Source organism: Meleagris gallopavo, chromosome 1 (genome assembly GCF_905368555.1).
Source record: "Meleagris gallopavo chromosome 1, MGAL_WU_HG_1.1, whole genome shotgun sequence".
Taxonomy (NCBI): Eukaryota; Metazoa; Chordata; class Aves; order Galliformes; family Phasianidae; genus Meleagris; species Meleagris gallopavo.
Window position 1 is genome coordinate 119,769,347 of NC_139404.1, and position 60,948 is coordinate 119,830,294.

General features: G+C 40.0%; 1 protein-coding gene across 8 annotated transcripts; it reads left to right on the top strand.

The window, feature by feature from the left end:
- The first annotated feature begins 26,028 nt into the window (after positions 1-26,028).
- On the top strand, positions 26,029-59,163 carry AP1S2 (adaptor related protein complex 1 subunit sigma 2). Of its 8 annotated transcripts, none has more exons than XM_085211648.1 (7): positions 26,029-26,218; positions 26,722-26,888; positions 27,365-27,543; positions 35,809-35,917; positions 36,857-36,994; positions 37,316-37,413; positions 57,179-59,163. In XM_085211648.1, the coding sequence occupies exons 3-6, from the start codon at positions 27,365-27,367 to the stop codon at positions 37,400-37,402; spliced, it is 513 nt and encodes a 170-aa protein (XP_085067774.1). In that variant the 5' UTR covers positions 26,029-26,218; positions 26,722-26,888; the 3' UTR covers positions 37,403-37,413; positions 57,179-59,163. The 8 variants fall into 8 exon arrangements, with proteins under 8 accessions (XP_085067774.1, XP_085067781.1, XP_085067757.1 ...); XM_085211655.1 differs by having other exon boundaries at positions 26,722-26,857; XM_085211631.1 differs by lacking the exon at positions 26,722-26,888 and having other exon boundaries at positions 26,030-26,218.
- Positions 59,164-60,948: the final 1,785 nt, after the last annotated feature.

Genomic DNA, 60,948 nt, shown 5'->3' on the forward strand with positions numbered 1-60,948 from the left:
TCCCACTCCTCTGCCTCTGGAACACACCAAGCTCACAGACCTCACCAGCCTGCCAACACTCAACACTGAAGTTATACATAAAGACCAGCAGGGTCAAAGCATAACACCCACGGCAGTTGTAAAGCTGCAATAGGTCCTGGATCTTACAGAATCCATTATCCTTTTCCTAGAATTATTCTTCCAGTAGATTCCTATGAGTCTTCTATTTTGGTACTGAAGATCCCAGTATTAATATAATGATGTTAAGGTGTCTAAAGTATATTTGCCAACAATATGCTGAACTTAGCTAAAAAAATATTACATTTCATCAAATACAAGCCCCAGTTTACCTGATATATTTGCACATGTGTTCTGCATTCCAGTATAAAAGCTATAAAGTCCATTTTGAACAAGCATTAGATAACATGGTTACCTACTCATGATTATGCAGTCCCTTTTGACCCTTGCTTTTCACAGACTTTAATATCTATAGAATCACATGGAGAAAGGAAACACTGAAACACCTTTGCTACTTTTCTGTATATTTTTAAAAAAATCTTGCAAAAGGAGTCATGAATATTTATTACAATCATATATTTAAATGGCCCTTATAAAAGCTTTATCCACAAACGAATGGTGCATAGCACAGAATGAATAAGAAATTGCTGAATACATTGGAAATTCTGTATGACTTCCTTTGCGGTTCTAAAGATCCCCTTTTGCTTTTCCATGGAAGAGAGTTATTGAGACCTGCTGCATGAAGCTGGCACACTTCACACCACAGAGGAATACATCAGTCCTGACTAGCAAAGCAGAAGACGGACCGTATTGCATAAGGAAGGATGAAATTGAGTTGGGCCATGTTAAATTAATGGGTAAAGCTTTCTGAAATACAATTTTATACATGAAGCTCTGCTACTTTCACAAGTTGCCCAAAGCAAAACTCTTCAGTTGAATTATTCACTGAGGGCAGAGTGAATTCTTTTCTCCTCTGAGAAGTGGACTTCTAACCCCTCACCGAAGACGCATATTCTTCCATCCCAGAGCTCTCCTCATGCTGAATAAAGCTGGATTGCTGCTCTGCAGCTGCCGTGTTCCCTGGCAGCTCTTGCCAGGACATCTTGACAATGTGAGACCAGGTGACTTTACAGCTGCTCTCCTCTTGGCTAATTTGTTCGGGGACACCAGATTTGCACAACTTGTCCTCAGCTTTTCATAGACGTCTGCTGGATACAGCATCCTTCCTGCTTATTAACCTCTGTGGATCAAACAATTTCAAAAAGGAGGTAGGTGCCAACCTCTCTGCAGAGCACCAGTTGGTGCTGAAGGCAATTATGGTGAACACTCAGAGACAGAGGTTGAGAAAGATTTGAGGTAGATAGCATATCCTGAATGTAAGCTGCAACGTGAATGAACAATATCTACTGTCGCATTTTCAGAAAGCCTCCAGGAACTTGCTGTTCCAGCAGAAATCTTGTGAGTGCTATGTCAAAACTACTCAAGAAGCCTTTCTGTTTCTCATGGCAGCTGATTATCACGTTCAGAGAGTCTCTGGTTCCTGGAGCACACCTTGCATGGAACTCTGTAGCGCACAAAACTTCCCCATGTGGGGCCAAGACTGACAGCAGGACTTACAGGAATATAGAAGTGTTTTGGATGGAAGGGACCTTTAAGATCATCTAGTTCCAAGCCCATGGAATAGGCAGGGACACCTCCCACTAGACCAAGTTGCTCAAAGCCCCATCCAGCCTGGCCTTGAATGCTTCCAGGGAGGGCACTTTCACAACCTCTCTGGGCAATCCCAGTGTCTCATCACTTTCATAGTAAAGAATTTCTTCCTGATATCTAGTCTAAATCTACCCTCTTCTATTTAAAACCGTTTCCCCTTGTCCTGTTGCTACATGTCCTTATAAAAAGTTCCTCTCCAGCTTTCCCGTCAGTCCCCTTCAGGTACTGGAAGGCCACTACAAAGTCCCCCCAGAGCTTTCTCTTCTCAAGGCTGAAGACCCCAACTCTCTCAGCCTGTCCTCATAGTGGAGGTGCTCCAGCCCTCTGATCATCTTCGTGGCCCTCCTCTGGACCTGCTCCAACAGTTCCATGTCCTTGTGTTGAGAGCCCCAGAACTGGACACAGTACTCCAAATGGGATCTCACAAAAGCGGAGTAGAGGGGCAGAATCACGTCCCTCGACCAGTTGGTCACACTTCTCTTGATGTAAAGAACTCCCCTTTCTGACAGCGTAGGGCTTTGCACCTCTGAGAACCTGCTTCCCAGCAGTGATTTTGGCAGCAGGCAGCAATTTCAATGCATAAACACATCTCCAGTGCTACAGAGCGCTAGTCCTTCTCTGCCCAGCTAGTGCAGCTGAGTTTGTGTTGTCCATTTGTAAAACGTAAGTAGGAGCCTAAAAAACAATAAAATATGAAGGGGGAAAAGAGATATGCCGGAAAAGCAGGATTTCAGTTCCAAGTATGTCACCCTGGTCATTAATTTGTCACCTGTGGTCTTGGCATTACCGCTGAGCCAGAAGCGGTGGGTATAATCAGGTATCAGCACTGTGAACCTTAAAGCAGAAGGTTTATAAAGCTCTGTAGCAATTCTAAAAAGAATATGAATAGCAGGAAGACTCTTTAAGCTAGAAATATGCTGCTCAGTAAAGGCTGCAACATCAATTCATGTTCACAGGAGCTCCTGCGATTGGGAAACTTCCCATTTAAGGCCTTTGTAGCTTGAGTATCAGAACTGTTCCGGGGTAGGGGAGAGAAGCACAGGGCTCTCTGCTGAGGAGGGAAGATGGAAGAATCACAAATGGTCACTGTTAGGTGAGATGAAAGGGCCCAGACACACTGAAGCTACGCTTTCAAATCAAAGAAGAGATGGTTAAGGCACCCTGCTGACTGACAAGGCTGATAGCGAAGACTTTATTTTGGTCGAAAAACAAGAGAATATAAACTCAGAGAGCATACGCCTTGGTGTGGGGGGATGACACTGTCAAGTCCTCAGATTTTTGGAGATCTGGGACCAGCTGTAATTGCTAAGCACTGTGTAGAATTGCACTTCAGAGATTTATTTTTTTGCTCTTTTGTTTCCAGTTCCAATTTCTGAAATGAAATAACCCAGTCATCCCTATTTCTAAAATAAACTTGCTGTTTTGTTTTTAAGTTTATGTTATCAAGACAAGACTAAGTTCATCCTGGACAACATTAAACAGTAAAGGACCAATAAGTCACAGCCTAAGGAACCCTTCACGATGCGACCAGAGCTAAAGGAACTCTCTTGGGAGAAAGAGATAGGCTACGAATGACTGTGCCCCAAGGAAACCTTGGTTTCCTCTAATTATTGCTGCTATCACTTCTAGTGAGATATCTAGACAAATATCACTTGGTGAATAGCCCTTTATTTCTAGAAAAAGTTTCTAGAAAAGTATTTACTTCTGTCATTATTCACATCCTCCATATTTTGTCTCCAGCTATAGTAGCAAGAAGTAAGTTTGCCTGACTTCAGTGCAGAAATATTGCAATCCCCAATCTGATATCAAACAGGCTTAATAACCAAAGACAAATTTAGAAGAAAATAAATAGCTTCAGTCAAGTTGGGAAATTCACCACTGTAGCTAACAGCATTTTTGAGGTTAAACTCAACTCATAACTGTAGTGTACAATTTCTTCTGAGTTATTTCAAATCAGCTGGACCTTACATTTCAATAGTTTCATTGAGCAGAGGAGCACAGGTAAGCCAGGAAGATGCCATGCAGAAGGTGTCTACTGAGAAATATAAAGTATTTTGTGAGGTCTCTCTGTTAACCTCTCAGGCTTCATCCAGGGCTTTAGAAGCATATGGAAAAGCCCTGAGCAAAAATCGTTCAGACTTGGCAAACTTTCCTCCACAGCAGCTTGTTAAAGAACCTATTAGGGAATTTAATGATGGACTACAAGAGTTCATTGGCCACAAATCATATCAGTCCAAAACCTGGCAAAGGTTCTAGTTAGTGTATTAAATAACTTTTGCCCTCGTGAATGGATCAAGGAGCCAGGGCATGGAAGAATAATGAGCAATATAATATCTGCTCTTACTGAGCAACCTTTTCACAGCTATTGAGATTCAAGTGTCGGCTGTCAGCAGTGTTTGTATTTTTCCTAAATTGACTGATTTTGCTTCAAAAAACACTACTAATTCAGCTAAGTAGGGAAAGAGAGGGTGACTTGGGAAAGATGCTTTAAAAGAAGGCTTCTCATCAGGCCGAAAAGAAAATCCAGTTCCCTCAAACTTGCACCTAATTGATAAGTATCTTATCCCAGCATTAGGCTGTTGATTCTCACACCCCACTGCAGCACGCTGTGCTGCTGGTTGTGCCAACCACAACATTCAGCTCCAGGCATAATATAAGCTGTCTTTTCATCCTTGACATATATTGTTTCAGTGATCTAGTCACCAATGCACTGCTAACACTGCTACATCCTTGCTAGTGGTCTCCTGGACTCGAATCCAGACACAGGTGGCCCCAAAAACCTCTCTGCAACACCAGGTACATTCTGAGCAATTTAAGCTTTCCACTGCTATTTTCCCCTTTTTGATTTTACCATGCATCTTCCTGAGGGCACTTTACATCTTACTTACCTTTCTTGGATGAAGGTAGTCCTTGATAGTGACAGCTATTGGACAGGATCCCCAATTGACGTGGGTTTCCCACAGATGGAAAACTGCCATCTGTGGCAGTTTCTGCCCTTCTGTCAGGAAGGCCTCACAACCAAAGTAATCTAGCACATTTTTTTTCTGTTGCCCAATTATCCTGCAAAAGGAATCTTATCTCTCCCACCTTGTGCAAGGTCCATAAACACCATGGGTGGAAGACAGGAGGGTAGAAGAAGAGAGATAACATGCAAGTATCATGAGTGTCCTCCATCTTAGGGACTACACTGCTAACTCACCATCCCTGTCTGGACTAAGTTGGGGAATGGGTTCTTGCACTGAAGTCTTTCTTCTATTACTCTTAAGGTAATTTAGGTGTATCTATATTATCTCTCCAATTCATTCACTTCTGAAATTGGCAAAGGGCTGTGGTACAGAGTAGGGAAACAGATTTCACAGGCGTCGGCTCCATAAAAAACCCATAGACAGATGTTTCGCACAGTTAATTAGCCTTTCTTTTTTAACATAGGACACAAATGACAAAGAGATAAACTAAAATGTCTTTTGTTTTTGAAAAACTTGCACTGAAGAGCAGAGCAATTGGCTTTTTCATTTTGAATACTAAGCAATTCCTATGCTGTAGCGTATGCGGGGGATTCTACAGTATTATCAAGTGAATTTACCGAGATTACCATTCTTACAATGGATAACTGAGAATTAATAAAGATGACACGTGCTTGATAGGGATACATTGTTTAAGACTACCTAAAATTAGGAAGTGAGCCTGAGACTTTCTTTACCTAAGCTTTAGTTCAGGGCTTATAGTAAGAAACAAATTCTACTGTTCAATTATTTACAATCCTAATGGTGCTGCTTTCCCTTAATTGTTGAATATAGATAATATTTTATTTATAGATAATTTATATTGTATTTAATATAGCAGTTATGGGAATGCAATAATTAAATACACACAAAATAACTGAAAAACTGCAAATTAAAGAAGTTAATACTAACTGAAGAGACAAAATTACGTTGATATTAGTAGAAAAATTATTTCATATTTCTGACTAAATTCTACCAAAAATATATTACTGCTGTCCTCATACTTTGCACTATGAAATTAACTTGTCACTTCTGCAGTAATGCTTTATTGGAGATGTATTAAGGTCATGTCAGAATTTCTAAGCAATCAAAAATATTTCACAAAGGCAAAGATCAAATGTTAGAAAGTAAATAGGAATCCTACTACAGAATTACTTCATAAGTGAGGGTTTTGGCCACTGAATCTGAGCACGTTGGAGTCTGTTAAATATTAACAGACAAGTGCTACAGAAGGATTAGCCTGGACTGTGAGCAGATGTATTGCAAGAGGCAATCCCTTCTTGTTGGGTCTGAGTGGAACTGACAGAGTAATATTTTCCGACACCTTTGAGCTGAAGGCAGGAAAGTGGATGTCTATTTGATTTTCTAACTTGTCAGAATTTTTTAGTCAGAACATAAAGTAAATGGAAATAAAGCCTTCCCCCCCCCCCCCCCAATTCTTAGCACTGATCTTACATTTGGTAGTTATGAAATACTGCAGATAAAGATTATTGAATATCCCTTTTTTTTTTTTTTTTTTTCTTTTTCAAATAAACATCTTCAATTTCACTTGGCCATAAAGCCTGAAAACTAGTTTCTGATGGCTATTTACCAGGAAATACAGCTAGTGGGAACAAGAAGAAAGCTCTGGCCTGTGAGGCCGATGAGGACCTTGTGAATTTTCAATTAATCTTTTAATCTTTCTGCAGGTGTCTTTTCACACTGAGTTACTGAGATGCTGTGACTGTCTCTTATTCACATCATCCACATTGTTAGAGAATAATTGTAACCAGCTATACAAACTCAACTGTGACCAGAGCTGGCTCTGGTAAAAGCTCAGCCACTGTATTCAGGTGATTATTTTGCTGCAGGAATCCACCTCAGCATAGTGGTTGGTGGCTGGGTGCCAGAGCCTGGCAGTTCTCCAGGCTGCTATGCCCTGGTGGCACCCCGATTTAAGTACTTCTCTTTGATTTGGGGCTGCTAAATGCTTCCTAGGAAACTAAATATGGGTCATGTAATTTTTCATAATATCACATAATAACAGAACAGTAGAGGTTGGAAAGGACCTCTGGAGATCATTGAGTCCAACCCCCTGCTAAAGCAGGTTCCCTAAATAGGTTCACAGGAAAATGTCCAGGGGGGTTGAATACCTCCAGAGGAAGAGACTCCAGGTAAGTTTGTATTGGTAATCAGGGAAGGATTATTAGGATTCAGAGAGAAGCAGAAACTTGAACTTCAGGAGGAACATCTGACTTGACTGATTAGACCATCTGCAACCATGGCCTGCAGGCACAGCCAGTTCTTTTGAGGACTTCTTAGCCATCCTGTTGGAAACACACCTATAGACCTGTGTCAGCTGTGGATGTGGACTGCTAGTCACAGAGAGCAATGAGCTGGGAAGAGCTTGATGATCATGATAACATGGAAAAATCAACACAATAAAGAGGGCTAGGGCAGGAAAACGGTCTCATCTCTGTACGCATCAGTTGTCACACTGTTGCTAGAATAACCTGTGTACAGGGAGGACGCAGAAAGGAGGGAATTCACAGGGGGAACACAAAATATGATGCAGAATGGGGAGGGGATTCCTGTGGTGCAGAGGGATCAAGTTATTCAGCATGTAGAGGCACTAAGTCCTTCACTGTGTTCCTGAAATTATCTTACAATCATTTTAGATAGGTGAAATGCTGCACTGGGGCTGCTTTTGCAGTCATGAATACATGGGGAATGGGGAGGATGTGGACATTAGTATGGTTGCAGCTCATTGCCAGCACTATTAGGGGCTGATAGAGGAACAACAAGCACAGGTCTTCCCTCTTCTCCCACTGAGAGCTGCCTCCAGCCCTGGTTCTCTGTCCCACAGGCAATCAATGCTTGCTAGTTGGAAGCAGAACTCTGTGTATGTAAACTCAGCCTCCACACAGGACATAGTTTCCTTGAAGTAAGGAAAGCAGCATCTGGAATGCTTTACCAGGGGAATTGCACAGGCTCTTAAAATGAAATTGTGTCTTTCTGAGCTGGCTGTCATCCAGCTGCAGAGAACATCTCCATATCCTGTTTATACAGAAGAGCAGAGTGCCTGAGCACAGGGGCTCCTTTCACCTCTGCCGTCTGTGCAAGGCACACCTGACATTTACAGATATTTTGGTTCCTGGTCATGCTGACTCTGCAGCAGAGTGCAGTGCTGACCTGACCCTGGGCAGGATGCGGTGCTGCTCTATTTGCTTCTTGTCATTGCTGGCAGATGGAGGGAGAAGGGAAATGAATCACTTTTATTGAATTTTTCCCTGCTTTTTTTGTTGTTGTTGTTGTTTCTTAGTGTCAATCAGCATCACAGATGATTAAAAAAAAACGGGACAGAAATAAAAAATGACAGCATTTGGTGCAGAATTTCATGATTGCTTGCTTAAATTTTCAAAATAATGTGTGGATGGAGAGAAATCCTGCCTATGCTGGCAGAAGCAGCTGTAAGGAAGTGGGTCACTTACTCTGGCAGCTGTCCTTCTGCTCGTCTCCATCCATTTGGGCAGGTCTGAGCCCAGAGCACTAACTGCTGTGCCTCTGCTGCTGCAGGTAGGATATGCTGGGTGGGACAGGAACATAATCCCCCCTCTCTGGCTTTCTTCTGCCATCCCAGTGCCTCCTGGCTGTGAAACAGTGATGTGCCACTTCTGTTTTACAGACACTGGCTGATATTTAATGTGTGTTCAGAGCAAGCTGGCTTTCTTGGGCATGCCAGCTGCTGTGCAGAGTGAAAGAAAGGCAAAGAGGCACTTAAATGAACTATTAAGCCCTCATTGCAATGCAGTAAGAATAAAAGCCTCTCTGTTGCCAAAAAATAAAATCAATTGGCAGTGGTACAGAAGCTGTCTTTTCCCTGCATCCCATGCTTGGACTCACACCTTTTGCTATATTACACTCTTCCACAAACTGACACCAGCTTGGACATGGCAACGCCTGCTGAATGGAGCTGCTATGGGGCTGGCCTGGACATTGTTCTTGGGGAACATCAAAACGTGGCTCAGGGAGAAACTTAGGGGTAGACACTTTGTGTGCCTGGGCCCACAAACCTGATAGCTGATCAGAAAGCATGGAGCAGCACAGGGGCTATGCATGCAGTCAGGGATGAGGGACTCACATAATTTGTGAGTATAGATGTACAGCCACAGCCAGCATGCTGTGAGCCAATACAGCAAAGATGTCCAGTTCCTGCAGGCAGGCAGCACACAGCCATCCACAGAGAGCAGGTCCTACAGATGCAGGCACTGATTTTTGAAACCAGACCCAAAGGGTTGGGGGGGAGAACAGCTCCGTATCCACTTAATTGCTTTCACTTCCGAGCTGGTCCAGGAGCTAAAGTTGTTTCCAAAATATTCAGAGCTTTGCTGCCCCACCTATAATGTTGAACACCTCTACCAGAGCATGTGGGGCAGCTCCAACAAGGGAACCTTGATGGCAGTTATCCTCTATTGCTAAAATATTTCTGCAACCACACTCTTGATTTCCCCATTATTTCCTGAAGAGCCTGGACCAAGAGAAGTGGAGGTTCAGGAGAAGGTCAGCTTGGATAGCAAGATAAAGTTCTTCACCAGAGAGTTGTCAAGCCCTAGAATGTGTTCCCCAGGGAAGCATTTATGGCACCGAGCTTGACAGAGTTCAAGAAACATCTTGATAACACTCTCAGGCATAGGGTTTGGTTTTTGGGTGGTCCAGTGTGGGGCCAGAAGTTGGACTCAATGATCACTGTGCATCCCTCCAATTTGGGATATTCGTGATTCCTAGTGGATCTTTATGTTGCACAAAACATAGCCAATCATTGGAAATGGCCTATCAAAAGCTATAGTTTAACTCTTAATTTCACAGGTAATCCTTGAATAACCAAGGGGGAAAAAATCCACATCTAAGTGCACCCAAATTCTATAAGTTTTGCACTCCAATCAGATTTTGCATGTTAGTATTCTTATCACTCAGCTTTGTACCCGAGGTTGAGAAATAAGGAAATGTGGAAAACAGATGAGGCAATCCTAAAAGCTATTTGTATCAACCTAAATTATGGGAATCACAGACTTTCCCCTGAATAATGCTTGCGCTACCTTTTTCCAAGCAGTTGCACAAAATCATTACACTTTGCAAAATTAATATGTTTGCTTGACTTCGGAGAAATAAATTGCATATATCAGCATTTTCCTTTCATAAATTCATAAATGATTATGATCTCCAAAAGCCGGTTTCTGGGCTCTGATTAAAAGCAGACCATTTTACTTTAAAAGCTTTTGGGTATTAGTGGAGGACCTGGGTTTATAATGAAAACTGAAAATGCTGTGTTAGTTGTTTAGCATCCCCAAGCTTCTCAGAAAAGCAAGCTCAAGCCCGTGAGATGAAAATCCGACCGCTAGATGGCATCTTGTTCTCACAGAAACGGGCAGAACTCTTCCTGAAAAAAACGAAGCAGCGGTGGGCATCTCGGTAACACAAACCCACCCTGGGCAGAACAGGAGCTCACAGCACTGCCCAACGCGGGTTGGAATGGCAGAAGCAAAGCAAGGAGCAGTGAGCTCATCTTCTTCTCAGCCTGCGGGTTCCCTATTCATGGCTCCTGATGGAAATGTTGTTCTCATGCTTTAATTGCTGTAATTAAACAACAGCAAAAATCAGAAGCCATCACGAGTGTAATGCGGGCACTTGGAGGCTTTTAAAGAGGAAGCTGATCATTGCAGCGGATTTGAGAATGACAATATAAGATAGTCTGGCTGATTTTCTTGACAGGAAAATACTTTGTCATTTTCAAGGGTGAGGCTGCTGTTTTCTGTAATTCTTCATTTCCAGTACACACCTAGTACTTATCATATGTTTCCAGTTATCTAAGAGTGATGTGAATTCAGCTAAGAATTGCTTTGGTAAATATCACCACGGGGAAAATATGACCGTCTGGAATTGATGTGGTATGAAAGCTAAATTAAAAAATACGCCCATTTCAGCTGACACTGCTGTTTAAAACAGAAGGCTTTTGACATGAAATTTCTCTTATTTCTTATGTGCCCTATTAGGTAGTACCTTTTTGGTCTTAAAGCACTACATGAAGGAAGGACTTGACATGGGGTGAGGACCTTCTCCAGCCCCAGAGGTGCCCATTCCCTGAGTGCCCTGAATTGGGTGGCCATGCCCTGAGGTCTCAGCCAGACTTTGAACTTGGCAGAAGGGATGCAGCAGGGATGAATGCTTTGCCTTCTAGCTGGAGGCTGCTGACATCTCCCTCTTGGCCTGAGTTGTTCTGGGGCTATGGGCAGCCCCAAGCACAGGGCAGCAGGGTGAGCAGGCTGAAAGATGTGCTGCCAGGAGGAGCAATAGACCATGACATTCCCAAAGCATCAGTGCATTTGGAAGGGAGTGCCTTGCAAAGCAGGGCCTGTCTAAAGGCTGCTCCTCTTGGGCACGCTGCCCGGCACTCTGCTGCTTCGCTGCCACTGCTCTGCTCCCTCCAAAGTAAAATATCCTGTAAACCTTCTGTAAATCATGACTTAAGACAGCAAAAATGCCGCATTCGGCTGAAGCTGCAGTGCGAGTTTCAGGAGACAGGCTGCTATCATCTGCATTGGATTGACAGCCACCCTCTTACAAAATTGGACATGGAGTTTGAAGTGACTGTGAGAGGTCACAAGCCCACTGCAAGGGCCCAAGAGGAAGACAGCACTGGTAAAATACTAAGGCTTCAGCTCATCACTGACCCATGAATATTGACTGCTGCGGCACTCCTGTCTTATTGAAGGCTTTCACTAAAGCGCTGGACAAATATTCTGCTGCAATTAGCATCTGAAATCTAAGAAACAAAAGCACAGCCCTCTTCAGCTGCGGCTTGGAGGAATGCCATATCAAAGTTTTCCCAAGCTCTGCCCCTTGTGTAGCTGTATAACAGACTCCTTGTTCCACAACATTAAGCAAATGACTGTGTGCAACTCCCATGTTTATTAGTGGGAGGCGACACTTTCCGAAGCCTCATCTGTTTATGAACCAAAAGAATTGTGAAGTAAAAAAAATATAAAAATAAAAATAAAAAAAATATAAGAAGTGTTCAGAAAATAAGATGGAAGATATAATTGAAATTGTCCTTTCCTTTCACACAGTGAATTCTGTGTCATTTTTATGCAGCCTGTTTAAAAATGTCTCTGTTCTGTTTGCAGTAGGAAAACAATGGTGTAGACAATTTATTCAGAACAATCACTTATTTGAGATCTGTTATAGTCAGAGAGCTTTGACAAAGCTTGTGTTATCACAGAAGCCCATGAATGCTATTACATATCCACATACACCTGATGTAGCATTCCTGACACTTCATTGCTGTCTGAATTGCTGCAAAAAATATACTGTAAGACACACTTCAGATCTGAGAGTATCTTGCAAGAGTGTTGACAATTTAAAAGACAAAATTTAGCTGTTTTTTTTTTTTAATTTAATAAACATTGCTAAGAAATCTACGTTCAAAACGACTAATACTTTGTTTCTATTATTGCAATAATTTCAGCTTTTCTCCTCTGCACTGTTTGCACCAAGGAAAGCTACTGCTATCCTCTGCTGCACCTGGAGAAAAGCCCACCTTGAATGCCATTGTGCCAGCAGCTCCAGAACTTGGGGAATTTTTGGCTCCCAAAAAAATGAATACTACAAAGACAGACATGACTGCTTTGCTTGTTTACCACAGCTACAAGCTCCTGCAGTCAGTGAGGGAGAAAGACTGATCCAGATTTGAGATCTTTCCATCCAGTCTGGTCTGGGAACCAGGTCTTCCGTTTGCACCTGAGAGCTGGGATTTCACAACCAAATTGTTTAGACCTGAAGATTCCCCCAGTCTTACCTCTGTTACCAAATCTGGGAGCACTCCAGAGCGATGGGACTTGAATCAGAACAAGAACCAAATGTGAACTGGCCTCCTTCCTTTCCTCCACTGAGGAACCCAAAAGCACAAAGATAAGCTTCAGTTTAATTGGCTTAAAAGTAGGTTCTCCCAGAGTTTCAGCAATAGGAGACGTCCGAAAAATATGTGATGTAAGTAGCATATGATACATGCAGGCTTCTCAGATTCCAGAATGAGTGGACCTTTCCAATGTAAAGAGAAGAGGCAGACAAGTGAAACAGTAAAGGCAAAATGTACTTCCCTTATTTAGTATTCCTCCAAGCTGGAACTGGATCATCCAAGATATTCACACAAGCCCCACAACTTCCCTTCTGACCACGAAGATTTAGTTACCACTGAAGGTCCGCCTAATTTGACATGACAAATTCTGTGCTTGAATGCTGTTCTCATTCATCATCCCTTCTACCAAAACAGCCTTCCTTTTTTTTTTTTTTTTTTCCTAAAACACAGCACACGGCTCAAAATGGCCCAATCTGCGCTAGGATTGTGATCAGCTCCAATTAATACTGTGTTAAATGGAATCAGCCAGGGTCCAATGCAGACGTGATGTCCAAGACTTAGCCTGGATCAGGGTTAATTTAGATTCCCCAGTCAGCATAGGGAAAGGAAGCCACACTGTCAATATAAACTTGGTAATACTGCCCATGCAGCTCCAGATTTCACATTCCTGCCACACTGTGTCCCATTGTGTTGTACTGTCAGAGACCATGGAGAAAATCCTTGAGGCCATAGGTCAGAAGACAACTTTCAACCTACGGCAGCAGCTTCAGGCAGCCTGCGAGCAAATGCTTGCTTATTTAATGGGGCTTCTTTATTTTTCATTTTAAAAGGCATTATCCAGACACATTTTCCTCTGCAGATGTTTTATCTGGATACTTATTTCTGCAGGAAGTTTATATTTTTCTTTCCTTGTGCATCTATTCATTGGTGGCGTAAAGCTTGCGAAGTTTTAACATTTATTTTGTTTTTACATGATCCATAAGCACATTATTTTGACACAAAATAAATGTTCCAGTTCAGAGTGCACATAGCCTAAGGACAGATCACAGACACAGAATGCGCCACAGAAATACACCAGGGATGGGTATCGTTCACTGTTTGGTCAGCAACAACCATTTTTGATGGAAATAAAGAAAACTTCTCACTGTGCCACTTCCAGCTGCACCTACTACAAATTGATTTCTGGGTTCAAGCTGCAGTTCTCAACCAAAGGTATAGGTGCTGCTCCAAATCGGTGGTGAAGATGTCCTGCATGGTGCACAGAGGATGGGAAGGCTCATATCAGGCTCCATGCAGAGCACTGCCCACGCCCACACAGAGCCAGGCTGATTCAGCTGGACACCAGTGGATGCAGATGCAGACAGACAAAGCCCAGTGCTCCTGCATCTGAAAGTAAGGTCTAAAGACAGCTGAATGAACCCCTGGCATAGCCTGTGAGCACGAGGACTGCACCATGCCCAGCACAGTGGGTTTTAAAAACAGGCTCTAGGGAACAGAAAATAAGATTTGTTTTCTAGATAGGATTTAAATAAGCACCATAGAACTATTTTAGCAAATAAATAAGTATGCATTAATGTGCTGGGTTGCTGCCTCAACTCTCAACTATGATAACTCATTAAAATACCTAAATGTTTCAAGCAAGTCACGTTTTTATCTGTGTGACTTAAAAGAGGATTATGATGTGGCCATACTACTTACGTATTTTTCAGGCATGATTAAGAAAAAGTAGTGATTGAGAAGGTATCCCAACGGGGACAGCTAGCATTTATGTGATACGTGGGCTGATTGGAGATTTAGAAGTGCTGTTTGTTATGCGGCAGCCAGTTATGAAACAAATGATCTGGTTCCAACATAAACTGTTAAACTGAAAACATGCCAGAGGGAGACAGCTGTCAGTACATTAAAAAGTCATTTTCTCAGACAACAAAGACTTAAACCAATCATTTTATAAACATATTTCTTTGCCCAACCAGATTTCTGTAACTCTAATGGTTCGTCTACTGCATGGAGAAATAAAGTAAGTTTTTGCTCATATGATTTGTCAGGAATTCTTACTTGGAAAGAACAGATGGTGCTGAAAAATTGAACAAGGATAACCGCATTATCAGGCTTTCAGCTACAAATTTCATTCTTTCTACACATACTTAAAATGGAAACAATGCATACCACAAACCTTTGACCATGGCCAAGGCACAGTTTGCATTTAAATGACACTGTTCTCAGTGTATAGAATCACATTTTGGAGTCAGCTTCTCCAGATCTGAGACAAAGAGTTTGAATTATAAATTAAAGTTATGGCCAAACTTGCCATGGTGTGAACTTATGCATCTCTATTGAATCAGTGAACGCAGGGATTTATGCAGCAAAGGGATCCTTTCAAACAACCCAGAACAATGCTGTCTTTGGTGTTGGCCCAGGTGACTGCATGGGTAGGCCTTGGAGCAGCTGGCCACCCACCCAAAGCATCGTGCCTCCATCATAGTCACATTGCACTTCTATATGTAGTGCCATCCAAGCAATTATTTCTGCGTACCCCTCTAACTTAACTCCCCTTCTGATACATACTCTTCTGATTTATCATCTCAGTGACACTCAGACAGCAAGGGAAGTCAGACACCCTGAATTACTCCGTCCTTCTGCACCACATTTCCAATAGCTTAGAAAGTAAAAGAGAGCACTCAAGTGAAAAACCTGAAATCTCAGCACTCTCACTTCAAAAAATAAACGAAACTTCAGCACTCAGGTAGTCCATCGGCTGGGCTGCGGTGGGGTAGAATCCAGGAATCACGAGAGGACAAGAAAACTCAACTTCACCAATTCTCACTGGGCAATTTATGGGAAGGGAATGGGGTTGCTCTACAAGGATAACGTTCAGCTGGTAAGCTGCTGGTAGGTACAACATGTTAACATACTCTGCTTTTCACTTTAGTTCAGTGAACCAAGTCTTGGTGATGCCATTATATCTGCTTATATGTGCAATATTGTACCTTCTACTTATCTTCAAATTATAATTCCTGGTGCAGTTATGCAAGAACTCTTTTTCTCCTTTTCTCCTTGCTTGCTTGCTATTCTTCTCCTTTTATCCCTCCCTCTTCCTTTCCCTCCTTCCATTTCCTCCTTTCCTTCTGCACTTCCCTCTCCTCTTCCTCCTTCTTCCCTTGCTTAAAATCTTAGCCTGCTGCAGAGAGAATAATGAAAAAAGACCTGTGTGGATGCTAAAGACCTAGGAGCTTAGCTGCAATGAAAAGGAAGCCTCCTCCAATATATTTATTTCTAAGTCAAGTCGTACAATTTGGGGCCAGCCTCCTGTGGGTTTTGAGAACATGGAACTGATAATAAGGTTACCCACCAGGATTTAAAGCCAGCTTCTGCAGCGTGGTACAGAGTGGCAGGTGGCAGCAGTGCACAGATACAATCTGCTAAAGCAATAATAATGATTACTACTCAGCATTCCTCTCCAGAAGCAGCATCACTAATGAAAATGTGAGCTGCTGTAGCCTAAATATGTCATTACTAGCGACTTTTAAGATGAGTCCAATGGCAGTGGTTGCATCCACCACCAGCCAGGCCCTGAGTTTCTGCTTCCCAAGGGATGGAAAGGCTCCAGCTCCACTCTTCGGCACAAAGGGAAAAACATCAACTCCATAAATCTGCTGACCTGAGGTCCAGTGAATCTGCCTGTTTCTAGGGGTTGAACCAGATGCATCTACCTTAAGCAGGTGGCTGTGCTGCACTAGGAAACCCAGAGCTTGCCCCAATCCCAGCTGGGCACAGTCCCTTGGCAGGGCAGCCTCAGCCCGGCTGAGCAGGATGATTCAGCGCCCACTGGATGCTGCCAAAGTCTGCTCCAGTGCAGTGATGTTGAAACTGCAGAGAGATTCAGGGCTCCCAGCCAGTTCCTAGTCTGCCCCCATCCATCATCTACTCTTCAGGCTGGTGGTTTCAGCCTGGCATTGCTTCCAAGCCCCAAACTGCTTTAGTGCCCATCTGTTTCCAGGACTGGGCTGATTGGCAGTGAGGGCAGAGACAAACTAAAGTGCTGTCAGCCCTGCATCTCTGTCCCCATCTCTGCCACCCTGCATGTGCTAGGGCCAACATGGGTGGCACAAGAATGAGTTGCAGCAAGCAGAGTGCAGCCAGCTCTGTGCTCCACTGCCCAAGAATGGTGCAGAAACATTGAGGGAATGAGAGCATCGTTCAGACCTTGGCATAGAAATGCTCATGCAATGGGCTAATGTGTAAGCTAGGGCCTGCATAACTTTTGATGCAGTCCTCAGTGAATAAATATAGCAGGCTTATAGCCTACAAGCATTGCATCTAAATATGCATGCCTTAGTCGTAAGTGAAACTTGCTGTGTGATGTGTCGAATCACGCAGAAAGAATATTTTGAAAGCACGCCACTTCTAATTAAGTAAATGCTCACTCATAAAAGTTGTTTTGAGCATTTACTACATATAAATGAGATAGGATGTGTTTTTTTTCCTGCTGATTATTTTTAATGTAATCAGTTAAATCAGCATATTCTAAATCCCCTTTCAGTTAAGACTTCACTTGCTTTTCATGAGGTTACTTTGCCACTGTACACAGGATTTTCTCAGCAAGGAACAAAAGAGTGCATTCGGTAATTTTTTTGATTTATAAGTGTATAGTCTTTCATTCTTTTATAGAGATAGGCTCACACACATAAACACATGCTTTGGGCTCATGCTGAACAGAGGTTTCCGTACCCTGGCAGACTGTGAGGCCGAGTCAGACAGGGAAGTGGTGGTAGTATTTCTGGACCACCTGTAGTGATACCCATTTTAACAAGTGATGACCTTGTCCCTTGCCACTAGTTAGAACAGGAACAGAAAATTCAGCTCCAGTATAAATATTTACAGAGCAAACATTCATGTTTCCATTTTTAAATCACTGTTTGCTCATTATATTGCTCGTCCCATTTATGGTGATTTAATTGATGTTTTCTTCCATCTCCACTTTGGTATCACAAGCAGTTCCTTCCAGCTGCCCATGAAAATATAATCTTTCTTCTTGAATTTCTGAATGAATTAGATATTCAAGAGAGAGTGGAGCCCAGCTGAATCAAACTGTTTCAGAGGAAGTTAAACAGAAATTATTATCTGTCCAATATGACAGCTCTTAGATGTGAGGCATTCTTTTGGGGAAATTCACTTGAATTTATTTTTATTTATTTTCTTCATACAGCATTTTTTAGCAAAAGTTTATGACAGGCATCCATTTGACTAGCCACCATCATCTGTCAGTCATCACCTTATCTCAGGCAGCTAGTGTGTTGCATGGAAGTAAAACGGTAATGTGGGAAAAGAGTGGCCTAGCTCAGTTTGTCTGCTAAATATGCTCATTTACAAAGAGAGCAGTGAGATAAATTAGGTTTCTATCTCCTCCGGTAGTGTCTGCTTCTATAGCCTCTGTAAGATATAATAACCAAGACACACTCCATATTTGGGAGAGGAAGAAATCTTCTGAAAATGCTCCTTTGTGTACAGAACCAGTATCAGTAAAGCAGGCATCCATGGTGGAGAAACAACTGATCTCTAGTTTTGGATAACTATGCCACTTTTCTTGGTTTTACACTTGGATCTATTTCCTTTTTTTAGCTACTTAGCTGTGTGATGAATTGTAATGGAATTTGTTCTGGATAATGCAAGTTAAGAGTGGGCTAAAGAAAGCGAGTTGCTATATAAATTGAGCTGTTTCTTACAGCTTTTAAGTTTGCTTAAAAAGACATAATGATGAAACATTGGTAACCATCTGCTACCAATGTTTGTAAATAAATACAAACTAATCTAAATATGCCCTGGTTTGCTGCTCTGTTTCAGGCCTGAATCTCTTTTCCTTTTTTCCTTCTTTTTCTCATTTTCTTTTCCTCTTTTTCTTCTTTTTCTCTGCTTCTTCCTTTATCCCTTTTCTCTTTCTTCTTTTCTTGCCTAGATGGAGTTTATGAACTGGCTTTATTTCTTCAGAATCTTTGGTTGCCTGGGGATGATTTCATTACACTGTTCTTTGGTACCACTCAACACTAATTATTCATGACTGAATAGAGAGAAAAGATGCCTAATTCTGATTATTCAGTGGCGAAGCAAGATGTTAAACTGTAATTTCTTCATGACAGACTGGGAAGAGAGATGAATTACAAGCTTCCTTTACATGAATTCCTTCTACTGATAGAAGTTAGAGACTTCATAGCATTTATGAGCCTTAACAAACGCTCAGCCATGCTTAGTGTTCTATAGAAATAAAAGCTGGGATTTTAAAAGTTGACTCTTTAGTTTTGGACTTACATCAGAGTTGACTGTATTGAAGAATCACAACAGCTCTGGAATACCACTCATTTCAATGCATCCTCTCCCACGCAAACTTTGACTGGTGATCACAGAATATCTCGTTTGATTCTACAACAGGTGCTTACTGGGAAAAATAATATTATGAAAATTGTACTAAAAACAGCTGTTGGATACTTCTTAAAGCATTTACCACAGTAAATGCTACCTGTCGACTGTTGCTGTCATTTTGTACCATAGTGCCCCAGGGAAATAAAAGCTGCTTGCTCTCAAATATGATTTCCTTTCTGACAGTTTTGTCTCTGCAACAAACAGTGCCTCAAGGTTAAGAGCACTCAAAGGGAAAGTCACATTTTGCGGAAAGTGTTTAAAAATGATGATGAGAGAAATAAGGTCTTGATATCCAGATTATCCTGTTGGCTACTTCCTGACAACTGGTAGTTAAGTTTTACATAATTTTAAAACACCTCTAGCATATTAACGGCCTTCTTCCAAGATATCCTTTCTCCTTTTGTTGATGCTCTACATTGAGTTATTATGTCTTATAGAACATGACTTCTAAATACATTTGTTAAATCTAACACAGTAGAAACCTATCTTGATTAATTTTTTAAAAAAGTTTAAGTATTCCTCTCTCACTAGAGAGCAAGATCAAATATGAGCTTAGCTGTATTATTTCACACAAACCAATGATCTTTTTTGCTTCCAGATGACTGCAATGCTTATGAAAGCTGCCAGAATGGATTAAAATCATTCATGAATTTGTAATAAGGGTCTTAGGTTCCACACAGCAAGTATTTTGCAGTAGAAAGAATGCACTGCCAAAGGATTCATCCTTGTTGATAGCACACTGCAGTTTTGAAACACTGGCCTCTCAGACTTGCACAAACAATTGAATCTCCTTCTGGCTTTGTTCCACTAATGACCCTTGGAACAGGGCAGAATTCTAAAGTCAGAGAGTAAATAGGGTGTTTTTACTGGGACATGCTTACAATAGTATTTCATATGCTACAGCAGAGATGGAAATAAAAAGTAAGGCTTGCGTTTGAGGAACAAAGTGTTCAGAGAAGGAGGAACTATTTGGTTCCCTTGCAGTGATTTCTAACTGATATTAAAAATGGTATTGACAAAGTGTGGGTGGCAGTGTGTGTACATGTGTGTGAAAGCACTAGAAGCAGCAGCAGAACATGTACTGAAAAGGAACAAGATGACCTAAAGATAGAGCATCAGACAAGATGAAGAACAAGTCCAGAGACATAAAATACCCAAATAAATACAATGTATTTATACAGTGAGGCACTGAATCCCAAACATCACCTCCTCTCAGAGATTAAAAAAAGCAAATCTAATATCACTTCAAGTTGCCCAGTCCATTTGGACAGACATATTTAGGCGCTTCTGAATATGTGGGTCTGAAAGCATAAAGCAACGGTACGAAGATTTTGTTTATAAAACTGCATTCCTTTTTCACAGCATATCACAGTGAGTTGTATTACATTCATTTCCTCTGCTCTTTGGTTCCTCCTGCAAAACCTAGAGAGCACAGGTACACACTTGTAACTGATGCACACATCCCCCTGGCAGAGATGTTTACTGCGATTGCTCTTCAGCAGCCTAAGGTAGGACAAGGGTGGCACCACAAAGTTAGGCCTAGTATGCAAAGGCAACAGTGGGGGTTCTAAACAGCTTGATGAACTATAATCCACACAGATAAAACTTCACCGCGTGTGGACAAAGCCAGAACAAAATCTATACATCATTTAAATCAATCTCAAGTCTTCAAAATAAGAAGTAAGTTACAGGCCTTTGGCTGCACCAGTTCCGTACTCTTACAACAGTTCATCCAAAAAGAAGATTAGGTTAGATATTAGGAGATACTAGATATTTTTCACCCAGAGGGTGGTGACGCACTGGAACAAGTTGCCCAAGGAGGTTGTGGATGCCCCATCCCTGGAGGCATTCAAGGCCAGGCTGGATGTGGCTCTGGGCAGCCTGGTCTGGTGGTTGGCCACCCTGCACATAGCAGGGGGGTTGAAACTGGGTGATCTTTGAGGACCTCTTCAACCCAGGTCATTCTGTGATTCTATGATTTTGTGAAGATGGCAATAAATGAAGGCCATAAGCATATGCCATTCCCTTACCTTACCCTCAAGAACTAGGCAGGTCATGCAATATATTTTCTTTATAGACTGATGGAAGAAGTTGGACTGAGTTATCCAGAAGGATATGAAATGAAAGCTTAGCATAATACTGTAGGATCAGTGTGGAAGCTTGGAAGACTTGGGAGCCTGATTATGACATTGAACACTTTAGTTTTAGGTTACTATTTCAGATTTAGACCAGTTTTCATGTTCCCATGAAATATTCTATCTGCTGCATAATTAGGACACACGCTGTGCAAGCCTCTATCTTCTATCCTGGTTGCACAAAGCAGCATGCCAATCTGGGAACATCAGAAATTGGCAAATGGATTGCCTCCTTGGTGCAAAAGGCAGTATCTTTTGAGCTATCTCAAGATTAGAGTAGGATCAAGTAGTCTTGCAGGATCAACTGCATGTGTCTAATAGTGAGAACAGGTGGATATACATGACTAAATGAGAACTTTAGTGGATTTACAATGATCAAACTACATTCAGAAAATCAACACAGAGTATTTTTATATACCAGAGCAATACTGGTACATAGATTAAAAAAAAATTCTATTCCTGGGCAAAACTGAGCAGCCTGCAGAAGCCCGCTCAAGTACATCTCTCTCTGAGGAGTAAGACCCAGTAAGTACTTACTGCTTAACCTGCAGCATAAGCCACTTCACATACCGCAGTCACAGCTGCTGCTTTGTTAGGAGCACCAGAGGATGAACAAGATGTATGTGAGGTGCTTTATTCAATGATTCCTTCAAGTATTGATGTAGTCTTACAAATCCCAGGCCCCGTATTTCCTTTTCTCCCTCTCCCTCTTTCCTTCTCTCCCAAGTAAGTACTCTCTCCCAAGTGAGGCTGAAAAGCCAACTTTCCTCATGCACCTGCTTTTGAAAAGATTCAATTCTTTGCTGCTCTGTGGCACAGTTTGTACCAGCGGAGCAGAAAGGGGCAGTAAAAGTCGTGACAATTTCTTCACAAATCTCTGTGGAGCAGATCATTTCTGCTTCATTTCTAGGGCTTCTGAGAACTGCTCCAATATAAACACTGAAAAAAGATCAGAGCGTCACCTAAGCAAAAGAGAGAATCCTGCTGCTGACTAGCCTAACAGACACAGTGCTGCCAGCTGGCTCATACATGTTGTATTCAAATGGCTGCTGTGCCTCGCACCAGGCTCAGGCTGATGAACACAGTAAATGAGGGAAAGCCCTGGCTGACTGGCAACTACCACATTTCCTCACTTCATTTCTGCACATTCAGATATTTTCAAAAGCAGGTATTTATTTTCCAAGGAAAATGACCTGTGTAAGCCATGGTTTAGGTTCTGTAATTCACATAACCGTGCTGGAAGACCATCACCTCATCTTCAAACTACTCCTCCAGCTGTGAAAGTCAACTTCAGGGATGCACTGCACATCCCTGATGCTCATTTTGTGGCCTTGCCTATCACACATGTGGCTTGACATCCATGTCCCTAAAGGAGAAGCATACACAGTTGTTTGAAACCAATCATATTTAAGAGGATTTCAATGACTAGAAGTCTTTTTTACAAACCTGTAACACCTACCCTGGAAAAACGAGCAGATAAGTGTTTCAGGCAGGATCTGATGACTTACTAGCACCCAGCAATCAGACTACTAGATGGTACTAAATAGTATTTCATCAAGACAGAGAGCTCCATACTTAAAAAAAAAAAAAAAAAAAGAAAAAAGCATTGCAATGAAAGCTGTCATTTATGATCTCATGTATACTTACTTTGGCTCCACTGAGATTAAGCGTTCTGTATGAATCAGTGGTACATGATAGTCTGGCCAATGCTCAGAAAGTACATCAGGGAAGAGAATTGCATGTAATAATGCAACATCCTGTTTAGAGGCCTAAGAGGCAAAAATCTAGCAGTAATCACTTCCAAGGCTAGTAACTCAATTCTTATTGCCTTCATAATGACTCCACAGTTACTCAGTCAATGAAAATGGAGTCTGATATTGTGCATCAAGAAGATAAATTAACAATAAAATGAGTCTCACTGATACATCCACTGACTACTCTAGTGGAGACTGGCAAAGATATAGAATGTGCTTTTAAAGCATGCTGTCTCCTCTTCAGGAAGATGAGGACAGTGAAAAGGGAGGCAGAAGCAAAGACTTTCTTTTCTAAATATGGGTTTGCATTTCTGAAAAAAAAAAAAAAAAAAAAAAAAATCAGCAACCCTGTTTAAATTTAATAAACAAATATTCCATTGGAATTAATAAAGTTTTTTAAAAGCTACCTGGTTTAACCATCTTTCTGGCTAACTGAAAACAAAACAAAATGCTATCAGGGACTTCAGTTTAGGCACTAAAACCTGCACAAAGTGCCAAATGCCAGGATGCTGACCTTATTCATTTTGATACAAGATCCATATTCCAGAGAAATCCACAATATTCTAGTTAATTTAGAAATAAATGAATAACAAAACTCAACAACTGACATAAAACTGTATCGGCAAAATCAAGCAAATGTAATCTTATTTTGTGTAAGCTTCCTTCATCTCTCCTTCCCTGTCTCTCCCCAGCTCCAGGCAGTTCTCTTCTGTGCCTCCAGTTGTGCTGGAAATAATCTAGAGAGCAAAGTCTTGGCTGGAGATCCCAAATGTTTTATGGTCAATGGACACATTCCCTGAAGAACTGCCTTACATCTAAAACAGAATACAAAGGATTTTATAACTATAGCAGTTACAAAAATCCATCCCTTAATAATGCAGACTGTTATCACTCACAACTTAGAAATCAAAATCTGAGGTCATTCTTGAAAATCCATCTTATTAAGGCAGGCCATAAGACAATAAGCAAAGGCTAATGAAAGGAAGATGTAGTGTCTGTCTAAAATTAGAATGCATGACATTTGCATTGTCATGGGTTTGTGGAAAACGTGGAAGCTATTATACTATTGGTTTAAACATCATAAATATCTTTATCAATTTGCTAATTATGGCTGGTTCAGTATATTGCTGGTTCAATGGCTAAGTGACAGGATAATTTCTTACAGGGATGAACAATGGAGTAGGTATAAGGAGGGGTAATTAGTACAAACCACAACACTGGGGAAAAAAAAAAAAACAACTGCCAAGAGCAAGTAGTCTGAAGTTCCTGAAAAGAACAGCACAAGCAGAAAGGACAGCATTACCTCTGCTTGTCACCATCCTCCTGACAGAGGTGCTGGACCTTGAGACAGACTCACCTATACAGCTCAAATAAGCCTTGTTGGCAACGCCTTACTGCTGAAGCAAGAGGCAGCACGAGCTTGTGCTCTCATGGCAGGGATGGGAACAGAGATGGGAATATGTGGAGCTGGGAATGCGAAGAGGAGGTGGGAAACGCTGGGATTTAGATAATCCGAAAACACCACGGAATCACACCTTAAGCTGCTTAAAATAAACCAGGCTCATTTTGAGAGAAATGAGTTAAAGACTGATCATGCAAACAGCAATACCAGCAAGCCTGAGAGAATCACATCCTCCAGCTGAAATGGTGATGAGGAGACAGGAGCAGGCAGAGATTGCCCTGACTGGACTGCTCCCACCACGCCTGACATTTCTGAGCTCTCCCTGCCATAATGATGCTAATGCATTGGAAGTAGATGAGATTAAGCGAAACACGAGTAGGCTGCCGGCTTAAATCATGATTCAGACGATCCAGAAACACTTCAAGTGTGGAGAATTCACGGGGTATGGGATGTTAGATTCAAGAACAGCAAAGCGACAATTAGGAATGAGGTACTCCAGTGATAAAAGGGTTCTCCAGAGTGCTAAACAGTCCCACACCATGCAGAGGACAGGCAGGAGAACCTACAACAGCAGCTCCCACTTTCTATGCGACACCGGAATTGCCTCATCCACACAATTTCATGTGTGTTTTCTTTCCTTTGCAATCATAAGAAAGCAGGGAAAGCGGTGTATCTGCAACTTTTCTCAAATACAGAAGCTAATAGCATTCCCCAAAATGCCAGAAAATTGGCTCTCCTAAGTACCCACATCTCCATACAGAAGCCTTTCAAGCTCCGCTTTCCACTGCCACAGCTATTTCGTGGCCAGAAGAGATTTACTTCTCTTAAGCGCCAATAAGAAGTGATAAAAACAAAACCCAGCCCAACGCGACTGCAGTGCCTCCCAGCAGAGACGCAGAAAGAAGCACGCTCTTCCCCTCGCTGCCAATCACCGGGTTATACCATCAGACCACCTAAAAGTCTCATCTGCGAAACTCAACCCCCCTACAGATGACCGTGGTTAATCCTATGGCTCTAATTAAGGCCCACAACGAAGGTGACTTCGGGAAAAAGCTTTCTGATAGAGCACAAACCCCCTCCTCACACCTCTCCCCCCCTCCCGCCGCCACCATCGGACAGCCGCAGAAGCAGCCCTCAGCAGTAACCGCCCCTCCCCGCCGCCTAATGGCTCCCGCCGCGCACTCCGCTCCGCCCCGCCGCCACGCGGGGCACGCACGTGCTAGAAGGAAACACAGCCCTGCGCACGCGCGGCACCACCACCCCTTCTTTACACCCCCGACTGCCACCCTCGGGGACCGGGAAGGAAGGAGGAACCTCTGTCTCCGGGCTCCTGATTGACTGATGTCACTACCCCAACTCCGAGCCTCGCCGGCCCATTGGTGGCTTGAGAACCGCTATCTGCATCGCGCCTTCTGATTGGTTGTTGCCGCGGCGGCTGTTGTCCTATCCTAATTCGGGCCACAAGGATTAAGCCCTTTAACCCCGCCTCCTTCCTCGTCCCTCCTCCCGCCGCGCCGCGCTCTCCAATTGGGCGGCGGCGAGCTCCCCTTGCTCCTCAGCCTTCCCGCAGCGCACATGCGCCGCGCTTCCCGAGCCGGCCCCTCCCTGTAGGCGGCGAGCGAAGTTGTGTCCGTCCCCTGCTGGCCCCGCCCCTCCTTTTTCCCGCCCCCCCGTCCGGGAGCGGCGTCCGCGAGTCCGGCCCCGCCCCGGCCAGCCCGAGCGAGGCGGCGGGTGAGGGGGGGGGGGGGGTGGAGGCGGCCGTTGAGGCGCGCGCGCGGTGGCGCCGGGCTCGAGCCGGCGGCGTCTCCCTTCTCTCCCCTCAGTCCCGCGCGGCGGCCGTGGCGGCAGCAGCAAGCTTGGGAGCGGTGCCACCTCCTCTTGCTCTTCGTCCTCGCTCTCCCCTCCGGGGCACGGTGAGCACCGCCGCGCGGGGACGGACTCGCCTCCCTCAGCGCCCTTCTGCCCCGCGCTGCGGGACCCGCTGCTCTCCGCAACGCCGCTGACGGCTGCGGGAAGAGCGGCCGCCGGCTCTCCGCTCGCCCCGCTCACACGGCCGCGTTGGGACGGGCGGCGGCTGCCCCGAGCGGGGCGGGCCCGGCCCGTTGCTCCGTGTGCCCGCGGCTCTGTGCCCTTTGGCAGCCGCTCGGGGCTCCGGGAGGGTCCCCTGGAGGCGGGGGGGTGCGGCGGCGGCGGCGGCCGGAGGGAGGGCGGCTGCGGGCTGCCCGTGCGGGGCTCCGGGCTGCCGTCTCCTGCTCGCGTCGGACTGTCAGCCGGGAGCGGGCTGGGCTTCTCCGTGGGATTTCACATCTGCCGTATCGCCTGGGAAACTTCCTCAGCCCGACATAACTTCGAGCGAAGAGAGGGAGAAGGGAAAAAAAAAAAAAAAAAAAAAAAGCTATTTCCTTTAATGTTACAGCCGCTGGAAAACACAGCCGACAAGTTCCTCTAAAGATATAATTGCAACATCACTCCTGTAGAGGAAGCGAGACCTGGAACGTAGGACCGCAGGGAAAGCACTTAATCTCTACTCCTTTTGTGCAGTGCAAGAGAAGGCAAGGCTGTTCGATGCCGTAGGACTCTCCGGTGGGAGATTTAATGCCTCTTAAAGTATTTTTAAGGCTTTTCAGAAAGATCTTAAGCGCAAATTGCTCCTGCTGTAAGGCTCTAATCCTGTGAATTGGAAATGAGGTTGGGTATTGGAGGAGACGGGTGTGCTGCTTTCTGTCGTTTTCTGTAGTAAATGCAAACGCAACCATACCAATACTGGACGTGGTTTGCCAGAATTCCGGGTGTAGTCGCTGCCTGCTGGCTCTGACTCGCGGTTCTGAAAGTTGTGCGTGCTTCCTACTATCTCTGCTCTGACTGACCTTGTTCAGCTGAATCCTTTGTGTTTATTGGTGCTTCCGAATCTTGTGTAACATCTGCCACCGTTGTAGAAATACATCGTGTAGATAGGCTTTTGGATGGCTATCTTGCTTCCTGCTTGGTTTTCCTCATAGAAATCTTCTTAGAACTAAGAGACTGAGAATAATCCTTTTTTTCCCCTTCTAATTCAACAGATGCAGTTTATGTTGCTTTTTAGTCGCCAGGGGAAACTGAGACTCCAGAAGTGGTATGTCCCACTATCTGACAAAGAAAAGAAGAAAATCACAAGGGAACTTGTTCAAACAGTATTAGCCCGCAAACCGAAAATGTGCAGCTTCCTGGAATGGAGAGACCTGAAGATTGTCTACAAAAGGTTGTTCTTTCTCACTAACCTCGTAATTGACATACATCAGAAACAGTATAATAAGTAGCAAGAAAATAATGATGGTTGAATTTTTTTTTTCTTAATTTATCCTTTTTTTCTTCCCTCTACTGGCTATGGAGGAGACTGACTTCCCTTGAATCTAATTTGATAACCAAGTAGGAATCATTCATGTGTAGAAAGTCATTCATGCGTTTAGAAATGTGCTGAAGAGATGAGGTTTCCTTCTTCTTTCATGAGGAGTGGTGGTTTTTAGTTGTTTAGAAGACCGCAGTAAATAAATGCATAGAAATACAAGGCATGTAAGGTTTAATAAGTATATTAAAGAAAAACTAATTTTTATAAACATTTACCTCAGGTAGTGACTTCATAAGCTTGCGAATATAACTTGCTTTTAAAGGCTGTCACAGAAATAAGAGAAACTTTGTCTTGTTTCAGGGTACGTAGAATGTTATTTTGCTACGAATGCGAAAGCATTTTTCCAGCTTAAAAAAACCACAGGCAGTGTTTTTCTTTTGGTGAAAGTACTGTATAATTCTTTTTGGCAGTGTTTTCTTTTCTCAGTTGTTCACTAACATTCTGGCGTGTGTGACAAGAGTTTTCTTAGCTTTATGCTGGTGTTTATCACGTATGACAATGAAGAGGTGTAAAAATAATTGTCCCTGTAAATAACAGTAATTCTCATTGCAGTTTGGTAGACTGTATCTCTTCCATCTAAAGGTAGTGCTACAGAACCTTGAATTAACTCCCTTCCCTAGTTATTTAGAAACTTCAAAAGGTTTATACATTCTTATTTTCTTCGAGGTAGTAAACAATTTCAATGCTTGACAGTATTGTTACGTGCTGTCTTTGGGAAAGAGCTGAAACAAAAGGTTTCTCACTTCTGCAACGAGCCAATTGAGTAGAATTTAAAAAAAGAAGTATTAGATGTATACATGAGAGCAGGACCTAAAACATCTGTGTATGTAACATCATACACCTGAAGACTGCTGGTGTATCTGATGTAACTCTGGAACACTAGGAAGAGGGAAGAGGAGGACCAATGCGTAAGACCATGCTTAAGGAAGCATACGTGTTTTCTGCCTTTTAATTTCCTCACTAAACTTCTTGCGTATACATGCAGACAAAGTTGCTGACATGTTTGTGCGTTCCCTTCAGCTGAAAAAGTACTTGCATGCATTATCACTTGGCTTTTATGGGACTAGATCAGAAAAACTGGGAATGCATAGGCAAGGCTGTTCCCCTTCCTAGCCTTGCACAGTGGTAGCTCTTCCGGTGGTAGGTTCACTCCGCAACTGTTTTTTCTCTGTTTCTTTACTACTGTTAGCAACTACTTTTCATGGGGGTTTTTTTGTTTTTTTTTTTTTGTTTTTTTTTCCAACCTAGAAGGCTGATAGAAATCTGAGTATGGCTTTTTGGGTTACTATAAGTTGTGGTGTTCTTGTATCTCGGTAATGTGCTGTGGGGTCTGTGGTCAGGGAGAATAGTGCTTGGCTGCTGTGTATCTGTAGACTGCAGTCCATCTGCTAGACTGCTGGTGTGCACAGCTGACTGCAGTAGCAATTTTGCTGTCTGCAAACCAGTCTGACAGAGTTAGACTATGAAACTGCTTAAGATTAGTTTGTATTAAGCTAGTTAATATCTCAGTTTCTGCTCTACTTTTGCTTTATTAGCAAGTAACACAAAGCTAAAAGATCACTAGAATGACTGGGTGGCAGGGGATAGTGAGTTGAAAATCCTTTGCTTGGTAACAGTAACTGCTTTCGTGTCTCTGTGGAAAGACTTTTTCCAATCATCTTACTGTTACTAAAGTTGATGAGTCCCAACTACTGTAATCTCTTTGAGAAGACAGATCTGTTAGCTCAGAAGCAGACAGTAATACCGACAGCTACAGTAGTCAAGGTCCACTACTTCCTGAACAGCAGTCAGCTAAAAGAGCAAGACGTGTAACAGAAACTTTGCATGGTTTGTAGAATTGCATAAGGTGCATACATTTGTTTGCAGACAAAAGATTCCTGCACATCTCTCCTAAGATCTATTCTTATGTGGTTTAGTATTGGGGAAATATCTGAACTTCCCGGTGCAAATGTTTTTCAGTATAAGCTGTTCATATTGCTGTTGTACATTACGTATGCATTGCTGTTATGAGTCTGAAATTGCTGAAATTTGTGCTATGATTGCTTTTAGAGTGTATTAACTGTCAACTTTTCAGGTGTTAGAAAGAGTTGACCTAGATATTGCAACTCAAAGAATGGTTGGCATTATTAAAAGTATACTCTAGAGTCTCATTGATGTACCTTTTTACAAGAAGAAAACCAGCTCAAATGCAAAATTGACAAGCTGGTAGCTTTTGCTGCTTTTTTATATCTAACATTTATCAGGAAGGCTGGACAATTTTGATTAGCCTCCTTAGCCCTGTTTTATTTCATCCTTATCATTCATATGGAATGCTTTCTGGATGAATTTTCAAGATGATGGAACTACAAGGGTCTTTAAAATCCATGTGAATATTTTGCTTTTATTTCTTAGTTCCATATATGTAGCATTGATATGGTTGCAAAACTAGGTCAGTCATTGTTACCTGCATTTTTTTTCATTAGAGAAACAAGTTCTTTAGAGACCTGAAAATGCGTGTGGAAGTGTGCCCTGTTTTTGACATAGTTCATGAATTGGGTTGGATATGTTCTGTAGTTGGTTTGGAAGAGAGGTTTTCAGGCTGGTAGGCACCAGAAGACTTAAAAAGAATCTGAACTTCTGATTTCAAGAGTCAGATTTGAGGCAACTTGCTGGATAGAAAATTGAAATATGGGAATCCATTAACAGTTGTGCTTGATGATAATAGAGAGGGAATTGGCTGCAGACAGCTGACTAGAAACTTAGCGAATACTGTTAATGTTTGTTCTTCATTTTGTCACTTTTTTTTAACTAGATGTATTGGATCATACAGGATAGAAGTTCTGCAGCGTTCCTCTTTTGGCAGATAAATCAATATTAAATGTTATAATTCCAAGTATTCTAGTGAAAAAGGACCTTAAAATAGGATGATTTTTTTTCTTTAAAGATCTCAACTATTTACTGCTTTAGCTTCTGACAGCGTTATTTATTTTCATTTTGCTCTAGGAAAAAGAATAAGTTCTTGATGTAAATTTTTCTTGTTAGCATTTGGTATACTGAGATTGTAGGACTTGGTTATCACTGATAGGTAAGTGATCAAGAAATGTGACTTTTATATGGCAGTTTGGGATTGTATTTAGTTATATGGTTTTAAATTGGCACAGTCTGTACTGCCTTTAACGTTGTGACAGTCATCTGCTGCTGCAAAATAACCTTAATCACAGGTTACTTTAAAGCTTTACAGAAAAATAAATTTTAAAACTCTAATCTCTCCTAATCCAACGAAGGAGCATGTTCTGCAAGTAGTGTGCATCTCCACTCAAAGCATTTTGATCATCCCATGATGCTGTCATGTGGTGTGGGACATGATCAGTATCTTTCCTTATATGCATCTAATTGCCAATTGAATCTGTTAAAATATAACTATAGGGTTGAGTAGGTGACTATAAAACTAAATGGATGTAATGATAATAGTTAATTAGGTTTGGTAGTTTTAACTTGATCAGGTCCTCTGTGCAATATTCTCGCTCTTGTGGTACTAGGAGGACCTCTGCATACATCCAAGTAGAAGCAGCATCTTACAGAGGTTTACCACGTTTTTTGCACTTTCTTAAACTATTGGAGGTTATAGCCTGCTGAAATTGGAAACTGCAAGATAAATCTTGTGTAGCTTTATTACTGTTGCTTATTTCTGTATCGTAATTAAATAGTGACTGCTCTGCCTGTTCTAGAATCTCAGAACTTCCAGTAAAGAATACGTAATTTCTTTGTAAGAGAAAAAAAAAAATCTTTTCCCAAGGAGAATTTTAATGATTAGAACTTTCACTGGGTCAACTGTGATAACCTGTCACCAAATCCAAAACTCTCAGGCTGCTTGAAGCACTTGTTTACATGTTAGAGGTGGTGTTGTGTCTTTCAGTTACGGAATCACAGAATTGTTTGAGTTAGAAGGGATGTTTAAAGGCCATCTAGTCCAACATCTCTGCAGTGAACAGAGACACCTACAGCTACATCAGGGTGCTCAGAGCTGTATCCAGTCTGACCTTGAGTGTTCGCAGGGACAGGGCTTCCAACACATGTCTGGGTAACCTGTGCCAGTGCTTCAATATCCTTACTGTAAAAAAACTTTTTTCTTCTATCCAATGTAAATTTCCCCTCTTCTAGTTTGAAACCATTTTCCCTTGTCTTATCACAGCAGACCCTGCTGAGGAGTCTGTCCCCTTCCTTCTTTTATTCCCCCCATTAGATACTGAAAGGTTGCTATGAGGTCACCTCGCAGCCTTCTCCAGGCTGCACAGTCCCAGCTTTCTCAGCCTGTCATCACAGTGGGGCGTTCCATCTCTTGGGTCATTTTTGTGGCCTTCCCCTGAATACACTCCAACAACTCCATGTCTCTTCTGGACTCCACATCTGGATGCAGTACTCCAGGTGATAACTCACCAGCGCAGAGTAGAGGCAGGATCACTTCCCTCACCCTGCTGGCCACACTTCTTTTGATGCAGCCCAGGATATGGTTGGCTTTCTGGGCTGTGAAGGCATTTGCTGGTACTTGTTTAGCTTGCCATCCACCAGTACCCCAGGTCCTTTTTGTCAGAGCTGTGCTCCATCTTTACATCCATACATCAGCTTGTACTGATAGCGGGAGTTGCCATGATCCTGGTGCAAGACTTTGCACTTGACTTTGTTGAACTTTGTGAGGTTCTCCTGGGCTTAAGCTTGTCTAGGTCTCTCTGAATGGCATCCCATCCTGCAGGTGCGCCAAACTTACCATGCAGCTTGGTGAGATTTGCAGACTTGCTCAGGGTACACTTGATTCTAACGTTCATGTTACTGATGAAGATATTAAACGGCATTGATCCTATGTGCTGACCTTTGAGGGACACCACTCATCGCTATCTCCATCCGGACATTGAGCTATTAACCACCACTCTCTGCATATGATCTTGCAACTGATTCCTTGTCCATTGAACGGTCCACCCATTAGTTCCATATTATTCCAATTGAATTCTGTTCCTTCCAAGCTCTGCAGGCCTTAGATGTCTGTAGTTAGAATTTACCTGCGAAACAGCTTAGATGCTGAATGTTTTCAACTAGCAACTTTACAAACTTTCCAGTGATGTCTTCAGTGGGTGTACTCTCATCTAGTAGAACACCATTAAAATGGTAGGTTTTGCAAGTTATGCTGTACCTGTAGAGACCTGATACCTCAGCAGAAATAGTGAGCATAGAGGAGCACTTGGCTGGAGGATTACTTGCCAGTTTTCAGGCTTCCCACTATTGAACTACTGTAGCTGTTGGGGGATGTTCATGAGTTTGGTTCCCTCCTCAAAAATAAACATCTATAAAAGTCACTTATCTAAAAGCAGAAAGTTGAGCATTTGTATTGTTTGCAGTTCTTCCATTTGCTCTTCCATTCTGTGTTATGTTTTCAAGTGATATTTTCAAACTGTTTTGGATCTTTCTGAATTTGTGCCCCTTTTCTGACAGGTGGATGATGCTTATCATAAAGTATTTCCCTAAACACCTATAACCAACTTATTTTAGGACTGAGGATTCTACTGAGATGGGGGAAAAAAACACAAACTGCAATAGGAATGAATATGGCAGAATATTTTTTACAGGTTGGGCCATATTTGCTCTTTTTTGTGGTGTATGGCTTATGCTGTTTTCCCTATTTTCCTTTGTTGAGTGCACCTTTGAGTTTTCTGACAGACTCGTTAAGAAGAAGCAATACTTCTGTAAGGTAGTTAACGTTTGCTGCTTGCATACAGAAATTTGTTCATCTTTGTATGGTTTGTTTATCTGCTTTAATATCTGGACACCCTTTTTTTTTTTTTTTTGAAGCCATGGACTACGAAGGAAAAAAACGAGAACAAACTAATATCTTTAAAAATTTGAATCTCAAGAAATTTATATTTTTGAGGTTTCAATATATTCTTAGTAGTGGTGGCTGATGTGTATTTCTTATACCGTTTGCAGAGTAGGTATATTGAATCTGCATTTGACAGTTACTACTTAAAAAAAAAAAAACAAAAAAACCACAACAAAACCTCTTTGGAAAATGTTCTCTGCATATTTTGATAGATACCCAAGACTCCATTTTGTGTTACGATGAGTAGTTTTTGTTTCTTGAGATTCTTTCTCCAAATCTGCAGTTGGCAGAGCTTGAAAGTGTACTCTGCTTAATAGCTGCCAAATGAAGTCTTTCAAAAGTATGTTTCATTTTCTTTTAAATGAGAACACTGAGAGCAGACAGCTTTCCTGGAAAGTGTTCTATGCAAAGTAAAGTTTTTTTTTTCTCTCCCCTTCTTTTTTGTACTCAGATAAAATAATTCTGTGCATCAAAAGAGACTATCAAGAAATAGAGATACACAAGGAGTCTCCTTTGTGGATAAATATCATATATTCAGGTCAAATTTAATGAGATTTATCAGTATGTTTACCATGCTCATCTGAATATGAAGGAAGTTTTGTGTAGATGAATTTGACCTAAGTGCAGGTAGTGAATGTAAATGTCAACAAAGCAAGCTAATAGTCTAACATGGAGTTAGACTTAAAAATAAATAAATAAAATACTCAGGAGGCTTGAATACTTTTTTCTTTACAGCATAACTCTCCAATACTTTTCTTTTAAACAGCTTTGTCTGAAAGATGTCTTAAACAGATAACATCTTGTAAGCTACCACAATGGCTGTAAACGTCCTTGAAGTATTAATGAGAGGGAATAGCATAGCAGTGTAAAATCAAAAGAACTGTTCTCAGATAGAACTTAAGATAAGCTGAGGAGTCACTGTGGTAGAGATATAAAAGAGGAATTAGTGTGAAGTGTTTCACTGGAAATGCCTTCACCCTCCTCACCCTAAGTTAGGTTTTGTGGAATAGCTTTTTTTTTTTTTAATAAGAGTGGAGAAGTTTCAAATGAAAGTGTTTCTGATGAGGTGTTCGTGATGAAGTAAGCCACTGCAATCTGACTTGGTAAGGGAGAGGGAGTGGGACTTGCAGCATTGTCATGCATGGCAGCTTAGTGACTGGGAGACAAATTTAAACGTACTATAAAATAATTTTTATGAGAATCCTAAATGAAACCTGTAGCAGTTTCTTTTGGGGCTTATGTTCCAGCTGGTAAAATTCTGTGTAGTGTTAAAAACTTGTATTGATTTCTGCACACAGGAAAAAAATATGCATCTTAAACTTAACATTTAAATCTTAATGATTTTTTTTAAAACCGGATTGGCTTCTCTATTTAGTGCTGCCAGTTATTCTCTCTAAACAGGCAAACTAAAGCAGCTCCTCATTCACAAAAAATATCAATTAAAACAGGTCTTACTTGAGATTTCATTTCCTCCATGTGTTGTGTGGCATATGGTTTTGGCACTTTTCTAAAGGATGAGGAGGTTTTTCTGTTTTGGTTTTCTGTCAGCTGTTTTTAAACAGAAATGGAACAACTCTGTGGTAATGCACGGTAGAATGGGACGGTCTTTTTGTTAAAGTGGAGCTCAAGATCATATCAGAGGTAAATAATTCCTTATATTTGAAGGTGGAAGTAAATGCTACAATCAAGCTGATAGCCTCTCCTGACACCAGAACTGTTGGTAGTAATCAAGTTGTTGACTTAATAGTGACTGGGGTATATGACCTTAGTCTTGAAATTTTTTTTGCATTAGTTGTATTCTCTAAAGACCAAATCCTAAATTACTAGTTCAGTTTATTTTTCCCGGGACATTCTAATTAGATGTTAATATCTATATGCAGAACTTGTGTAATATAAATTTAACATTTAATCTGTTGATTAGTATACCATTGCTTGGATGTTGTAAGTAGAGTAAACATCTTGCCTCAGAACTGCCAGGAGGCCAAATAATTAAATGTATTTCCTTTTCCAACCACCACTTAAGCTAATTTAATTAAATCAACTAAAGGATATTAAAGACTGAAGTCTTGCTCAACTCATTCAGATCCTTTTGTGCCCACACGCATGTCTGGTGGTCTCCAAGCTGTTCTTTGATGGAACTTGCATGGCTGTTGATATAGAGTATCAATACTGTAAACTTGAGTTTGAAGGACTACAGAGCATTTAATACCTCTGAAATGCATTCATATTACTCATCTTTTGCTAACATAAGGATTACTTTCTTATTACAGATATGCAAGCCTCTATTTCTGCTGTGCCATTGAAGATCAGGACAATGAACTAATAACTCTGGAAATAATTCATCGTTATGTAGAACTTCTTGACAAGTATTTTGGCAGTGTGAGTTAGTAACTTCTTTCTGGTTAATTTTTATGGATTCACTGTCTGTATTGTGTTATTTTATTCTCACACAGCCTTTTTAAGAACACGAACTAGCTGTTAAAATAGACCTCTTCAACAGTTTTTCTGTTGCTTACCTGGCCAAACTAAACTGACAGTTGCCTATATAATGCCTACAATACAAAACTAAACTAAGAATTTGGAAAACAGTTTTTAATCTGATGTTAATTACCTGTATTTATTTCATTTCTTAGTGGTCTTGCTTGAGATTAGATAAAATATTATCCTTAGCTTTTTGTCCAGGCTTCCGCTTTCTCTTCTCTCTGGCAGTGCTCTTGTGTATGTACATTCTGCCCTCCCCCAGCACTTCTTATGTCTTCTTTCAAATGAGGCAGTTGGTTGTGAACTAGCAAGAAGGGTAAGAAAAGAAGACATCTGCTTTCGCAGATACCAAAACCAAACAGAACAGAAGCAGTGTGCATTTGCACTTCTAGGAAAACTGCTCATCTTTTTGCTTTCCTACTCCTTTTGACTAGGATGCACACAGAGTGAATAAGAAATTGATTGTTAAAAAAAATTTTCTATAAAATTGCATCATCTGCCTCTGGATACTTCAGGGAAAAAGAGAACTGTAGCGATGTTCTATTGCTTCATGAAAAGCTGTGTCGGACTGATAGCTGTGAATTGAGCACTCTTTGTTAACAGTGAAAAAGCTTTTAAGAGAGTCTGCTATGATTGTTTAACTTGAGAAAAAAAAAAAAACCACAAAAACAACTTGGTTTCAATTCTGTTGTTAATTTTGTTGTTGTTGTTGTCCTACTTAAAATGTTATAGCCTGAGGCCAATGTCTTGATTTGGTGAAGTTTGTTGAAGCTGTAAGTTTTCTGACAGTATCCTCAGAGTATCCTCCTACTTTACTGTAATACTTGATCTTTTCAGGTATGTGAACTTGATATCATCTTCAATTTTGAAAAAGCCTATTTTATTCTGGATGAGTTTCTCTTGGGAGGGGAGGTCCAGGAGACTTCCAAGAAAAACGTTCTCAAAGCCATTGAACAGGCAGATCTTCTACAGGAGGTAAGCAATTTAAACTTATCTGGGCAAAGTATCAGCATGCTGGATTGTGGTTAGAAAAAGCTACCATTTCTTTGAGCTTGTGGAAGGTATTTTCTGGCACGCTTAGCACGTAGTTACTGCTTAGTTGTTCTAATTGTGCAACACTACCTCATTATCTGCTCTTTCCATCTTGTTTGGCATGAATGTATTGTAACCTACTGTGATTTTGTGTTCTGCTAGAAACGTAAGTGGCTGTTTGTATGTGTATATCTAGGTAATTATAGATTGTGCAGCTTTAATTTAGTTTTGTTTACGTCTTTTGTTTATTTTTTGATTAATCAGCAGGTAGTTTTTTTTGTCATACCTGATGCATGTTCACTTCTTTACTGTTTCATTGCTGAAATCCAGAAGCTAGACTCTCTTCTTTGAGACTCATACAGGTATAGTTCTTTAGATTCTAAAGACCTTCTTTTCTGCTGTAGGTTGCTTACTGTGGCACATTTCTAACTTAAAAGTTGACAAAACAGTAATAGTATTGCTGTAGAAACACACAGACTGAAGTATAAAAACATCTGGGTTTTCACCTTGAATGCTTTTGTCTGTTACTAACTTTGAAGAAATACAGATTGCATTTTTTAATTTTTTCTTTCAAAAATATTTAATGGGGAGGAGTTCAATGACACAAAACTTAATAACATATCCCTCTTGTTTCTCCATTCTGTACTTTTCTTTGTAGTTAGTTGCTGTAGCTTTGAGGTCAGCATTAATGCCTGAATGCCTAAATGAAATTCATTAAATTCTAGTAGGCTGAAGAAATTATCAGTCTCTTTATATGAGAGTCAGTGAAACATAGTTTAGCAGAGATGATGAATCTTATTTTAAACATACTAAGTTTCTCTTACAAGGTACTATATAAATGTTAGCTGCTTTATTATTACAGTTAATATGAACCTTCCATTTGTTCACTTGCCCAGTTTATTGTTTAATTCTCATGTGAATGTTCTGTTTTCTACTTGTTGAATGTTGAAATATTAGACTGGGGAAACACAAAATTCTTTATCATTGTAGTTGTATCTGTAATCCTTTTCAGAGTACAGACAAATCCAGAACATGTTGAAGTTCTCATCTGTCTAGTTAGTGTTATGAATAGAGCCAGCATTACACAGATCTGTTAGCATCTTTTTCTAGGAAGGAAGCACTTATGCAGACATACAGCTTGTATTCTAAAGGAGTTTCAGTCCGTCCTTTTCTAACACTTAAAAGGAATTATCTTAACTGGAAGTCTTGTTTCAGTTTACAAAGGGGGGGAAAAACTGTCAATTTTACCTTAAAATCTTTTGCTGTTCTCTGTATAAGATCACACTGGAATAGGTAACTAACCTATTACATCTGTCTCCTGCAAATGCGGAGCTAATTACATATAAATTGAAGGTATTGCATTTTCTTAAGCTTCAGAGCCCATAAGAGTGTTTTCAGCGTTTTTTTAGGGCTCTTCTAAAGCAAAAACTAGGAATTAATTACCGAGCTTGTCTGAGCAATTCGCATTCTCTTTTTAGACTTTTATAACATAATTTCAAGTTAAAAATGTGCACTCAAATGGAAGTATCACTTTTTCAACTGGAGACTTCCTTGACTGTGATAGCATTACCTTGATGCCCTTTACTTCTGAGACTCTTTACTCTTCTTTTCCCCATCTCTTAGATTTTCTTTGTTCTATCAAGTTTTATTAACTATTTTCTGAATAAATTGGAATTCAGCAGTTGACCATGTATCACTGTATTGCTTTTGTATGATTTTTATAAGCTAATTGATTTTTTTTTCATTCTTAGTAAAGTTATACTGTCAGTCAAGTATAAAACTACTCCTTATATGTGCTTTTTAGTTTATAAGAACTGTAAAGGCCGTATATTTAAAATGAGCTTCCAATAAAGTTAGACTTGTTTCATGGATGACTTTTTTGTATTAACTGCTACTATGTGCATGCTGAGTCTAAAGAAGAAGGTTGTTAAAATAATAGTTTGCCACAACTGGAGACTTTTTGTATTTCTATTTAAGTTTGCTTTCCAGAATACCCCAAAGCTACTGGAATGAAATGTGTTTTTGATTCCAAATGCAAACCTTTTCTTGCAGGGTTATGGTGTGTTTGTTTTTGACCATCTCACATTGTAATTATGTGCAACAAAAGGACTTTTATTTGGACCTGAGAAGTCATGTTGCCTAATTTAAAAATTATTATTGAATATGCAGCATTATTAATTAGTAATGATGCATACATTAATGTATGAAGCACCTTACACATCAAAAGCTGTACAGAATACTTACACAAAGGAAAATCATTACAAATACATTAAGTGGCTGTTTGAGTAATGTTAAAAGAAAATGCAGAGGCATAAATTGCTGAATAGTGAATCAGTTCTTAATAGTCTTGCCTACTTGTATTCTTGTGGCTTTCTCCAGGGTGTGTTTTGGTTTCTGAGCACCTACTTCAGTGTACAATTAAGTTTCGTAGTGCTGTGCAGTCCACTTAATGCTAGGCTTCACATGACTGAAACATGCTATGTTTTTGAGCCTTTTTCCACCTTCAGTTTCTTTTTAGCTCTTAGTATTGCGATCAGTTCAGGTATTTGTTCCCTACCTCCTATTTATTAGCACCTGATACAACTTACCAATAGTCAGTCATTAATACTGACAGTGTTACCCTGTGAATGATAGTAAAAAGTATTCCAGTGCTTGTATGCTTCATCGGAAGTCTGTTGCTTAGGAGTGCATCTTTCGAAGACACTGCTGTTGTGTGTCTTGTTTGATAATTGTTCTTTTGCTGTAAAAATTCTACATGCTTAACTGGGGATTACAGAGACAAGTGGTTCTGAAAAGGTGGTATTTCATGAAGTCAACTCAATTATGCCAGGAGAAGAATATTTGCATGCGGAGTATAGCTGTGCGTGAGATGTATAAAGTGGTCTTTGCTAAACATGCTTGATTTCATAATATTTAAGATTTTTAATGCATGAAACTTGACACGGTGCTTTTACGGAAAGGATCTGTTCTTTTTCCACTTAAATGTTTATTTGCTGTGTTTACTTGGACCATCAGGTAAAACTAAAATAGTGCTTAGAATTGTGCTGAAATGGTAGTATTCTAATACATAAACCAGGCAATTGAACTTGCACAAAATTGCTGATCTTCATTTGAAGTAGATGCAAGTTCCTAAACATTAGTGAAAATTCTTTTTGGTACATTTGCCATGTAGTTTTTGATAAAATTATTTCAGAAATCTTTTTTTTTTTTTACCGTTATTTTTTTGGTGTGCTTTCAATAGTTGATTGCAGAACATCTAAAATATTAAAAGAAAAAAAAAGGTTTATTTTCGAAGATTTCAATGAAAAAGTCAGTGCATCTATTCACAAATCACTTCTTCATCACTGCTTTACTAACAGTTGAAAGTGTAGAAGCTGTGTGAATGTTTTTGCTAGGCTCTTGTAGTTTGTCTTCTGACATTGTCTGCTAATCACAGAACGGCCAGGGTTGGAAAGGACTTCAAGGATCATGAATCTCCAACCCCCCTGCCACATGCAGGGCCACCAACCTCCACATTTAATACTAGGCCAGGCTGCCCAGGGCCTCATCCAACCTGGCCTTGAGCACCTCCAGGGACAGGGCATCCACAACCTCTCTGGGCAGCCTGTTCCAGCACCTCACCACTCCCTCTGTAAAGAACTTCCCCCTGACATCCAACCTAAATCTTCCCTCCCTCAACTTCAAACCATTTCCCCTTGTCCTGCCATGGGGAATCCTTCCACAAAAAGTATAATAGCTACACTATGGATCAGCCTCACTTCACTGTTTTAAGCCCTCACCTCATCTTGTGTACAGAATGGTGCTTAGTCTGTTAATGGCTGAATTGTGGAAGATGCTTAGACTTGCTATGTAGATTTTAGTATTAGAATGAGCATCTTTGACATTGAAAATTTGGTCACAAAAACGTTGTACTTGGGGATGAAATGTGCTAGTTAGAAACTATAGGCTTGAAGGTAGTGCAAAGTGTATTAGGTTGTTCTTGAAACATGAAAAAATGTAGGAATGTTAGCATTAGCACTTACAAGCCCACAATGGGTTGGGAGTGCAAGGCTTTTTTGGTCTGGTTTGGGAATCAAAGCATCTGTTTCTTATGATTCTTCTGAGCATCTTACCATAATCAGTGTTATTAATGTAGTCTTAACGTTAGCTCTTTAATATGAACTATTGAAAGAGACTTCCTTCCTATGTTGGCAGTGATGTTTTGTGCTTTGGCCATACCTGTGTGCCTCTCAGCATGAAACAAGAGAAGGTAATGAAACTATTATTACAATGGAGATTTGACTTCCTTAATTGTCTCAGTTCTAAGTAACTTCTGACTCAGTTCCAAGTGGACAGCTTGGTTAGCTTAAGACTGCAGTTCTTAGAACATGTGCTTGATTTTTATTAATAAATAATGGTCTCTAATTTAATTTTTAAAGATGTTTGTAGGGAACTGTATGGCAGGTACTGTGATTGAGAAAAGATGTACTACTGGTCGATGATACAAGGAATGGGAACTACTCAAAGTCTGTGTTGACTGAAAATCTCTCTCTTGGAAGAAGTTGTGGTGGTATTCTGGTAGTTTTTCTAAAATGAAGTTCAGGTTTTAATTCCAGAAGAGTGTTGGATTTCTGGCAGGGCAGAGTTAGTCATGCAGTTAAGTTGCCTGATCTTTTGACTTACATATGAAGTGTGTGCCTTGTCTGCTTCTGTAATGACTCTTCATATATTGAACAAAAAAGAAGTGACCTTGTATGTGGTGCTGATTAGAGACAGTATTTAAGAACCTATAATGAAACACTTTCTGGTTTTGTGTGATTGGTGTGAGTTTCCATGCTTGTTCATGAGATGTGTAAAATAGGTTGACAAGTGTCTTAAAAAAGAATGTTAGAAAAGTGTTCTCATTTGGGATTTTGCCACCTTCTTGAGGTATTGCATGTTTAAAATCTGCTGTGTAAAATGTAGATGCTTGTAAAGTAGTAGGTGAAAAAATGCATGCATGTAGAAAAAGGCTTTTTTTTTTTTTTTTTAGATTCTTTGGCCTTGACATTCTTCTTTTTCTTCACAGTTTTGGGAATAAAAAGTTTGTTTGCTTGATCTTAAAATACAAGCATAGCTTGCTTGTCGCTATGCATGTGACTCAAAACCATATGTAAATGGTCAGTTGCTTTTTTTTTTTGCTTTCCTATGTGAGTTGAACAGATGTTTACTTCATTCAGAAAAGTAACTATTATAGAACATCACTGTAGTGAAACATATATACATTACAGTACGTACAGTATGCTTCAAATGGAAAGTACTCATTTGTACCTTGTCTTAGGAAGACATGCTTATCAATTTGTGGTGCTATGAATTATTCTTATGGTCATGAAAACTAGCCTGCTTTTTAAATTCAGGGTTCACAGAATGCAAAGCAAGAACATAATTAAATATTCTGTAACTTCAGTAAGTGGAATTGCTAAAGTCTGGCATTTATGAATATCATAGAATCATAGAATGGCCTGAGTTGAAAAGGACTACAATGATCACCTAGTTTCAACCCCCCTGCTGTGTGCAGGGTCGCCATCCACCAGAGCAGGCTGCTCAGAGCCACATCCAGCCTGGCCTTGAATGCCTCCAGGGATGGGGCATCCACAACCTCCTTGGGCAACCTGTTCCAGTGTGTCACTACCCTATGAGTGAAAAACTGCCTCCTCACATCTAACCTAAACCTCCCGCCTCAGTTTAAAACCATTCCCCCTTGTCCTGTCACTATCCAGCCATGAATATGTCACTTTAACTTCTACACTTTGTTGCTCTATTATCTTTGTCTGTTTTCTGTTAAGTATTTCACTCTCTAGCATTCTGTTTAAGTAGAAAGTTACTTACAATGGTTACAGAACTGTATTCCCGAATTCCTATAAAAATCTGTTTATAACTGTCTTGACTTTAAGTTGGTGATAAGCACTTAAGAAAACTGCCAACTGTTTCTGAAGATGTCTTTATAGTTTCTGATATATTTAATATAAATTAAGCTGGGGTTCAGGTGGAATGAGCTCTAAGAATATGCATAATCAGAAATCATAGGTAACAAAATCCTAACAAACCTCTGAGTACTCTAAGTTGTTACTTTAACAGTTGCAGAAAGTTCTGTAATCTTTGATAGCAAAGGTGCTTCCTTATTTACAATACATAGTTTTCAGCTGTCCCTTTGGTGCTGTAGACTAGATTTTCCTGCAGATACTTACCAAATAATAGCATTTTGTTTGAAAGCATTAGGAGTTTGTCCAAAAAATGAGTAGTAGAACCCGCAGCTCTGCTTTTTTTCCCAAAAAGGAGTGAGAGGTGGGGAAGTAACCTCATTTTCAAGAAGACATTTGAGACTGAAAAAACAAGTAGCATTGAATATCCAAGCAGTTCTCATACAAGGGCTGCTCTGAAAGTAATGCGTCCTATTGTATTATGTTGGCCCATGATGTCAGAGGCATATGGTGATATGGCAGTAGAGGTTGAACCTTCCCACCAGTATTCCATGACATTTTATTGCCGTATAACAGCAGCAGAAGGACAGTCTGATACAAATGGCATCTGACATGGAAGTGCATATGAAGTAAAGATGTGAAATTAAACTCCTCTGTGTGGAAAAAAATGGCACTCGCTCACATTTGCTGATGCTTGGTGAGCACTACTGGAGACCAGCCAGTGGATGTGAGCACAGTAAAGGGTGGGTGATGTGTTTCAGCAGTGGCAACAGTGGGTCACCTCTGCTGATGCAGGTTTTTCTGTATGCAGGCTCTTCGTGTTCATTGCTGGTGAAAATCCATAGCTCGTGGTAGTGACTATTGAAAAATAGTGCTGAGGATGTGCTCTATCACACAGTGTTACTGTGCTCTTTTATCTGCTATAGTTTCCTTGGAAATAAAAGGGACGCATTACTTTCAGAGCAACATAGATATCATACTTCATCCCCTTTCCATTCTTAGACTGCTTTTTTTTCTCTGATAACTTTAAATAACAGTTTTTATAAGAGGGTGTGTGATTTGTCCTTTTTCTTTGCTTTTTTTTTTTTTAATATGAATGCAGTTATATTCTTGGTATTTTCTCACTTTTTGGGATGTCAAGAAGCTTAGGGCTTCATTATCATAGATTTGCAGGCTTTGATTTCTAAATGTTCTAGAAATCCAGTTGTCTTTCCAGAAACATGATCAGATCATAATTTGCCCTTCATTTTGATTTGAAAATGATAGATGTCAGTCTGCACTTCATTTTTTGTGTGGACCTTTAACATTTTAATAAATCTATCTCCATAATGCTTTTTTCCTTTGTTTCCTCTTTTCTTCGTTTGGGGTGTATGCATGTGAGATCTGAGTAATCTTGTCAGAAGTTCTTTAGAATATTGTGAGGAAGGCATCTTCTATGTAAGTGTTGTGTGTGCATTCAGTTTGTTTTGCAAACTGAAATGCTATGAACAGTTACTAGTATGATGAATTAGTACAAGTTGAGTTCCTGCTTTTTCTGGTAGATATTCAATACGCTCTCTCATATGAATTCCAGTACTATTAAACAATATCTACTTCACACAGCTTTCTATGGAGTTGATTATTTGTTGATATAAGCAATTGCTATAAAACTGTTAAGGGTGTATTAACATTGTACTGAACTGATACTTAATAGTTCTATTAAGGATATGATTATTATCTCTGTATGCTGAACCGAGTATTTTCCAGAAATAGTTCTCTATCACTTTTCTGTAGAAGCAGTGCATCATGGTGATATGAAAATTTTAGCTCTGCTGAATAAGCCATAGTTGTTTTCAGGAGCTTTGTCACATGCATTCAGTCAATAAACAGGAAATTCAAAGAACAACTGACCAAGATTTCTCGACAGTAAGGAATATTTTATCTTCAGAATTCAGCGCCCCTTTTAAATGGGCACATAAACCTCCATTTTAATAGAACGTGTTTTCTAATCCTCTCAGACTGCTGGAAAGAGCAAAGCTAAATGTTTGAACCTTGTGGTAGCAAGGAAGAAATTCCATTTTACTCTGGTATCTGAAATGGTGTCATGTTGCAGTACTACTATCCTGCACTAAAACTCACACAACCTGTGGAGATGTTTTTAGAGCTCCACAGAATAGTAGATGAAAAAAGTATGGATGCCCCCAGGAGGGATCCCATGGAGTTCAGTTTAAGTTCTGATTTTTGTGTGTCTGTCTGTGTGCATTTCGAATGTTAGGTGTGTTGCTGGTGTGTATGGGAGCTCCACTTTCTATTGCCAGTCTGAGAAGAGTAGTGCTGGCTATCAAGATACGTTGGATGTGTAATGTTGTAATCTTATATTGAAAGTCTGATTTGAAATGGCGGAAAGAAGATTTCTCAAAATAAACTTGTTGACTGTAGGCCTTCTCAGACCAAGTACATTTGATTAATGTATGGATTAATGTGAAAATGTTCAAATTATTGCACCTCTCATTACCACATGAAAATGACAGGGTTATCGCATACAACTTGGCAAGTAATTGTGGCAGCTGTTAGAGGAGGAAATGCCATTACATTAATGAATTAAGTTGTTTACATTAAAGCGTGATAGATAAATAGAATGCAGCTTTTATCTTCTTCTATGGAGCATATCTTACTTGGATACCAATGTTAGTAACACTATGTGAAACGGTCACTGGATTAAATATATGTTAATTTGATATCATCCTGTGCTATTATGTTCTCAGATCTGTTAAGGTTGCGCTAATTAACTGATTTTAAGTTCTCATCAAGCACAGGTCAACCTTCCTAAGTAACTATAGAGCTTATTCTCTAAGGTATTTATATCCTTTAGCTTGTTAAGAAATGAAATATAAACTAATGCACTTTTTTAATGCATCGTCTTGGAACCCTTGAACATATGTTCTTTATTGATGCATTTGTTTGCTCAACAGCGAACTGTTAGTAGGACCTAATAAAATTGTATTAATGAGTAACTATAGCTGAAGTAAATCTAAGTTAACTAACTGAATTTATTTTTGCATACAGTGCAGAGTATTTTTCTAACTTTTGTTTTGAATGGAAATAAGCTGTAAATAGTTTGTTTTTGTTTTTAAAGTAGATGGTATTACATTTTCTTGCTTGATTTTGTGTTTGTAGAGCCAGAATGAAGACTGGGGAGGTTTGTCTGAGGATATCTTATGATTAAGAGCAATCTAAGACATTAGCCCTTTTGACCCCCATCTAGACGATTGGTAACTACGAAGTTTACCATTTTGGTGGCATGGATTAAATGGGTGCTATGCAAAGACTGTTGCACGTGTAATTAAATCCTTGCAAGGGTAAACAAAAATGGGTGATGGGCTTAACCTTCTGCAACACTTGCATGATGGTCTTTGAAGAGTGCTTTGAGTGTTCCCTGTTTATTTTCCTTTTTTGTACTAACTGCATCAACTCGAAGCGTCTGACTTCTACTAGCTTTCTTTTGGTGTTGATAATTAATGGGATAATGCAAGTTAGTGAAATGGATACCAAAACTAATAACTAAACTGAGTTTGGCTTTATATACTTACAATCAACCCATGCAAACGTGTCTTTACTGGAAAATGAGCTGTTTACATCTGCTGTGCAAAGAAAGTAGGCCCTAAAAAGACTGGGTGCTGCTGCAGTTGACTATATATCAAGTGCCGGATGCTGCATGACAAAACAAAGCTTATTTGCATATATAGTGCATTGCAACATATTTTTGTCCAAAGCAAAAGTGGAATACATTGTGGCAGTCCTACTAATAAAGGTAAGATTTTATCTTAAATAAGGCAAGTTTCAAACACATGAAAATGATTTGCTGGAGGAAAACTTAATTAGTTTGCTGCTTCTTTGATACCATGATGTACAAGTAGTTCAGTAAACAATTTGGTTTTTGTAATGTGGAACTGTAGGAATAGGTACAGTTTCATGTGCAGCTTTATAGATACAAGGGTTTAGTTTACAGACCAGAGAAAATTACCATAATTGACAAATATTTTTGTAACATGTTCAAAATCAAATTCACTGTTGTATAGATAGCTTTGTCATTTAAAAGTTACTTAGTATATACTGTAGTTGATCAGTGTTGGGGAATGGGGAGTAACTAATATGATAGCATATTAAATCTGTGGAATTAGAGCAGCCAGCAAGAGTCACTTGTTCAAAATAGAATTACTTACATGTGTCTGGACATAATCTAAAACTAGCAGAAAACCTAAATGATAAAAATTGATTTCTTCCCACATCTCTCTGTACAACTATTGTTTTCCCTCTCCTTCATGGTAACAAGTTTATACGTAAGGGGTGATTTTCATGGTGAGGTTAGTATTGATTGTGCAAATGTATAAATTTCTGACTAGAACTTTAAAAGAGTATGCGTAAGTTGGTTTAGACCTATGCTAAGCATAGAGCTTTTACTTAAGAGTGCTAATCTATTTTGTTGACTTAGACTGCCCAGAGACTAATTCTGGAACATGCAAGCTCAAGCTTGTGGAATGCTGGGAGACTTGAGTTTTATCTACAGAATATGTCCTGGATGGATTCTGTGTACGGGCATGGTTTTATCTGTTCAGATGTGCTTTGTCCCTATTGATTTAAACAGTATTCTTAGCACTTTCTCGTGGAATGCTTCTTCCTGACCTATACTTTTTCCTGAAAGAAGCAAAGCAGTAATCACTGTGTACTGAGCATGATTTCTACCTTAATGACTCTACAGTTGGGCAAATGGGAACTGTGCCTGCTCTGTTGAGTGGAGAAGTGAACCGGTAGACGAATGCAGATAATGAGAGGAATAGTTTGGATGCTGGAAGTTACTACTGCTTGTGTATTCAGCTGAGAGTGCTCAGCAGTAAAGAAAAATACCCTGAGATAAAGAAGGTTGGCTGTGGGCAAGAGAGCCTTCGATTCATAAAGCTTCTGTGCATGGATTATCCTTATACTTAATTAAGAGGTTATACAGGTTCAGTTTACTTAATCTGTATTACTCTGTCCAGCATAAGCACACACTAAAAGAGTAGAACTTGGGTTTTTGAGAGTTATTTCAGAAAGATTTCCTAGGGTTCTGAATTCTGCCCATGCTAAGTTATTGCAAGTGTGGTAAGACATTCAGAAATAGTCTATTCCGTACAGACTTTGGCTAAATTTTACCATTTTGTAACAATGGTCTGTGTATCTGTGCTGTAAAAGGCCAGTGTTCCCCAGATGTTTTGTCTTGACTCCTGTCTCCTGTGCACTCTGAAGTCAGTGTAGTTAAGTTCTAATTTACTTTTTACTGCAGCCCTGTTATTGGCTGGAGTCACGGGAGTGCATTAAGGAGCTTCAGCAGCAGTGGACTTGGAGTTTTCAGCTGTTCTTTCTCTGTCTATTTCTTATATGCCCAATAAACTATTTTCATGGCCATACTATAACTGGATTTCAGATCAAACTGATTCTACTGAAATTGTTCATTTATGAAAACATAGCAGCTTTTGTTTTCCTTGTTAACAAATTAGCCCTGCAAACATTTGTTTGAAGAACTGTAAGAGAGAAGAGTGCTGCAGTAGCAATAAGGAGTGGAACTGCTTAAGTGCTGTTACCAAGGAATCTGGGTGATACGGGGTATGACATGTCTCTTACGATAATGTATTCTGGTCATCCCTTCAGAAATTCAGCCCAGCAGTTTAAGAAATGCTTTCCTTAAGCAAAGGGGAATAAGTAATGTAAGCCTCTAGCTGCAGTGCAGGACTGGAAGAAAATGGAAGAAAACACTAATGAATCCTAATGTGTGAAGTGTGGCAACCTGCCAAACATGCAGATACTGGTAGAGGAAAACTCAGTGACTTGTTAGAACTTTGGCTTCAGTACAGAGCATTCAGCATTAGTGTTTGCTTAAAACATCTGTTCCTGTGTTGGGGTAGCAGAGCCTCCAGTGGAGTTTAGAATCGTCCTTCCTTAAAGATTAAACTGTTAATTCTTTGTAGCTCGCTTTGTAGCAGCCGATTGGCAGAGATAATGCACTGCCTCCCAGAGCGATTATCACCTCTGATCCAGCAGATCAGAAATAGCAAGTAAGGAGCGGGAGGCAGCCAGCCTTATCCAGTTACAGTTCATGAAGTTTCCGTGGGTATTTTTACTCCTGCTTTTAAGAGGGAGGCAGACAGGTCACTGCTGATCTGATGTTGTATCCTCTGTCTGTTGAGGTAATGTTTTGGGCGCAAATAGTGTGCGTATGACAATGTTTTCCTGAGAGAGACTTGCATGATGACAGCTGCTTCAAACAGTGTTGTAATGACTAATTTGTGTCAGTTGTGAATGCTTTTTGTTTAGATCCTCTTTGTATAGGAAATTGCAGGCGAGATCTTGACTTGGAGTTGGCAGCGGTGTAGGATTGTACTTTGTTTTTCAACAGTATCATAGGTGATAGTTGAACACTTGCAAGATACCATGGGTTTTTCTAGGCTCCCTGTGGAAACGCTTTACTCACAAAGGAGAGCAGGCCTTTCCCAATAACTATGTGATTGCAGCTTCTGAATACTTAACTAAGCAAAGGTTGGGATACAGATGCTCAATTATTTTGAAATCCTTGAAACTTCAAGTGAACAATAGCAATTTTCTAAATTTCTTCTCATTAGAAATATTTCTTAATAAAGACTCAGAAAGAGAGTATAAAAGTAGTTGCTAAACAAGTGCTTGTTAGTGTTAATCTTTTCCTACTCTAAGAGCTTTGTGTTTTTAAACAGAATAATTCCCAAACTGCAATGCATTCCATGATGCATTTTTTTTATTGTTCTTCTTTTAGATGCTAGGAGAGGGGGAAAAAAAAAACAAAAACAAAAAACCAAAACAACAAATCACCAAGTCTTTATCAAAAGATAACTGCTATATTATTTTGCCTGTGTTAGCATGGCTTACCTTATTGGATTTGTGCTGTTTTTGATTGGAAAAAGGCTGAAAGTAAAACTTACACAAACTTTACCTGACAAAGGAAGCATGCCAAGTATTTGTGAAGTCTGTTTCACTGTGTGTTCACACAGTAAACTGTCTGCAGTGCAAAACACCGAGCTTGAGGAAGCTTGGTTTAAGCATAAATTGTTTCTTGTTTCTTTATTGCCTAAAGGAAAGAGTGTTTTCTTGTCCACTGCAGACATAAAATAACTTGTGGCTAGAAAATAAATTTGAATAGAAGTTAGAAAAAATTTCAGTGATGATAATAATGAAACGTTGGAGTAGATTGCCTGGAGGACATTAAAAAGTTTCCATTGCTGAATGCCTTTAACAGATTAAATACCTCTACGTAATGTTACAGGTGTGCTGTTTGGAGGGCTGGATTAAGTAAAGTCCCTTCTAATTTTATTATGCCTAATATTTTTAATCACACTTAGTCATGACAAAATTGGTTGAGAAAAATGTCAGTAGAATTGGGCTAGAACTAGCTAGCTAGTTCTGTGACTGAAATACTACAATTTTTCTAATTTAAAAGTCTCTGAGAACTGAAAATTTCAGAGTTCTGACTGACTTTTAAAGCGGCTTGCAAATGCAAATATCTTTTTGAAAAGGGTAGTAATTAGAATCTCAAAACTGTGTTTAAGTCAAATAAGCAGTGTACATTCAAATTTTTGAAATAAGTGATGAATGTTTTAGAGGTAGTATTTTGTGCTAGTTTTACATTGTATTGTGTTGTAAGAACCTCTTCTGTGGCTGCTAGATAGACTTAGAAAGTCATTAGAACAGATTGCTACCTGGATCTAAGGACATTCTTCAGAGGTTCAGGTGTAGCCTGAGGTCTGTGCAGTCCCATACAAGGAAGGCAATGTAACCTAGATGCTGGTTACAGAAGTTGACATCTGTCCTTTGTTCCCACAAGTGGGTTTTCCGGTATTCAGACCTTCACTTCTCTGGAGGCTGTATGGCAGGGAATGCTGCGGTAAATTTAACAGATCATAGCTGTGAAGCATGTGGGAATTTCCTCCTAGTATCTAATCTTAATCTCCCATCTTTTAGTTTAAAGCCATCAGCCTTCATCCTATTACTACATTCCCTGGTGGAGTACCTCTCCAGATTTCCTGTATGTCCCATGCAGGTACTGGAAGGATGCGGTGAGGTCTTTCCAGATCCTTCTTTTCTCCAGGCTGAGCAACCCCAGCTTCCACAGCCTTTCCTACTCCAGCACTCTGTCTTTGTGGCCTCCTCTGGACCTGATCCAGCAGCTCCACATCCTTCCTGTGCTGGGGAGCCCTGATGCTGGTTGCAGTACTCATGATGGGGCCTCATGAGGGCAGAGTAGACAGTAACAATCCCCTGTCTTTTGACGCAGCCCAGGATGCAGTTGGCTTTCTGGGCTGCAAGTGCACAGTGCTGGCTGTGTCAAGCTTTTCTCTGACTAGAAATAGTTGGTCAATTTTATTTTTCCTTTTTGTTGTTTATCAGGCTGCCACAGCACCAGTCTGCCTCTGCAGTAATGTCCTCAGTGGGATACAGAGGTCTCACTAAAACTGCGGTATTTTCTGTTTCTCAGGTTTGCAGTTACCTTTTCGTTTCTCAGTTGCTGTTGTCTTCCATTTCATCTTTCAGATTTACCTCTGCAACGTCAGTTTATTGCTAGACTAGTTGCAGGTGGTGTTCACATGTTCCATAGGCTAAAAAGCTGGCAGGAGTGAAATGGCCATTTTCTTCCTGTTGTTATCTAACAATCTATCTTGCCTTATCAGTAGATGTAAATTTCTATCAAGATGGGACACTAATCCTCTAGGAGTAATTTGAGTCAGTCATCTAATTTTGTGTACTGGGGTTTTCACATCAAAGAGATTTCATTCTTTAAGCTATAAACAATTGAAAATAGGAATTGGGTGGAGAACAGCTGGGGGGTGCACGAAGGAGGAGGAATAGTCAAGATAAACTTGTGCAGTAGTTTGCAAAGTACTGAAACTGAAAAGTAACCAAGTGAATAAACAAAAAGGAAAGGAACACTTCCACGTCTTTGTTGTTGTCCGCGTAGAACAGATTGCAGGTAAAATCTGAAAATACAAAACTGTAACAATTTGACATTTTAGATTGCTACAGTATGCCTGGATTTCATTTGTCTTCGTGAAGCCACGTCATGCTAACAGCGTGAGGAAAGCAGAAGTTCTCCAAAATAATCTTTAGGAATGTTTTATCTGTGGAGACTTCATCAGTTCAGATGTTATTCCAGTGGCTCAAAGCTCCTACACTTTGGGGCTAGTACTGTATACTGTCAGTTTGAAGTTTTCTTTTTCAGTTAAAAATATGCCTAAATTCTCTTGCATTTCGATTTTTACTGTAAACTGGCACTTCTCTTTAGTAAGAGGTTTTGAGAGTTGAAATTCCATTTGTAATTCACTGCTGTATACAGACAGATTTCTACCCCAAATCACAGGAGACTTCATATAATTTGTTTGTAGCTGTCATTTGAGAACTGCTGGATTTGTAGATGGCTTGTTTATAATGATTTTAAATAGCTAGTGTGAAATAATGTTCAGGTTACTGATACTGAAAAAGCAGTGTAAATCCTGTGTATATTTTTCTTTGGGGGGAAGGGGATTTCTAATTGGAGATAACTTCAAAACATTTGAACTCGTATGTTTTGTGGATCAACTGAGATGACAATATTGCTTTGAAATGTATGAGACAGAAGAAATAGCTTGAGAAGTCATGAGAACGTTCTCTTTTTTTTTTTTTTCCTGAGGCTTCTTTTATTTTCAGGGTGTGGTGCTAAATTAATTCGAAGCTTTTAATTGATAAGAATGAAAGATGGTAGCTAATACTCAGAGTGGTTTTTTCCTCCTGGGCTTAATTGGCATACCCAGAATATATGCTTCTCAATAGCTGTTGATCTTCAGATCTATGTATGAAAAATGCTGAGTATTGTGTGATTTGTAACTCATCTTTCAACAAATTGTGTACTAACTTTCATGCTGATAAAATGAGAGTTGGGGTATTAAGTTCAGCGGCATAATTAAAAAGCAGAGAACTGTGCCTGTTGTGATAGGTGTCTCAGATTCCTCCCATTTTTTAAACAGGCCATCTTGAAAAGAACAGTAGTTTTTATATCGAGTAGTCCCCCCTGCTGCATTGCGTGGTGCTCCCCACAGTTGCATTCTGGAGGCCTGTTAGCAGTTGTGTGTCTGTGAGAGGGGAATATGGTAGGTGATGTCAAGAGCTCCTGCAGTATGCTGCCCTGCCTCTGATAGCAGCCAACAGTTGGTATCTGCCAAAGGGGCTAGAATGTAGCAGATGCATAGGGTAAGCCATCTCTGGAACTCAGCTTTAAACAATGTTTGGTTGAGAAGAACCAGTGGACTTTTGTAATACAGTAATTACAATGTGAAGTTCTGTATGTTGGTGCTGCCATCATACAATTGTGGGGGAGGGGAGATAAAACCATTATTTTCCCCTTTAGGCTTGTCAAAAATACAGTATTTTATTTTTGTATAAAATGTCCTTTCATGTCAGGAATACAGGAGAGAATCTTTTTTTCCTTGCATATTTGTCTACCTTTCTGTTATGTGTAAGAATATGTACATTTCTTTTGTAGCCACGTCATGAATACTTTAATGTCCCAGTGTACTAAATGGCTTCATTCATCATGCATGCAGAATTTCAGAGGAGATAGACCTGTGCCTTACTCATGACAGAACATTATCATCAGCTTGGTGAATCCAGTCATCTTACATCTAATAGAATACCACAACCATTCTCTGCTGTTGTACTTTCCTTTTCCCCTTCTGTTTTACAGTGTTGTCTCTTCACATGTCTCATTTCAACAAAACTTGTGCTTGTCAGCATATGGTTTAACTTTTTTTATTGTGTGTAAGCTTCAATTCTTATGCTTAAAAGTTCTGTAGAATTGTATGAACTAAACATCTATATACTGCAACACCTGTACTGTAACACTACTTGACCTGTGTTCATAGAATCATGTAATATCCTTTTAAGTGAGTTTTGGTGGTATTTAAATGTACCGTTAAAATTGGAAGATATTTACAGAAAAATTAGTGAAGGAGTAGTAATATGTTGAAGTGATACGTATGTATTAAACATTGCACATAATTCCACATAGACCTTGTATCTTGAGTAAGATGCTCATAGCAGTATCCTTTTCTGAAGCTGGTACAATAGTGTGCCTTAGCCTCCAAGAGAGGGAAGATGGAATTGTTAGGGCAAAAATGACTTGTGTAAATGTGGAAATTACATTTGTATTTCAGTGTTCAAAACAATGGTGTCAGTAAACAGTTCCTGTTACTGAGGGAGACCTTAGAGGTGGTTAGGATGGGAAGGATTTTTAATACTTGAAATATGTCTCCTTCAGTTGATATTTGCAGTTTTAAATGCAGAGTACAGTATGTGTTAGCAAACTGCCACATGCATAAATACGATGAACTTCCAGTTAAAAAAGAGTGGTCAGAACGGGGAGAGCATATATTGCACCCTGTGTTTGGCTAGTAGAAGAGAATATTTTGTGACCTAAAACTAGTACTATTTTTGAAAATTCCTGAAAAGTAATTAGCAAAGAGTTGGCTACTGAGGTTGACTGTATGTAGCTAGCTCTGCATCCTATATGTGGTAATGCACTACATTTCAAATGAAAAACTGACATAAAGATGGGTTATTTAGGGGATGGGACAAAAGCTTGGGTTAGACATGCAGCATTCTGAAGTTGTAGAAGACAAGATCATAGGAGTGGTTTTCCATTTCCAAGTTTGCCTTTTTTTTTTTTTTTCCTAAGACATTAACAGTGTGTCTAAATGTCTGGTTAATGCTGCTTTAGCCTGCATTATTTCATGCCTGTTGGCTTAAAATGCTATGCATTGAGCTGTAATGAGATGCTGTTTTTCTTGTTACCTGTACACAGCTGCTTGCTTCTAAATGACTAGGTAATGAATTAGCTTTCCTGGCATGTTTGAAATAAAAGTATTGCATGCACTTTTGTCTCATGTGAATGGCTTTTTTCCTCATCTGTGTTGTGATATATTTCATACTTGCATCGTTTGCCTTGGGTGGTTCTGAGCTGCAGGTAGGGTATAATACTGCAGAATGTATTCCATAACAATTGCATAAAATGTTTGACACTTCCTAAGACAAGTAACACAGACAAAATACAATATAATCCATTTCATTTGTTTCTTAAAAGTCATAATTAATGAAATTATTCTAGCCAAACACACTAGCTTTTAGATATTACCATTGAGATAATATTGTCAGTGTGTACATAAGAGGGCATGTCTGCCTCAAGGCTAAGGCTGTAGTACTACAGCAGTAACATCTTACTGAGCTTTACCAGTGAGGAGTACCTGTGGGCAAGTAGCCAATGTCCTTGAAATACATTGCTTTACATTCATTGTCAGCTGAGGACCTTGATTTATTTGAAGAAACTTAATCTTGATTTAAGTATATGCCTGGTGAAAATTACCTGCAACTTCAACCAGGCAGCAGGGATGATAATGCTGAACTGGTTTAAAGACTGTAGCAGTGGTGTACAGTATTTCTTCATAGTTATTGGGCAACTGTTTTTGGTGTAACTGAATAAATACATTGCATCACCACTGGCTAATGGTCAACTTTCACTCTTGTTTAATCAGTTTAAAACTTGGAAATAATGCTTTATTACAAATACTTTCAAGACCTGAAATCCATGGAGTTAAATTCTGTGGGTCGTTTTCCCTTTTGTATTCTGTTGCTATAATTGGTTAAAAGTCTAGAGGTTTTTTTGGAGCAAAATTATTGGAAAGGGGAGAGGCATATCCTTTAAAATGAACGCAAAAAACAGTAAGAGAGCCTTCCCTTCAAGCTGTGTCTCCTTCAGGGAGATTTCTTTTAAAATGCACAAGTAAATCTTCAAGCCTGCCATACTGTCTGTCTTCATCAAGGTCACTGTGTTCTAAGCATATTTAAATACTGCATCAGTGAGAAAACCCTACATCCTTAATACCCTGAGTACTTTGAGACCAGATTTAAGTTGCTTTTTTTTTTTCTTGGAGTTTATTTGGAAGCCACCTCCAAGTGCTCAGCAGCAGCCTTTTCCAAGCACTGACTTACTTGCAAGTGGATTTGCTTTAATGTAGTATTGCTTTTCCTTCAATGTTAAATAGTCTTACACATTAATTGAATGTAATGGGAGTTGTGTATGTGATCATATTGTGCTACATAGTCAAAATTGGTAGAGACTAAGTTCTGGTGTTTACAAGATTTAAGGCTTTTAATTATGTATTTTACTGACAAATTATTGTTAAAAATATTTAGGAAAGAATTGAAATATAATTTGTTTGCTGCTTTAACCGCTATCTGCCTTCTTCCTGCTTCATGACATGTCTTGTTTTAGGATGCTAAAGTAAGTTTATTCATACTCTGGATATTAAAACTACTTACATTTCCGTAAAGACACAGTATCCCTTTTTATATGCTATCATATTGTTAATAATTGTTGAAATGTGCCATCTAAGATATCAAAGTACTTTTTTTCCAAGATGCTGTAGGTTTAATGAATACAAAACCGATGATAACTCTTTGGAATTGTGTATGAAACTTGCTCTGACTATAAACAAAGCTTTCTAAGACTAGAATTAGCCTAAAATTTTGTATTCTACCTGGTGTAGAATTATTCAATTTCAATCCTGCCAATTCCTCCACCCTGGTCAGTTTATTGGCACCAGCTGTACCAAGGTACCTTGACTTGGTTTTATATAAATGAAGCATGAGGCCAGCATAAAGTCTTTGCTCTTTATAAAGAGCTTGAGGGATACTGTATCTAAGTAGCATTGGTCATTTCATTTGTCTGTTTATTCATTCTTCCCTAGCAAAGACCCATGAAACAATTTACCACAAACATAACTGACAAACTCCATTGCAGGATGCTTCTCCATCCTTCCCCCAGTTCATATCTCTATTACTGGGCTGTGATTTGATCCCTGCTGGTGCATCTGAATTGCTTCTTTTTATTATGCTTCAGGGCAATAAAATCTGCCAGCTATTCCTGTGAACCATGACAATCTAATTAGCAGCACTTTGAAAAGTGCAGCTAATGCCATGTTTGCAAACCACAGTGCTTTTATACTTCCATGTCTTTCAACTTCTCTTTTTTAATTAAGCATCTTTCATACTAACTCTCATGTATGGTACTGTTCAGTAGATGTGCAGGATCCATTCACCACTGTCTCAAATTTTCCCTCCATAGGAAGCAGAGACCCCACGTAGTGTACTTGAAGAAATTGGATTGACATAAGTCTTCACTTCAGCTGATGACATCTCAGTGTTTCATACTGTAAATGTTCACTGCCTTCATTGTAATGTTTAGCTAATGGTGTAAGATGCTGTTTGTCAGTATTACTGTTTTGCTAAGCTGCTTCATTCAGGCCTACAGGGGAAATACTCCTTTGAAAAGGGAACAAGAAATTAAAGGCCAAAACTCATAAATGAAAGGGAATTTGATTTAAATTGACTCAGTGTCTCTTCTCACTGCATTTATAGAAAAAAATTGCATTTAATTTCAATAAGTGTACTGTTTTTATAAGCAAATGACTTCAGGAAATAAATGTATCGTTGACATAACATATCTAAATGAAAAGAATACATGGACACCTTCAAGTATGAAATGTTGTAGAAATTGTTTATGCAACCAAAGACTTTTTGTTCATCTGCATTTTTAGTCAATAGTTGCCATAATTCTGCTTTTATTCAGTTAATGCGTTACAATTGGAAATAACTGTTTACTTCTGAATTTGCCATTATACCAAAGAATCCTGTTAGGATCTGCATATCCAACTGGTTAAAACTGTTAAGGCGGCATTGCTTTTTGCAAGACAACTGCAAACTGATCATTTACTAGCAGTGAAAGTGTATTTACCTGTAATTAACTTGATGAAAACTGTGCAAGTTACTATATTAAAAAGGGAATGCATGTAGGTTAAAAAAAAAAAGAAAAAAAATATCAAAATGGGGAACTATTTTTAAACCAGTACTGGCTTGCTCTGAACATAGACACAAAAGAAGGGATGTAGCCTTTTTGATTGTATAGAGAGGTACGTAATGAAAATAGGATACTTTTGAACATGGGAGCTTTACAAAAGGGAGTTTTTATGATTTTCTTTTGAACTCTACAAATTAATTTGTATTTATTCGTGTTTTGTAGTTACGCTTTAATGGGTGTATGAGCACCTTTAAGAAAAAGCATCAGCTTAATTTTGACTACTTTTCTTACTTACTCCTTTCACATATGGCACATCCCATAAATACTGTGCAGTAGAACCAACTAATTTGCAGTGAGAATTTTGTACACTACATTCACTGCAAATTGGGTAAAGTGAAATGAAGTAGTAGTTCAACATTTTTTGCAGACTCTCAGAAGTCGTACACTAGAACTGTTTCACTTGAAGAAATTTGTTTGATGTATGCTTTTGAGTTCTGAGAAGGTAGTGGCACACTTTGGAGTAGCAGTGCTACTGTGCGTGTGCGTGGTCCCTGAGAATGTTCAGCTTGCTTTCTTTCTCCTCCCATCCCAGGAACTTCGCTGTAGAATTCAAGTAAGTAGCGCCATGTACGTTTTCACAACACTTAGCTTTGGCATTGTTGCTGGAAGCAGTCGTGTGGTGCTAGCACAAGCAGTTACACAGCCAGCTGTGGCTCAATCTGATCTAGACTAAATGTAACCCACCAGCAAAAGGCTGGCACTGATGCTCATTCCCTGATCCAGATCCCAGTAGCGGTGCTGGTGGCAGCAAAGGAGCTGACCAGAGCAGAGGTGGGCTGGGTCTGGGGCTGCAGCTTCAGTAGCTGTGCCAGAGTGGAGCCTGAGAACCTGCAGCATGCAAATTTGTCCGTTTAAGCCATTTCTGGGATTTAAATATACCAGATTACTCGAGACCATGTTTAAGGGAAGCCACACAAAAGCAGCCGTTAGCGTTTTCCCGGTGCACAAGGGCAGGGATAGATGAGGTTCAAGTGGTGTTAGAATGAGCCTTGGTGTGAGACTGAAGTTGTGAAATTACCTTAAGTCAAACCTGAAGCGATTTCCTATGTATTAAACATTTTTGAAGTTTACACTGTCACTTGTATGTGCTTGGCTGGGTTAAGCTTTGTTGTGATTGTGACAAATAAACTGTTTGACCTTTGTTGTACTGTCCCATTGGTTTAGTTGTAATAAATGTCCATTTTTACACCGTTGCTTTGTTCTTATATGTAATTAGTTCTGATTTTCTGCAGAGGAGGGGAGAAAAAAAAGGCTACTCATTGCTAGTTTTAAAAAAAAAGGGGAATTTTATTACAGTGCTTAACTTGCTCTTGAGCACTTTATTAAAAAATGTGCGAGAATACTGTGTCCAAGATTAGTTATTTACATCCATTTAAATTCTACAGAAAGCAATAAATTAGCGAGTTCTTTGGAAGGCTTATCACATTAAACATGGAATTTATTAGAAAGGATGGTAAAGTGATGCTGTAGTCCCATTTCATTTGAAATTAAACCACATATTGATTGAGAGGGGGTTCTAGATGATGATGATACAGTCTTGCTAGTCAGCTCCTGAAATGGAATTATGAACATGGTCGTGCAGCGTTCACAATCTTACAATCCTCATTTCAGCCCCAAATTTCTCTTAGCTAATCTGCTTTCCAGCTTTCTAGAAGAAGTGAACTCCTTGATGTTACCAGCAAAAGCATAGGGAAAGCTTAGTACCTTAGGGCATTCCTTCATCAAATGTGAAAGTAAAATTTTGTTTCTTGAATTTCCTGTCTTACCAGGAGACAAAGAAAAAGAGAAGCGAAAAGCATCTGTTAGAATTTCTAGATTGCTTAGGTAAAGGATTGTTGGCTTGAGTGTCTTCAGTGTAATCGTGGAATCTTTGTTGAAGAGACCTTCCCTAACTGTCTGCTGTTCCCTTTGAGTCAACACCGTAATGATGGTCATGCAGTGGCTGCCTTTGTCAACTTAGTATGTTCATGGGCTGTGCCTGTGCAGCTTGCCTTCCAATCAGTCTCGTAGTTTTCTGAACTGTAATTTGTCAGTTACCTTTTATTTATTTATTTACGTATCAGTGACAGATGCTGCACTCAGCTGATGCATCAGAGCTGAATAAAAGGATGGATGGAATAATAGGGAGTTATTTTAATTACAGCAAGCTTACAGTGAAAGCAAAATCAGTGGCACTCTTTATAAGTGTAATTTACTTTCCTATTTCATTTAATTTTTTGACTAGCATAGACTTGCACATTTTGTAAAAGGTGCTGATTCAGGGCAGGAAGTAAGAGCATCTCTGAGCAGGCTCTTGCATTTCTTCCAAAAGCCATTACTTTGTGCATCCCAAGAATGCTGCTACTGGTACAGGTATATAAATACACTCAGTGTGGTAATGCGCAGCTGAATCTGAGAAAGACTTCCTGCTGAAGGATGTAATGCCGAAGAAGTTACTTAGAATACATTTCAGACCTTCTGTTTCCATCAGCAAGGGAAAGACCTTCATCTGTGCTTGTTGCCTCTTCATGAAAGTGGATGCCTTGCGTCTAGCATACGAGTGTGGGCAAGTCCTCCTGGCACCCCTGTGATAATGGCTACTCAGCAAGCATGGCAACCGTGCTGGGAAGGGAAAAGACTTCAAAGCAGTCACCAGCACAAACCTAAAGGCATGCTGCCTTCCCAGGTGCCTTTGTGCCACTAAGTATTCGTACTGCTGGTGCTTAAGGTAGCTCCTGCCCTCTCTTAGCAGCACTCTCTCCTGTTGCAGGACACCAGCTGTCTTACTGTCTTGAAACATTTTGGGTAAACACCTGCTTTACACGATTTTTATGAAGTAGCTGAACTTCAAGATTCAAGTTCCTGCTCAGATACCTTACTCCTCTCCACAGGAGAATGGTCAGAGCAGCGCCTGTTACCTATCCTGACCTCCACAGCTGGCTGGACCTGGCAGGAGGGCCCCGCTGCTGCTCTAACCCCCTTCATGCAGTCCTTGTATA

Excerpts from the sequence above, each read along its gene's own strand:
- AP1S2 (XM_085211648.1), top strand. The coding sequence starts at position 27,365 with ATGCAGTTTATGTTGCTTTTTAGTCGCCAGGGGAAACTGAGACTCCAG. Across the intron at positions 35,918-36,856 it reads TTGACAAGTATTTTGGCAGT|GTATGTGAACTTGATATCAT; the intron begins GTGAGTTAGTAA and ends TGATCTTTTCAG. Across the intron at positions 36,995-37,315 it reads AGGCAGATCTTCTACAGGAG|CAGGTAGTTTTTTTTGTCAT; the intron begins GTAAGCAATTTA and ends TTGATTAATCAG.